At 31.7% G+C, this 51,944-nt stretch overlaps 2 long non-coding RNA genes across 2 annotated transcripts; one reads left to right on the top strand and one right to left on the bottom strand.

Moving 5' to 3' along the window:
- The first annotated feature begins 18,914 nt into the window (after window positions 1-18,914).
- Window positions 18,915-20,675, top strand: LOC121229192 (uncharacterized). Its single transcript, XR_005926873.1, has 3 exons — window positions 18,915-19,450; window positions 19,553-19,595; window positions 20,552-20,675. It is a non-coding gene; the product is annotated as an uncharacterized lncRNA (long non-coding RNA).
- A 3,606-nt stretch (window positions 20,676-24,281) lies between these two features.
- On the bottom strand, window positions 24,282-27,472 carry LOC121229191 (uncharacterized). The gene is made up of 2 exons (XR_005926872.1): window positions 27,421-27,472; window positions 24,282-24,767 (listed from the first exon to the last, which is right to left on the bottom strand). It is a non-coding gene; the product is annotated as an uncharacterized lncRNA (long non-coding RNA).
- Window positions 27,473-51,944: the final 24,472 nt, after the last annotated feature.

The raw sequence follows: 51,944 nt of genomic DNA, 5'->3' as shown, positions 1-51,944 counted from the left end.
GCCTATCCCTTTCAATTTGTGTATTGTTTTAAGAATTGTTTTAGTATTATTTTTTATTTGTTTCTTATTTTAATATTTATTTTTATGTTTTTAAATATATTTTTTTATTTAATAAAATAAGTTAAAAAATTAATATGGGCTGGGCCGGGTCGAGCTCGGGCTTAGCAATTTTATTTTAGGCCAAGCTTAGACAATTTTTAGGCCCATATTTTGGGCAGAGCCCGGGCCTAGAATTTTGCTTGGGCCCGGCCTAAACCCAGCCCGGCCAATGATCAGCTCTAGTTAGTATTTTGTCTGAAATAATTAAAAATATTAACTGTAATGGGCCAAAATTACCCGGCCCGTTTAAAAATAAAAAAACTAAAAATAATAACAGTCCATTGTTTTTATAAAACCCAAAACAGCCGAAATACTTAAACCCAATCCTAAAAAACAATTAAAACCCAACAAACCCAACAAGCCCAAATGTAATAGCCTAAATTTTCAGTGGTGTCGGAACAGTGATTCGAGATCACTAAATCCGACAAATGAGTAGAAAAATATTAATAATTTAGTGAATATAAGTTAAATGTGAAGTTAGGAAAATTTTTGAAATGGCAAATAGTGTACTAGAAATAAATATTTAAAAAAATAAAATTTAGAATCGAAAATGAGGTATCGAGAGTTTGAAATTTTTTAAAACGAGCCATGAATATTTTTATAAATATTTATGGAGTGTTAATAAGTTAGTATTAAAGTTTCGTCAAGAAATTTTAAAGTTTCGATGGTTAATTGAATAAAAAAGACTAAATTGTAACAAATGTAAATTTATGAAGAATGATTAAATAGCTTAAATGATAAAAGAAAGAGGGTTTAAATAGCAGGAAATTTGATGAATTAAGGGTAAAATTGGAATATTGCAAAATTAACTAAATAAAGTTAGGACTAAATAGGAAATATCTAGATTTCTCTTCATTTCTCTTCAATTCCAGCAGCTAAAAACGCCATAGGAGGGTTCTATAAGCTGGTATTTCATAATTTTTGCACCAAGTGAGTTAATCCTTGTCTTTTTCTTGTAATTTTTGTGTTTCTAAGACTTTTACAACTAGGTCCTACTATTAAATTCATTAGTTTTTGATTTCATGGATGAAATTGAAAGTCACCATGGTTGATTGCTATAAGTTTATGATGAAATAGAATGAAATTAAAGCATTAATTTGTTTATGAGATGATTCTATTAGGTAATTTCAATAGAAATTGATTTTTAGGACCTAATTGTGAAAATGTTTAGAATTAAAGTCTATTTCTGAAATTTTGATTCCTAAAGGTTGTAAACTAGTTAAAGGTGATAGAATAAAGTGTTAATTGAGATAAATCAGCTCAATTGAGAGGCTAATTGAGTAGGGACGAAATTGTTATTTATTAAAAGCTTAGGGGAAAAATGGTAATAAACAGCTTGCACTAAAACAGTTTAGACAGCAGTAGTAGAATAACTTTGAAAAATCACCATAAATTGTATGAATCGAATTAGAATATGAAAACAATATGAAATTAAATCTTATTGAGTCTAGTTTCTCATAGAAGAAACGGTGTAAGCAAAGGATTTGTAAATTATGAGATATAATTAATTTTGTGAGACAAGGTCAGAATGAATTCGAGTTCCCCTGTTTTGACTTTGAAAAATCATAAAAAATTTAATAAAAATAATTATGGACTTAAATTCATATGTCAAGAATTCTGAATGTGTCTATTTTCAAAAGAAACAAACAGGAATATCATTCGAATTCCGTATGAAGAGATAATTAATTTTTAGTGAAAAAATGTTTGAACTGCCAGACAGCAGAACAGGGGTGACTTTAAAGAATAAAATGTAATTATTGGCTAAACCAAAAATTCTGAAAATTTTATGATAAGAAGATATGCGAGTCTAGTTTCAGTGAAAATTAGCGGATCCTAATTTGGAGTTCTGTAGCTCAAGATAAAAATAATTTAATGACTATGACATGGATGGACAGCATTGAATATACATAGGTAAATAGTAAAATTGCAAATAATGTTACTTGTAAGCGGGTTATAAACATTAAGGATGTGAAATAGAATGAATGTGAAGTCAATACTGATAAGTGAAAATTTTATATTATAGATTAAGAAATTGAGGATAAACGAGGAAAAGAGAAAATTCCGGAATAGTTCAATAAATCTCTACAACTACTGCAAATTGTTCCGAGTAAGTTCGTAAGGTTAAATTATTAAATTTCAATGTTATTTTATGAATGATGATTAATATTTATGTATGTATGTTAATTGTTGAAAATAATTAAATCATGTACAAAAGTTACAAAATTGAACGGAACGCAGGAAATGAGTACGATCGTTTGGTGAAAAAGATGAATTGACGGTAAATTACCCAAGTAAATCGAGATTCAGCATTTGTTGCGAACTCTCGTGTTTGCTTTCTGTTTAGCTCTTACGAGCTTCCGTTAACTCATATGAGTTTCAGTTAACCCTTTTGGGGTTTCAGTTCAGCTCTGATGAGCTTCAGTTAGCCTTCGGGCTTCCGTTTAGCACTTTTGTGCTTCAGTTAGATTTCGGGTATTAGATCACGATGTACTCAAATCCGTAAGTCGTTCGTTAAATTGACAAGTTAGTAAGTCGTAATTGTAACGTGTGGAAAAAGAAATGTAAATAATGTTATCATTATTTTTTAGCTCAATTAAGTAAATTATTTTTAAAATGAGATTATGATTTACAGGATGAACGTAACTTACTTGAAATGTCCATATGATTTGAATTTTTGAAACTAATATTGGTAAGGTTTATGGTTTAAGCCGACGAACTTACTAAGCTATAGTTAGCTTACTTGTAATGTTTATTTCTCTTTGTAGATTAACGGGAGGGTCAGAGGATCGGATCATCACGCTCAAGTCACACTATCTTGATTTTCCGGTAGATTTTGTTATAAATACTTTAAATGGTTTATATGGCATGTATAGGAGCTGATGTGACTATGTTTTGTATCAACTCATGAATATATTAGTTAAGTTAATATAAGTTGATATATGATATGAATGTAAATTAATTAAGATGTTTAAATACTACTTGAAAGTATGAATGGATATAATGTTAGGCTATTTAATCATTTTCCACAATTTTGCATTTGATACAATTTAGTCCTTTTTGTTCAATTAACTATCAGAACTTTAAAATTTCTTGACGAAACTTTAATACTAACTTATTAACACTCTATAAATATTTATAAAAATATTTATGGCTCGATTTTAAATTCTCGAGGTCTCGATACCTCGTTTTCGATTCTAATTATTTTAGTATTTATTTTTAGTACACTATTCACTATTTCAAAATTTTTCCTAACTTCACATTTAACTTATACTCACTAAATTAATAATATTTCCTACTCATTTGTCGAATTTAGTGATCTCGAATCACTGTTTCGATACCACTGAAAATTAGGCTGTTACAGTTCAGCTAGTTTATCTAAAGAATAATCCATACGTACCGGAATAAAGTGCACTGACTTTGTCAATCGGTCAATAATTACCCAAATAGCATGTTTTTTCCTCGGAGACAAAGGTAACCTCAATACAAAATCCATAGTGGTTCTTTCCCATTTCCATTCCGGTATAGTAATTGGCTGAAGTAACCCCGAAGGTACCTGATGTTAAGCTTTAACTTGCTGACATATTAAACCCCTTGATACAAACTAAGAGATATCATGTTTCATTCCCGACCACCAGTACATCTTTTTCAGATCATTATACATTTTATTACTCCCCGAATGTACAGACATAGTACCGCTGTGAGCCTCGTATAGAAACTTCTGTATGAGCTCTGAATCCTGAGGTATACATACCCTACATTTGAATAATAAACAACCATCAGAACCGATCTGAAATTCAGAATCATTACCTGACTCACACTGTGCCCGTTTAACCTGTAACTTCTCATCATTCTTTTGAGCTTCACATATTTGCTGTAAAAATGTCGGTTTAGCTCTCAATTCAGCTATGATTGAACCATCATCAGTCAGTGACAACCGGGTATTCATAGCTCGTAAAACAAACAGAGATTTCCGGCTCAAAGCATCAGCTACAACATTAGCTTTACCCGGATAGTAATCAATAATCAAATCATAGTCCTTTATCAGTTCAAGCCACCTGTGCTGTCTCAAATTCAAATCTTTCTGTGTCCTCAAATATTTCAAGATCAGTATAAATATGACATTTCTCACCGTACAAATAATGCCACCATATCTTCAGTGCAAATACAATAACAGCTAATTCAAGATCGTGTACTGGGTAATTTCTTTCATGTGGTTTAAGTTGTCTTGAAGCATAGGCTATTACTTTACCTTCTTGCATCAAGACACAACCTAAACCATTTAATGAGACATCGCTGTAAATAACAAATTCCTTACCCGGTTCAAGCTGCACTAATACAGGTGCTTTCGTTAGTAGATCTTTCAATCGGTTGAAACTCCGCTGACATTCATCAGTCCATTTGAACTTTACATCCTTCTGCAATAATCAAGTCATTGGAGAAGCTATCATAGAGAATCCCTGTACCCAGCGCATCTTGTGCCAGGTTGTGCTCTGCCTCTTCCCCTCTATCAGAAGATTACCTTGTGTGGAAGGTTGACTCTTCACTTCAGTCAATGGGAGGAATCCCCTTATCTAAGGTTCTTTGTATGGCACTATAAACTCTCTTTCTTACGCGAGACAGAAAGTGTAACTACCGAAGCTCTTTCAACTTGTCCTGTCTAACTACCCAAGAAACTTCTAACTTCAGATACATTCTTTGGTGGATTCCAATTGACAATAGCTAAAATTTTACTTGGATATACCCTGATGTCTTCGGCAGATACAATGTGTCCAAGAAAACCCACTTCTCGAAGTCAAAATTCACATTTACTGAACTTAGCATATAACTGCTTCTCTCGCAGAATTTGTAACACAATTCTCAAATGTTCTGCATAATCTTCTTCATCCCGAGAATAAACCAAAATATCATCAATGAATACTACCACAAATCTGTCTAAGTACAGTCTGAATATCTGATTCATTAAATCCATAAATACTGCAGGTGCATTAGTTAGCCCAAACGGCATAACCAGAAACTCATAATGCCCGTACCTGGTTCTGAAGGCTGTTTTTGGCACATCTGACTCCTTTACCCGTAACTGATAATAACCTGATCGAAGATCAATCTTTGAAAATACTTTAGCACCTTTCAGCTGATCAAATAAATCATCAATCCAGGGTAATGGGTACTTATTCTTTATGGTTACCTTATTAAGGTGCCGGTAGTCGATACACAGTCTTAAAGACCCGTCCTTCTTTTTCACAAACAGAAGTGGAGCACCCCAAGTTGAATGACTTAGTCGGACAGAACCCCTGTCAACAAGCTCTTGCAGCTGTGTCTTTAACTCCTTTAATTCAATAGGAGCCATCCGGTACGAAACTATGGAAATCGGAGTAGTTCCTGGAATCAAATCTATGGAAAATTCCACTTCTCTTTCTAGTGGCAACCCTGGTAATTCCTTTGGAAACACATCGAAAAATTCACATACTACTGGCACTGCCTGTATCTTTGATTCAGATACCTTGGAGTCGAGTACATAAGCCAAGTAAGCATCATACCCTTTTTTGACATACCTCTGTGCTGCCATTACTGAAATCACATCAGATAATGCCTCTGTCTGATCAGATTTAACTCGGAGCAACTTACCATTTTGACATTTTAGCACAATATATTTTTTTCTACAATTTACTACTACATCATGCTGGGTTAACCAATCCATGCCCAATATCACGTCAAATTCATCAAATTATCAAATCAGCCGAAAAACAATAACCTCTTACCATCAGTGGACAATTTTTACAAATTTTATCCACCAACATAGACTGGCCCAGGGGGTTCGAGACTTTAACCACAAATTCAGTAGGTTCGACAGATAAATTTTTAACAATTACAAGTTTAACACATATATATATGAATGCGTAGAACCGGGATCAATCAATGCAGTAATATCAGTATCAAGTAAAAAAAATGTACCAGTAATAACATCGGGTGCTGAGGCATCTTCTCTGGCACGGATGGCATATGTCCTAGCAGGTGCTCGTGCTTCAGACCTACCTGCAATATCTTTCGTAGCTCTTCAGCTACCACTGACATTACCAGATAGTCAAGGTGGTTTGCCCCTTGAAACTGGATTACTTAGCTTCGATATCTGCTCAGCTTCTTTTTCACCTCTTTTTGGACAATCTCTAAGGAAATGGTCGAAAGAACCACATCGGTAACAAGCCCCACTCTTAAATTGGCATTCACCAAAATGGATTTTATTACAGTACTGACATCTCGGCTTAGGGGTACCAACACTGCCAACACTAGTAACTAATGGAGTGGAAGATCTTGGATTAGTGTGTTGAGAACCTCACTCTCTACCCAAATACCCAGTGGCTGAGGTAAAACGATCCTGTTACTTCTTCAATTTCTTTAGAGCAGAAAACTGAGATTTTCCCATTGGTCTTTTACTAAAAATTCGAGCTTCTCTCTCAGCCTGTTTCTTTTCTTTGCTCAATTCTTCTACTTTATAAGCTCTCTCTGCTAATGTAGCAAACTCTCGAATTTCAAGAATTCTGATCAATAGCTTAATGTCTTCATTCAACCCTTCTTCGAATCGTTTGCACATTTCAGATTCTGACTGTACCCATTATCGAGCATATTTACCCAATCGAACAAATTCTCTTTCATACTCAGATACCAATCTATTGCCCTATTTCAGCTCAAGAAATTCTTTTCTTTTCTGGTCAAGGAACCTATGGCTGATATATTTCTTTTTAAATTCATTCTGAAAGAACTCCCATGTAATTTCTTCTTTCAGAACAACTGAAGCTTTAGTATTCCACCAATGATAAGCTGTGTCTTTTAGCAGTGAGACGGCACATTTCAGACATTCTTCTGGTGTACAAGATAATTCCTCCAAAACCCGAGTAGTGTTTTCTAACCAGAATTCAGCCCGTTCGGAATCATCATCAACTGCTACTCGAAATTCTTCGGCCCCATATTTTCAAATTTTATCTACTGGAGTTTTTCCTTTTCTGACAGATTCAGTACCTGTACCCTATGGGATCTCAGGAACCGGTGGAGGAGCAGGAGGGGGAACTTGAACTTGCTGCACTACAGGGTTAGTTCTTAAGTATTGATTGAACCATTCATTCATCATTTGAAAGAAGGTTATTTTTGCCTCCTCCCCTCGACCCTCTGTCTCGAGCCTTCTGTAACGCCCCCTTTACCCGAGACCGTCGCCGGAGTCGAGCACGAGGCATTGCTAAACTTATTCGAGCACTTAAACAAATTCAAACAATTTATATCACACTTTCCAGACAAGCTGTCCAACTGCGTTACAGACGCAAAAAAAAATCATATCTCGAGTTACAAAACTCAAAATACAAATCAGTAAATTTTTCCGAATCTAGACTCATATATCTACTTACTAATTTTTTTCTAGAATTTTTGGTTGGGCCAATTAGTACAGTTTATTAGTTGAAGTCTCCCCTGTTTCAGGGTTCGGCTGCTCTGACCCCTGTGCACTACAAACCAAATTTCTTCATGTACAGAATTCAAATAACCAAGCTGTTTGTTTCTCTTAAAGATAGACTCAATAAGGAATCCATACATATATAGTATGACTCCTAATTAATTTTTTTACAAATTGTAATGATTTTTACAAATCAGAATAGGGGAGTTCAAAATCACTCTGACCTTGTCTCACAAAAATTCAAATATCTCCTGATATGAAAGCCTTTTGCTTACACTGTTTCTTCTATGTGAAACTAGATTCAAGAAGATTTAATTTCATATTTTATTCAACCTCTAATTAGATTTTCATGATTTATGGTAAATTTTCAAACTCAGACTACTGCTACTAACCAAAAACTGTTTTAGTACAAAATGTTGTTAACTAGTTTATAACATCTTTACTTCATTTCATTTAAACTCTATACATGCCATATAAATCTTGAAACATAAAACAAAAGCTACCGGAATTGATCTGGATAGTGTGCTTTGTTGTGTTGATCCGATCTACCCACTTCACTTCAAGTCAATCTACATAAAAATATTAAACACACACAAGTAAGCTTATTGAAGCTTAGTAAGTTCATAGGTTTAAAAGTAATGCTTACCAAACATAATATTTCCAAACAATACCAAAACATTTACTAAAGTTTCCTGCGATTCACAACCATTGTTATAATAATTCACATAGTTGAGCTCAACAGTAACAACTACTCAATCTCTTTCATTTGGATCACTTCTCTTTTATTTCTTATAATCAAATTAGGAAACGTCTTACGAAATTGAGTACGTCGTTGCTCAATGCCACGATTCACAACTCAGTATGGTTTTCCTCATTGAAATACCATTCCTACATTTTTCAACTCGGTATGGGAAATGCCATACCTACATTTCTTAACTCAGTATGGATTTGATAATACCATACCTACATTTCACAGCTCAGTATGGATAATACCATACCTACATTTCACACTTTGCCATGGAACAACCATGGTCTTATCCGTCAATTCATCACACGTCACGATACGAACGTACTCAATCCTACGTTTTTCCTAATTTGTATTTCCACATTTATTCTTTCCTTAACAAAATCTACACAATCCCACAACAAATTCGTATATAATAACACATTATATACTTCAATCATTCACAAATAAACATCTAAATTTAACTATATGAACTTACTCGGCTAATTTGTAGAAGATATTAAAATTTAGGGACTATTCCGCAACTTTTTATTTTCCTCGTTCTTCTTTGGATTCTTGATCTATAATATAAAATATTTCTACTCATTAGCATTTATTTGATTTCTATTTCACTTCACAATTTATGCTGTTCAAATTTTTAAATTGCACTTTTACCCCAAAATTTATAGTTTTTACAATTTAGTCCCTGGTCAATTCACCCATCAATTGAACTAATTTTTATCAATTAACACTTTATTTTATCATTATAAACTATTTCAAAACCTTTTATATTCTTAATTTCAACAGCAACCTTCAATTCACAACTTTTTCACAATTAGGTCTTAAATATCTTTTCCTATCAAAATCACTTAATAAAACCACGTTAATATGAAATTAGAACTTAAATTTCATAATAATTCATCATAAAATTCCCTTATCCATCCAGGGTAACTTCCAATTTCACCCATAAAATCAAAAACTAATGAATTCTATAAGTGGACCTAATTGTAAAAGTCATAAAAACATAAAAATTATCAAGAAAAAGCAAGAATTAAACTCACATGATGTAAAAATATGAAAACCAGCTTTCTACAGACCTTCTATGGCGTTTTGGCTGAGAAAATATGAAGAAATGTCTAGATTTTTCAATTACATCATTATTTAACTATTAACTTTTATCCTATTTCCAATTTTGCCCCTTGTTCACATTGTTTTCTTGCTTATTTCATACCCAAACCGTCCAGCCATTAACCTTTGGGTCTAATTGCTCTTTAAATCCATCTTTTTAAATACTTAAGCTATTTACTCACAATTTAACAAATTTTGCGCTATTTTCAATTTAGTCCTTTTTAATTAATCAGCCATCCAAACGTTAAAATTTTCTAACGAAACTTTAATACTAACTCAATGACACTCCATAAATATTTATAAAAATATTTATAGCTCAATTTTTAATTTTGAGGTCTCGATACCTCGTTTTTGACTCGTTTGACCTAATAAATTCTTTTAATTCACTAATTTCACCATTTCACAAATTCTTCTAAATTCTTACTTGACTCATAAATATTAAATCACCATTTCTGACACCACTGAAAATTAGGTCGTTACACCTTCTACTGCTAGTTTCTTCTCTTTGTACTGAAGCCGGAGCATGAGTCCTAGATTCCTCAGATTGAGCTTGGTCGGTAGACATTTACTATAAGAAAAACACATTTAAATGGTCAGGAGATATCACACTATCAATAATAATTTAAATGGCATGTATAGCTAATCCCGTATTTACTATGTCTACCCGAGAACCAACTAAACCGTAGCTCTGATACCAACAAATGTAACACCCCCTACCTGTATTCATTGCCGGAATAGGGTACGAGGTATTATTGGAGTTTATGATTTTTTTTATATTCAATATAGCCCCTTTATAAATATCTAATCTTCCCTGCAATATTAAATCGAGACCAATCCACATCAACCAAACCAATTCAACATATTTTCAAGATAAATTCATGCATAGTTATAAGATAACGTCATTACATACCCAAAACTAGGTTTGTTAACCATACTAATGGCTAACTTTACATTCATTTCACGTTAACATTTACTTTATTAGCTTATACATGCCATTGATTTCCAAAATAAAGTTTCTTTATATACCGAAATCCCGAGGTTGATAGTGTGATGCGTCTTCGACCAAATCCGACCTCTGAGCTCTTAACACTACAAAACAGAGGAAAATGAAACAGGGTAAGCACTTTGTGCTTAGTAAGCTCATGTAACAAGAATTATATTTACCTAATATTTTCAATACAATACAATAAACATTCATATATCCATTCAATGCATTATTACCCTAACATGCACAAACTCAACATTCAAGTTAGTAAAATAATTTCCATGTACCAATAATATATACTATGATTGATGAGCTCATTAATACCATGATTTCCATTCCCTTGTTATTTTTTTTCCATATTTATCCCGTTGAATTTCTCGGAATTTCGATGGATTTTTCAGAGGTACACTTTTAGTGTACATTTTCGGGTCCGTCAATTCATATTCATGTGTGCACATTTCCATTTCAGAGAGCACACTCCCGCGAACCTCATCCTTACAGCGGGATTACCAGTCCAGGCTAAATCCCCTGTAATATAAACTCATAGAGTATTGCCGGGATTACTAGTCCAGGCTAAATCCCCTGCAACGACAATTACTCTAATGAGCTTGGATCTGAATTACCAGTCCAGGCTAAATTCAGACCCTAATTAGGATTACCCGTCCGGCCTAAATCCATTTTCCACATATTCTTCGGGAGGGCTATATCAGGATAGGATCACCCGTCCGAGCTAGATCCTTTTTACCGTCAATTCCTTTTCAAAGATCCATCGAAATTTCCTTTCATTCAACCGAGATTTCTTCCCCTTTTATCAAATATATCAATGTTTCATAAATTTCCATATAATGATCATTCAAATCATATTTATATCAAAAACATGCATTTCAAGCATTTAAGAATATAACTCAAGTTACATGAACTTACCTTGATGCTTGTTCGTGTACAAAAATCTACAAATCCTGAACTTTTTCCTTTCCTCGATCTAGCTTCATATTTGAATCTTCTGGATCTAAATAAATAAATTTAATTATCAAATTAATACATTTCATGTTCATATACAACATTCTCTATAATTCAACTATCATTTATAGTTCATTCAAAGTTGTCTACTTGAGTCATAGTCACTAAATTATTTTTATCTTGATCTATAGAACTCAAAATTAATATCCGATAATTTTTCCTGAAACTAGACTCATATATCTTCTTGCCATAAAATGTTCAGAATTTTTGGTTTAGCCAATTAGTACAGTTTATTCTTTAAAGTCACCCCTGTTCTGCTGTCTGACAGTTCTAACCCTTCTTCACTAAAAATTAATCATCTCTTCATAAGGAATTTAGATGATGTTTCTGTTTGTTTCTATTGGAAATATACTCATTAAGGATTCTATACATATAAATTTAATCCCATAATTATTTTTATTCAATGTTTTATGATTTTTCAAAGTCAGAACAGGGGAACCCAAATTCATTCTGACCTTGTCTCACAAAATTCATTATATCTCAAAATTTACAAATTCATTGCTTACACCATTTCTTCTATGAAAAACTAGACTCAATAAGCTTTAATTCTATATTTTTTTCATCTTCTAATTCGATTCCTACAATTTATGGTGATTTTTCAAAGTTAGTCTACTGCTGCTGTCCAAATTGTTTTAGTGCAAGCTATTTATTACCATTTTCCCCCTAAGTTTTTAATAAATGATAATTTCGTCCCTACTCAATTAGCCTCTCAATTAAGCTTATTTTTCTCAATTAACACTTTATTCTATCACCTTAAACTAGTTTACAATCTTTAGGAATCAAAATTTCAGCAATAGACTTTAATTCCAAGCATTTTCACAATTTGGTCCTAAAAATCAATTTCTATTGAAATTACCTAATAAAATAATCTCATAAATAAATTAAAGTTTTAATTTCATTCTATTTCATCATAAACTTACAGCACTCAATCATGGTGACTTTCAATTTCATCCATGAAATCAAAAACTAATGAATTTAATAGTAGGATCTAGTTGTAAAAGTCTTAGAAACACAAAAATTACACGAAAAAAGCAAGGATTAACTCACTTGGTGCAAAAATTATGAAATACCAGCTTAGAGAACCCTCCTATGGCGTTTTTACCTGCTGGAATTGAAGAGAAATGAAGAGAAATCTAGATATTTCCTATTTAGTCCTAGTTTTATTTAGTTAATTTTGTAATATTCCAATTTTGCCCGTAATTTATCAATTTTCCTGCTGATTTCATGCCCTTGCCGTCCAGCCCAAATAAATTTTGGGTCTAATTTCTTTTTAAATCCTCTCTCATTAGACACTTAAGCTATTTAATCATCTCATCCACTTTTACACCTTTTACAATTTAGTCTTTTTCATTTAATTAACTATCCAAACATTAAAATTTCCTAACGAAATTTTAATACCACATTACTAACATTTCATAAATATTTATAAAATTATTTTCGACTTGGTTTTACGAGATAGAGGTCCCAATACCTTATTTTACCCAATTTCTTCAATAATTTCTTTTTTTAACTAACCACTAAATCGGTAAAATTTTTCTATTAATATTTTCATACGATTTTCCTATCATATCAATTTTTATGCAAAAATATTGAAATAAATTTCTCTTTAAATTGGATTTGTAGTTACGAAACCACTATTCTGATAACCTTGAATTTAGGCCATTATACTTATTCTTAATTGTGAGTTTAACCATTGCTTTAATTTTCTAGTATATTAATTCAGGTTTTTGATGCGCTTATTCAGTGGAGCAAAAGTCTCCGTTTAAGAGTAGATCATTCATAATTAAGCGGAGTTGCATACAATCCTAGAGATAGGACGACATAAATCTGCTGAATTAGAGTCAAATTTAATAAAGGAATCCATAGATGGAGTTAATGCGACAATAGGAGTTTTAATTAGAAAGAGATTTCAATTAATCAACCTAGAGTCAGTTGTTTTTAGCCTCAAGAGAGATATTAACATAAATTAAGTATTTCTACGGATTAAGTCAAGTGAATAAATTGTCTAATTCAAAGGTAATAAGTGAAGTCTAGGTGGATTCTTCCTTGGGTATTGTCTTCTCCATCGGTTTTCTAAAAAGTATTTTTTCAACTTTAATCTCTGTTGTAATATTAGTTAATTAGATAATTAGTTTTAGTTTAAAAAAACATTCGTTAATTCTTAGGTTAGATAATAAAAAGATAGTAATTACTAGTACTTTTGTTCTCGTGGATACTATATTTCCGGTCTCACCATAACTATACTACCGTTTGATAGGTGCGCTTACCTTAGTCGAATTTTTAGTTAGTTTAATGACCACCATACACACTCATGTGGCTAAGGGACACGCCCATGTGGCCATAGGAAATGCTCGTGTCTCAGGCCGTGTCCAACCTCGTGTAACACTCTGGCTTAGATCACGCGGCTAGCCACACGTCTGTGTGCTAGGCCGTGTGGTCAATTTATATTTCAAAAATTAGGTGCAGGTTTCACACGACCAAGGCACATGCCCGTGTGCTAGACCGTGTGTCTCACACAACTGAGACACACACTTTTGTCTCTCGCCCGTGTGAAAATACCTGAGCATTCTGTTTTGAAAATTTTAAGTTGCAGGGGACACATGGCCAAATCACACACCCATGTGTTAGCCGTGTGTCTCACGCTGTCCAGTCACATGCCCGTGTTTCTGGCCGTGTGGACTCAAAATGAACCTTGGACATTAAGTTTACCCTTCCCTGCAACCTTGAATATCAAACAACTTAAAACTCAATCGTACAATCACTTTAAAATACAATTGAATACATTTAAAGCGTGTCAAAACAATCAAGCTAAAGATCTAGCCAATGTACCCTCATAGGTACTTCACATATTGTAACACCCCTAACCCGTCTCCGTCGCCGAATCAGGGTTACGAGGCATTACGAAACCAAGCTCACATAAACATAACTTTAATATCTAATTCCAAATGCAAGTCCAATTCATGAACATATATAATCAAATTCAAGCATGGAAGTTAAACTCTTTTCGCATTGCTATTTACACAATAGGATTCAAAATTATCCAAAACATTATCAAGCCTATACATGCCATAAGATCGAGTTCAAATATTTAACAAAATACCAAAAGAAGTCGATAGGGTGATGGGCGGTGCTGATGATCCCCGAGCTCGTAACGCGTCTCCAAAAAAAAAAATCTATAAAAACGAATGAACGAAAGCAAACAAAGTAAGCTTTTATAGCTTAGTAAGTCTACAGCATATCTATAATACATATAAAAGAATCATATAATTCTTTAAGTAAATTTATTGAAATTACAATCATCAAATATGATTACTAATCAAACACTACTTTATTGAGTCATTTTGTTTAAGTCTAAAAGGATGTATATTTATCTAATACACATAAACGGACAAATGTATATACATTATATGCATATAATCAAGTTACTAGCATAATCCTTAACAGCATATACTGATTTCTAGAGTACTTATTGTTCGCACTTCATCGAATCCATTTAAATACAACTATTCAACTACATATATCAAAAGCCAAATTTTTATGCTTATCATCCATAAATGCCGAATGCACATATGCACCTATACCCATCTATGCCGAATGCATAGATACATACACTTATTTTCACCTATGCCGAATGCATACACATAAATATATCCACCTATGCTGAATGCAACATATATATATATATACATATCTATCAATTGCTTAGACCAAATATATGTATATATATATGCTCATCAAGTTAATATAACTAAAATCATGTGATTGAACATTTATGTATACATCGATTTCATATAATCAAAATCATAGAGGTATCAATTGTATATTATCACATGCTTTAAACGGATTCACCGGCATTTAGCCTGCTAGGTTTTAAAACCTGATTCAATACACCGGCTCTTAGCCTGCTAGACTTATAGTCCGAAATGTGTCACCGGCATTAAGCCTGCTAGACTTATAGTCTGAAATGTGTCACCGGCATTAAGCCTGCTAGACTTATAGTCTGAAATGTGTCATCGGCATTAAGCCTGCTAGACTTATAGTCTGAATTATGTCACTAACGATAAACCGAATGATACTTAGCTTTAACAAAAGAATCTCAATTCATAGGAGTTGTATATCATAATGGTATATAGAATTCACATAAAAATTCAGCTCAATAATTTATAAACTATATCCTTAACCCACATCGGTATAAAAAGTTCAGTCATCAAATTCAACTCAATATCTAAATTATACATCCGAATATATATATATATATAACTTAACACATTGAAGCATACTATTAATATCTTACTTTCGAACACATTAAGATAATCCAAGCTAATAATTTCATCTCTTCAACCCCGTTCAAGAACCTTTACAAGAACATACATACCTAATCGAATCTCCCTTTTTCATATATAAGTTTCATACTTAAATTTATCACAAGAACATATACATGCATAGTTGCATAGTCGAACCCCTTATAAACTTGTATAAATGGCATACCTAAGTTCAATACGAGAACATATAGATGTAGATTTGCATAATATATATATAATTCACTCATACTTTTAATTATTTCAACTATCATATTTTTAATTATAATTCATCCAAAAACAGCTCATATACTTATTTATATACTGATTTTATGACATTAAATAGCTAATAGACTTACCTCGGATATCAGCAAACACGATCGACTATTCGATTATCTTCGACTTCCCCCGATCCAAATTCGTTTTCTTCGTTCCTTGATCTAAACATAGTCAAATTTAACCTTTTTATTCATCAAAACATTCATTTGAGTCCAACAATACATAAATGGGAAAATTACCATTTTGCCCCTAACATTTTGCACTTTTTGCAATTTAGTCCTTTTTGCACAAAACACAAAATACACAAAATTTGCCCATAACACACAAGGGCCGAATATTCATGGTTCTCATACAAGTCCACACATTGCATTTATTTCACATTTTAGTCCCTCAAAAATTTATTTTCACAATTTAGCCCTAAATACTCAAATTCATCAAAAATACCAATACAAAACATGTTAATCTAAGACATATCTTCCATTATTCATCATCAAACATCCCAAAACACAAATATTCATCAATGGCATAATTCAAAATATTCATCAATTCACAAAATTAAGACATGGGTTTTGAAGTATTCAAAGCAACGATCTCAAAAACGTAAAAATTATCAAAAACTAAAATCAAACTAACCTTGAATTGAAATCCCTAAGATGGCCGAATGCTAAAGCTTGAAGAACAAAGTTTCTTTCTTTTTGTTTCGGTGATACAAACAATGAAGAAAGAAAAAAAACTTATTTCTTTTATGTTTTAATGATATAATAATATAATATTATACTATTACTATTATAACTTTTATATTTAATATATAAAAAGTATATATTAACTATCATTGCCGTCCACTATCTTTTAAAATGGGCTAATTGCCCTTTAAGAACCTCATATTTAAAAGCCACCATCAAATAAGCACTTTACACCTTAATAATCAAACTTCACATTTTATGCAATTTGATACTTTTGTCAATTAAACACATAAACAACAAAATTAATTCACGAAACTTTCACACATTTAAATTCACACATCATAAACACACAAAATAATATTAAAATATTTTTCAGACTCGGATTTGTGGTCCCGAAACCACTATGTCCAATTAGAGTCAAAATCGGGCTGTTACACATATATTATCAGAACAATCCAATAAAACTTCATTCAAGCCAATCATGCCAATTTCAACCCAATTTTGCCTATATTATACTCACTTATGCATCAACTTAAACATTCCATATTAAACTTCAACATAACACACACTGTAATACCCCATACCCGTACCTGAAACCGGGATAGGATACGAGGCATTACCGAGATTTTCAGAATAATTTCAATTAATTTATATTATTTAGTATTCATTTTCATGTTTCATGTAACATCCTTTTCATATATTCAATTCAAAATATCATATAAAATATGATACAATACTTAAATTGTCATATTTACATGATCATTCAGGATATACGAACCTACCTGACTAAATTGCAAATACCAAGATTTAGGGGATATTGGTAATTTACCATTTTTCCAAATTTCACCCAATCTTAAATTGATAATTTCATTCAATTCATTAATTTAGATAATAAAACAATTCATTCCCTTCAATTTAGTCATTTTGACATTTTTACAGTGACAAGTGAAAAGTGGTAGCTTCTGCTACCTGATCAGTGAAAAGTGGTAGCTCCGGCTACCTGATCAGTGAATAGTGGTAGCTTCGGCTACATGTAACGCCCCAAAAATTGGGCTTAGAAGAGTTGGACTTTGAGTCTGGGATTCGGATAGAAGAAAACCTGAATATTGAGAAGTTTTGAATATTACTAGTGTTTAAAAATATATATTGATAAAATATTTATGTTAGTACTAATATTTTAATTTTTATGAAAATTATTATCATTATAATTATTAGATACAAATATATTTATAAAATTATTGTTGTTAATTTAGTGTTTAAATTAACATATTATTAGAAAATTTTACAGTATCTATTTTATTGATTTATGGAAATTATAATTATTATTATTAGGAAAATATATATATATTATCGTATTTGAAATTTTCATTATTATGGTTATTATTATTATTATTTTAGTTTTTAAATAAAATATGAATGGCTTATAGTATGGGAAAAAGTCCAGGCTCGGCCCATAGCTTTAGCGAAATTTTCAAATTTTGCCTCTTAAGAGAATCTGGGAAGTAAGCCTTATTAATAACTTGGGCTGAGTTTTAGCATAAAGAAGCACCTGGCCCAGTGGCTAAGCACGCTAGGAGGCCGTAGGAAGTGCCTGGGTTCAAGGCACGGCGCGCGCAAATTGGGTTCTTTTTTAGTATGCAGGTTGCGGTTGGAATAGGCCTTAAAGAAAGTTGCGAATGAAGTTTGACACAAGGAGAGCCTGTGGCGCAGTGGCAAGCAACGTATGCGTGTGTTTAAGAGGTCGCAGGTTCGAGATGTACAGCAGGCAAGGAAAATTTCCTTTTTCTTTCGCAAGTAACCGGAGCTTCAGCAGGTAAGGTTTATAATTAATTGTGACCGTACATAAGTAAAGAGAGAAGCAGGATAGAGTGGCCGGCAACGCGGGCGAAGGCACAAGGGCAGACGGAGGTCTGGGGTTTGAGCCTCACCTCGCACACAAAAGGTTTGGATTTTTGCTGCTCACGTGAGGGAGAGTCAGAGTTTGACCGAAACTCTCCTAGCCATGGCTTGAGTCGGTCAAGCGGTGGACTACAGCTGATGGTGCAAGGAAGTTGGATAGGATTTAAATTGGTGGGGGCTGAAATTTAGGAGAAAAGTATGGAATTTAAATTTGGGAAGGAATTTATGCCGAAATAAGATTTATGGCAGAGTACCAATCCGGCTATAGGCAATTAAATGCCGAAAAAACTCTTAAAATTTTGGTGTTAGTCTTGAGTATTTTTAAGTAACTAATAGATTTAGGTTGGGGCCATTCATATCTACGGTTATTTTTGAGATCGACCTTCATTGTTTCTCCTCTCTTCTCCCCTCTCTTGCATTCATATTTTCTTTTCTCTATAGCCGAACCCATACTCCTTTCTTTCTATCTTTTCCCTTATTTTCCTTTCTTCATTATTTCTCAAAAAGCTGAATCTTGCTATAGCCAAATCTCTATCCTTTTCCCTTTTTCTTTCAAAAGCCGAAAACCTTCATATCTAGGGTGTAGGAAGCCGAATCATTGGCTATTTGAACCTGTCTCTTCTGACTATGGTAGATCGGGATTAGAATCATAGATAAGAGCACTCTCTTGGGCAGAACAACGATTGGTAAGTATTCGAATCATTTGTGTTAGTTATTCATGGTTTAAGATAAAAGCCGAAACCCCTTAAGGGTGGCTAACGTTTGGACTAAGGGTGTTGGTGCTTTTTTTTCTTTTTCATTGTATAAGCATTAGCGTGGACAAAGGGGCGTGCAGTGAAGGGTGTGAAGACTGATTCGGATTGGATCTCTAGATCTAATCCATATTTCGGCAAAAAGGTAAGAACTCTAGGGTAAGGGATGTTGGCTGAATTTGGTAAGGGGGAATAGTACGTAGTTTGTTTTCGGCATGTAGACTGACGTTTAGTAACTTGATTGTAGGCAACTCGTGAGTGGATCGCGCTAGCGTACCGTTACAAATCAGGTGTGTAAACGACACCCACTCATAGACTAGATCGGCAAAAGCCGAAAAGCCGGCATTTGTGAACTTGCAAGCGTGCGAGCGCTTGTGAGGTGGTTTGGTTGTTAATTTTGATAATCGCAAGTAGTATGATTGTAGAGTACGCAATTTCGTGCACTTCGGTATATTTGGGCTTAATGGGCCGAAAACGGGTTAGTGGGCCAACGGGCCCAATTCGGTAAAAACGCTCGGTAAGTGCTTCTGTTAAGTGTTAATGGTTAGAATATGTATGTAAACCCCAAAATATTTAAATTACTAGAATACCCTTAAGTAGGAAAATTATCGTTTTACCGCTAGGTGCAAAATGACCGTTATACCCCTAGGGTTAATTTTGACAGAAATGCATGATATTCTGATTATGTTTGTTGTATGCCATGACATGTATATCTGTTGCATGGGGTTGGGTTTTGTTATGGAGGAAGAACCCGATCTGGTGGCTGTGCCACATATTTTGATATAAGCAGCTTTGCTGCGGATTATAGTTAATGTCGCAATCGGTGCTAACACTGTAAGTGTAGGGATGGCGTGTGTGATTTATTCCCCACAGGAAGTGTAGGGATGGACGGAGGCAAGTGCAGGGTTGGATGGGGTTATCATGCATTAATCATATGAGACTGTTTAATTATGGGCCAACTGTATTAAAATGGGCCCAACTGTGTTAATATGGGCAAGACCCAATATATCTCGACTTGTAATAGGGCTACGGCCCAGACCGATACTGATATGGGCTAGGCCCAGTATGCTCTGATATTGTAATAGGGCTATGGCCCAGATTAATACTGATATGTGCTAAGGCCTAGTTAACACTGATTTCTGAATAGGGCTTAGGCCCAGTAAAGCTTGAACTGATTTGGGCTCTGGTTGGGATACTTTACACACTGAGTTTTCCAAACTCACCCCCCTTTTTTCCATCTTTGTAGGTGAGCCTTAAATCGATGGACTTGGAGCTGGGCGGGATTCAGAGTGGCCACGAAGATTAAGTTTCTGTTTTCTTTAAAATAAGTTTCGCATTTATTATTTTGATCATTTTTATTCTGGTTTAAGTTGTAATAAGGCCGCTCTTTTTATTATTTTTAATATTTTGGGTTATTAAATTGGTTAGCTCTAAAGCACGTTTTATAAAATTACTTATTTTCAAAATATCACGATTTCCGAGCAAAGCTTCCGCAACGTAAATGTTTTCAAAGGAAATAAATATTTTAAATAGACTTAAACTTAATTTATTGTTCATGGACAAGTAATAGGCTTAAAGTGTGGCAATGGATGTGTGCATGTCTAGGATTGGATCATGGAAGAGCTAGGTACTTAAGCAGTCTAATTGACTCACCTCCTCCTTTCTTGAATCCTACCTGGTGCGTAGTATCCATTCACTTTAAGCCATGACAAAGAAGGTTTGATACTTAACTGTTTTTTTAAAATAACATGATTCTGCCACTACAAAGGTTTACAAGTTTTCAAAGTTTCCCATAAGATTTTACAAGGTTGTTAACAATGTTTTGATTATTACAATGAATCACGTTCTGGAAAAAAATAAGGCTAAGGTTTTATTCAAGTTTAAACGATGAAAGTTTCTAAACATCAAGAAGGGTTTTCAATGAAAACATGGTTTTCGAAAAACACTTCAATGTGACACGCCGGATTCGGTCGTAATGTCTGGGCCGGGTTTGGGGTGTTACACTACAAGTGACAAGTGATTTTCGTATAAGACCATATCTAGGATATGGCATCAGTGTGATATATGCTACCGTATAAGACCATATCTGGGATATAGCATCAGTGAGATATGTGATTCGTGTAAGACCATAGCTGGGTTATGACATCGATATGTGATATGTGATTACGTGTAAGACCATAGCTGGGCTATGGCATCGATATGTGATATGTGATCACGTGTAAGACTATAGCTGGGCTATGGCATCGATATATGAATATGTGTAAGACCATAGCTGGGCTATGGCATCATTATGTGAAGATGTGTAAGACCATAGTTGAACTATGGCATCGAGAAAACGAAGTACTCAATTCTGTAAGACGTTCACTAATTTGACAAAGTTTGGTAAGTGTTACATGGAATTATGTGATACAAGGAAGTACGAGTTGATAAGATATGAGTATAGAACTTGGTTGATAAATGAATTCATTTGTGATTATATAATTGTTCATCTTGAATGTAATGTCCATATGTATTGATAATTCAAATGTTTTAATGAATAAAGTTCCGACATGGAATAAATTGAACACGAGGAAAATAATAATGAAATTGAACTCGGAATTCATGAAAATGACGGTTATTGATATATCGAGACATGAGACGTTGATATATGAATATGGAAAATGTTTGATAAATGTGTTTATTCATAATTATGGAATTATATACCTCATGTGTACTATTTGCCTAAAGATGATATTTCAAATACTTTGGTTATTTAAGCTTAAATATGACATAATCAAGATAAGTTGTTATGAAAATATATTTAGATTACAGAGATATGGCTGATATATGTAGTATAATTACAAAACGTGAAATTGTGTATATATATATGAGAAATTTAATGAGAATTGAGCCCATACACATTTCTTGTTATTTATATGAAGTATACGATTGACAAGGGTGATGAAGTTATAAACAGAGAGTTACACGGGTTGAAAACACGAGCATGTGACTCTCCAAAGTGTGAAAATTTTCTAAGTGTTGCAAAAGTTTCATATGTTTACGGTTTGATCCCGAACCACCCTGAATATATGTTTTGGGCCCCGTAGGCCCATTTAAACATATGTATGAAAGTTTTTAATTTAGAAGAAATTTTATGGCCGATTTTTACGTAATTAATCATATTAAGTTTGGTAATGCCTCGTACCCTATTCTAGGCTCGGAATACGGGTAGGGGGTGTTACACATTAGGGATTCTAAACATATAACTTTAAGCCTCTAATTATTTTTCTCCAATTTTTGGTGATTTTCCAAAGTCAGAACAGGAGAACCCGAATTCATTCTAACCTTGTCTCACAAAATTCATTATATTTCATAATTTACAATTCAATTGCTTATACCGATTCTTCTATAAGAAACTAGACTCAATAAGCTTTAATTCCATATTTTATTCATCCTATAATTAAATTTCTAAAATTTTTGGTGATTTTTCAAACTTAGACTATTGCTGCTGTCCAAAATAGTCTTAGTGCAAAATGTTGATTTTCTACTTTTAATTTCAATTTAATCCTAGCTAAATTCACTTGCTTTTCTATCTTAATTCATACTTTACTTCTACTCAATTTTTAAGCAAACTTAGACATAATTATCTATTTTTCATCATAAAACCATAATTTCGAAATTCTTTCAATTTAGTCCTTAAAGCATAAAACTTATGAATCACTTTACAATTCAATCTTTATATCATTTCTAACTTGAATTTCTATCAATTTAGCCCTTAAGTCATCATTTTATTTAACATGGATAATATCTAAAAATCTAATAACTTTCAAAATATCAACTTAATTTCATCAAAACTTTGTTCTGAAACTTCTAAAACATCAAAATTAAGTAAAAAGGGCTTGATTGACTTACCTATTAAAGCTTAAAGCTTCAAACCTTCAATTTTCCTTTTTCCCCCTTTCTTTCTTTTCTTTCTTTCTTTTTCTCCCCTGCTCTCTGTTTCATTTCATTCTGTTTCTTTTCTATCTTCCTTCTTCTTCTTTTTTATTCCATTTGTTTTATATATATAATATAATAACAATAAAAATCTACTAAATAACGAATATTTATTTAACATTTGCATCCATTTATATCCTTACATTTGCCTTTCTTTAATCTATTTATTATATAAATATCTTTTACTTAATACTAATATATAATTTAATAATATACTTATATGATAAGTAAATATACATGTATTTTATAATTGTATGTATATTAATATTACACATGTCACCATATCCATATACACCATACATTTGTCTTTTCTTAATTTATTTCAAAATATAATAATATAATTAATTTAATTTGTAATATAATAAAATAATAACATTAATAATATATTTATAATTTAAACAACATAAAAATAAAAGATTTTTATGTTTTGCCGCCTCATTCTTTTAGAATAGGCTTAATTCCCTATTTAGTCCCCCTTATCTTCCTTAATTCTGTAATTAAACTTTTACACTTCATTCAACTTAATTCTTTTTCCTAATCACTCTTAATTAAGTTAAATTCACTTAATTAAACTCTAATTAACCACTCATTTTACTTCGTAAATATTTTTAATAAATATTTTAAAAATATTTACGAATCAATTTTTCATAAACAGAGATCCGAAATTACACTTTTTCAGTATCGGTAAAATTCAGGTCATTACACACACACACACACACACACACACACACACACACACACACACATATAAGTAATCAATATAATCTTATAACATAATTTACATTCACTTCCCAGAATGACAAGCATAAGACATCTAGGTACATGCCGACACAAAAAGAAACATACATCGCCGCGTTTTGAGTTCAGGATCATTGATGGATGCTTAATCGGCAATCTGATTTTACTTAACCTGCGCATGAAAGCAAACCGTACACTGAGTATAAACTCAGTGGTATTTCTATAATCCGAATGCTTTAAAGGTAAAATAATAAAACATACAATAACTATAATCATACAATTAATCAATTCATAGAATAAAGTATTTATAATACATTCAATTCTTAACATTTGCTATCCCAGATAGCTTTTTACAATATAAACACAAATCATTTGAACAACAATATTGTTCGTTCATATTCAATTCATAAATACACAATTCATGTGTCTTTAACCATTTTTCATTCACCACACATTATCAATCATAACACTATTTTATTCAATAACCCCTGTTAATATGACACAGACTCGGACGGGTACATGGATCCAACCAAAACACACAAATTTGGCACCCAGTGCCTCATCAGATAATTCGAAGCAATAAGTTGACACCCAGTGTCTCATCGGCTATGCCGAAGTAAATTGGTACTCAATACCTCATCGAATTTATCTGGAGTAATAATTTGACGCCCAGTGTCCCATCGAATCGAAGTCGAAGTAATCCCTGAACTCTTCTAATCCTATGGCATGCCATCTATATCCGACTCATCCTGATACAGTTAATAGGGTTTCAATTCACTTTTCAAATGGCACAATTATTCAATATTCAATTGTCACATTAATCACAAATTCACATACATTCAATACAATATAAAAAATGCTAACACTTACCTTATTTACCTACCATAAACATTTAAATTAAATATAACAATTAATAATTAAATTCGGATTATAGAAATACAAACTAGAATTTATGAGCTACTCCTCGTCAACTTTATCTTTTTCTTTCTTAGTCGAAGTTTCCAGTATAGCATTAGCTGCGGAAATTAAAACAATTAAAATTCAACAATACAATACAATTTCTCATTGAATATTTCAATTTTTATTCAACTTTTGTCTAAATTCCAATTTAGTCCTTAAACCAAGACTAACTTTATTTCTTTAAAACTAATTCCATATTTTCATTCAATTTTCACTTTAGAATAAATTCAACTCTCTAATTTCATTTAAATCCCTAAATTTTTAAATTTTTACAATTTAGTCCCTAATACTCAAAACTTATAATTTAGTTTACAATTCAAACACTTTTTCATTTTTAACTTAAAATTCTACCAGTTTAACCCCAAATACTTAAATTATTCAACATGAACAACATCTAAAAATTCAATATTTTCTAAAATTTCAACATAGGTTAGTAGTATTTAATACTAGGATTCTAAAAACATAAAAATTATAAGAAAATGGACTAAATTGACTTACCAATTAAGCTTTGAACCTTAAAACCCTAATTTCTCCTTCTTTCTTTCCCTTTTTTCTTTTTCTTTTTTTTTCTTCTCTGTTTCATTTGCTCTTGTTCTTCTTTTCTATTCTTTTTTCTTTCTTTTATTTATTTTATATTTTAATTATACTAATATAATATAATAATATGATAATATAATAATATAATATATTTACTTAAATAATAAGTAAGTATATAATTATTATAAATATATGTATCACATGTCATTACCAATACCAAACACTTGTTAATTTAAGGTTTAATTGCTTATTTAGTCCCTTCACTTTTCTCTAATCTATAATTCAACTTTCTCTCTATATACAATATAATCCTTATACCTAATTACTCTTAATTTATACAAATTCACCTAATCAAAACCTAATTAACCACACAATTAACTTCGTAAATATTTTTAATAAATATTTACAAATCCGTTTTACAAAAATAGTGTAATACCCCATACCCGTACCTGAGACCGGGATAGAATACGAGGCATTACCGAGATTTTCAGAATAATTTCAATTAATTTATATTATTTAGCATTCATTTTCATGTTTCATTATCATATAAAATACGATACAATACTTAAATTGTCATATTTACATGATCATTCAGGATATACGAACCTACCTGACTAAATTGCAGAAATACCAAGATTTAGGGGCATATTGGTAATTTATCATTTTTCCAAATTTCACTCAATCTTAAATTGATAGTTTCATTCATTTCATTAATTTAGATAATAAAACAATTCATTCCCTACAATTTAGTCATTTTTGACATTTTTACAAAATTATCCCCTAAAGTTTTACTTTTATTCAATTTAGTCCATGAGCTTAAAACATGCAAATTAGCCATGCTAACTGAATATTCATATATATTTTCCTCCTCCTCCTCTCCATTCCACATCCTTAATGTATATAACACACTTGTAAGTAACATTATTTATAATTTTTATTATTTACTTTTATGGAATAGATATTCAAGTTGTCCATCTGTGTCATAGTCACTAAATTATTTATATCTGGAGCTATAAAACTTCAAATTAAGATCCGCTAATTTTTCCTGAAACTAGACTCATATATCTTCTTACCATTAAAGTTTCAGAATTTTTGGTTTAGCCAATAAGTACAGTTTATTCTTTAAAGTTACCCTTGTTCCGCTATCTGACAGTTTCGAACCTTCTTCACTAAAAATTAATTATCTCACAGTACAAAACTCAGATAATATTCCAGTTGATTTCTCCTGAAAATAGACTCATTAGGGATTCTAAAAATATAACTTTAAGCCTCTAATTATTTTTTTCCAACTTTTTGTGATTTTCCAAAGTCAGAACAGGAGAATCCGAATTCATTCTAACCTTGTCTCACAAAATTTATTATATCTCATAATTTACAATTCAATTGCTTATAATGTTTCTTCTATAAAAAACTAGACTCAATAAGCTTTAATTCCATATTTTATTCATTCTCTAATTAAATTTCTACAATTTTTGGTGATTTTTCAAACTTAGACTACTACTGCTGTCCAAAATAGTCTTAGTGCAAAATGTTGATTTTCTACTTTTAATTTCAATTTAATCCTAACTAAATTCACTTGCTTTTCTATCTTAATTCATACTTTACTTCTACTCAATTTTTAACCAAACTTAGACATAATTATCTATTTTTCATTATAAAACCATAATTTCAAAATTCTTTCAATTTAGTCCTTAAGCATAAAACTTATGAATCACTTTACAATTCAATCCTTATATCATTTCTAACTTGAATTTCTATCAATTTAGCCCTTAATTCATCATTTTATTTAACATGGACAATATCTAGAAATCAAATAACTTTCAAAATATCAACTTAATTTCATCAAAACTTTGTTCTGAAACTTCTAAAACATCAAAATTAAGTAAAATGGCTTGATTGACTTACCTATTAAAGCTTAAAGCTTCAAACCTTAAATTTTCCCTTTTCCACCTTTCTTTCTTTTCTTTCTTTCTTTTCTCCCCTGCTCTCTGTTTCGTTTCATTCTGTTTCTTTCTATCTTCCTTTTTTTTATTCCATTTGTTTTATATATATAATATAATAACAATAAAATCTACTAAATAACCAATATTTATTTAACATTTGTATCCATTTATATCCTTACATTTGCCTTTTGTTTAATCTATTTATTATATAAATATCTTTTACTTAATACTAATATATAATTTAATAATATACTTATATGATAAGTAAATATACATGTATTTTACAATTGTATGTATATTAATATTACACATGTCACCATATCCATATACACCATACATTTGTCTTTTCTTAATTTATTTCAAAATATAATAATATAATTAATTTAATTTGTAATATAATAAAATAATAACATTAATAATATATTTATAGTTTAAACAACATAAAAATCAAAGATTTTTATGTTTTGCCGCCTCATTCTTTAGAATAGGCTTAATTCCCTATTTAGTCCCCCTTATCTTCTTTAATTCTATAATTAAACTTTTACACTTCATTCAACTTAATCTTTTTTCCTAATCACTCTTAATTAAGTTAAATTTACTTAATTAAGCTCTAATTAACCACTCATTTTACTTCGTAATATTTTTAATAAATATTTACGAATTCATTTTTCATAAACAGAGATCCGAAATTACACTTTTCCAGTATTGGTAAAATTCGGGTCATTACAATTCTCCCCCCTTTAATAAATTTCGTCCTCGAAATTTGCCTAAAAGAGGTGGGGATTCAGTAATCTCACAGTTTCTTTCGGTTCCCATGTTACTTCCTTAATACTATGACTTCACTTCTCAAGCTAGTATCTCGATCGGTTCTTTTTCTTTATACAATTAATCAATTTAAATTTCAATATCCCTTGTCAAGCTAACATATAAGAGATTTGACCTATATTTTCTGAGCATCACAAATTTTCTGTAGCTTCGGAAGTGAAACCAATCAATTCATTACTATTTGAATTCTTTCTATAATTTCAGATACCCAAACAGAACGAGAACTCAACTTCTCTTTTCCAATTAGATCTCAAAATTTTCTTCCAACATGCAACTTAAGAAATACCTTATCACTGGCAGAATACTCGATATACATAATTTTGCATCTGTTAAAACTGCTTTTAGTCTATTTCAATCTAATCCGATCACTTTCACTTTTCTTCGGTTTCATAAATCAAACAACTTTGCATATTCATTTTCTCACAATATTAAATCAAATACTATGAAATTCTACATTTACAATCATACAGAATTTCACACAATACTGTAAACTATTATTATATATCCCGAACTTCTTCTAGAATCAGAATATAAACCATGTATTTCAATCAGAAATAATAAAAATTACTATACTATGAATCTGACGATCTCAGAAACTTATATTTCAGATAATTATTAAGTAAGAATTTCATTCATATCGAAATAAATTATACAGACTTTACCTTATCTTCGACAATTGTTCAAATATCATCTTTCTTTTTCATGGACAGAGATAATTCCAGTCCAAAACCATAGAGATTCTATCCCATTTCCATTATGGTATCATCACTGGCTGTAACAGTTCTGAAGACATCTGTACTCGATATAAACATTTATATGCATATTCAAAGTATTGCTTTTCTTTTCCCAGTCTTCAACACATCTGTCTCAAATCACTGTACATCTTATTCCTCTAGAATGCATAGACATAGTACTACTATAATTTCATACAAATTCTTCTGTATATGTTCTGAATCCTTCTGTTCAGCTTTTATTTCTAAATTGCAAACAACCATCATATTCAATCCAAAATGTTTAGCCATAAATCATCTGTACACTATACCCATATAAAATGCCAAAAATTTACTATAATATACCTAGTTATAATGGCTATATTCAAATATTTTTGCAATTTATTCACCAATCTATTGACTAGTATAGTCATCAATAAATTCACATCATTTACTTCACTCAAAAAAAAAAACTAATTCGGAAGAAATTTTCAGTTAACTATTCTGTAAATACCATATTTAAATAAATCGATTTTCCCATAAATAACTTCTTTCTTTAACAGTGATACTGTATATCTCAACTAGTTTAAGAAAAATCTGATATCTCTATTCAGAACCCATCTTTACTTATTAACTCATTCTCAGTTCCGACTGCATTATCAATTGTTCAACCATTGAGCTTTTCACTTTCCGCTTTTGAATTTAATCAATACAAATCTCATGAATTTCATTGCATATAACTGTAAAGGGGTATTGATTGTAAAGCCTCATAATTTAATTTTCATGTATTTACTCATATAACATTTATTATTCTCAAGTATTATAAAACATTTATCCGTACTTTTACGAGTTCTGCTTCATCATAACTAACATTTTTACTCGGGGATAATCCTTTATCTTGTAACGAAAATTGTTTACTTTTTATTTAACAGAGGCCCAGTAGACTAGATAGAACACTTCGGATATACAGGACTTATACAGAGGTGCATTATTATGCACTAATGAACAGAGAGCACTGAAGTGCTATACAGAGAGCACAAATGTGCTAATCAGAGAGCACTAACGTGCTAAATATCAGAGAGCACAATTGTGCTAATCAGAGAGCACTGATGTGCTAAATATCAGAGAGCACAATTGTGCTAATCAGAGAGCACTGATGTGCTAAATATCAGAGAGCACAAATGTGCTAATCAGAGAGTACTGGCGTGCTAATATTCAGAGAGCATGCTGAGGTCCCTTAACATCCTAGGAGTTCTAATCTTGTTTACTTGGGCAAATTATTTCATACATGCATATCACTTTTACACCTTTCACATAATATTTTTACATGCTTTACAATTTAATCCTTGTACCAATACTTCATATACTTATATCTTTTGTATCTTCAATACATGTAATATATTTCAAAATTCACTATTCATTCATAATTCTCTAATAATCCTTATCATGTACTTCATATATTACATTTATATATTTTGTAATTTAGTCATCAGCACAATATTTCATGTAGTAATATAATTTGCTTTTAATAATACATATAACATAATATTCATCATCGACATGTATTATAAACATTTATTCATGCTTTTTTTTGTATCGATTCATCATAATCAACTTTCTACTCGTATACTTGAGTATCGCTTTTAGCATTATCAGAATTAGCTTGGTTGAAAAACATCTCTTTCTATAAGTAAAACAAATTTCATTAGAGTCGAGAGATATCACACTATCACATATTTTAATAACATGTGTTTTTAGACTTCACATATACTACGTTTGGTCCGAGAACCGGCTAAACCATAGCTTTGATACCATTAAATGTAATACCCCATACCCGTACCTGAGACCGGGATAGAATACGAGGCATTACCGAGATTTTCAGAATAATTTCAATTAATTTATATTATTTAGTATTCATTTTCATGTTTCATTATCATATAAAATACGATACAATACTTAAATTGTCATATTTACATGATCATTCAGGATATACGAACCTACCTGACTAAATTGCAGAAATACCAAGATTTAGGGGCATATTGGTAATTTATCATTTTTCCAAATTTCACCCAATCTTAAATTGATAGTTTCATTCAATTCATTAATTTAGATAATAAAACAATTCATTCCCTTCAATTTAGTCATTTTTGACATTTTTACAAAATTATCCCCTAAAGTTTTACTTTTATTCAATTTAGTCCATGAGCTTAAAACATGCAAATTAGCCATGCTAACTGAATATTCATATATATTTTCCTCCTCCTCCTCTCCATTCCACATCCTTAATGTATATAACACACTTGTAAGTAACATTATCTATAATTTTTATTATTTACTTTTATGGAATAGATATTCAAGCTGTCCATCTGTGTCATAGTCACTAAATTATTTATATCTGGAGCTATAAAACTTCAAATTAAGATCCGCTAATTTTTCCTGAAACTAGACTCATATATCTTCTTACCATTAAAGTTTCAGAATTTTTGGTTTAGCCAATAAGTACAGTTTATTCTTTAAAGTTACCCTTGTTCTGCTATCTGACAGTTTCAAACCTTCTTCACTAAAAATTAATTATCTCATAGTACAAAACTCAGATAATATTCCAATTGATTTCTCCTGAAAATAGACTCATTAGGGATTCTAAAAATATAACTTTAAGCCTCTAATTATTTTTTTCCAATTTTTTGTGATTTTCCAAAGTCAGAACAGGAGAATCCGAATTCATTCTAACCTTGTCTCACAAAATTCATTATATCTCATAATTTACAATTCAATTGCTTATACCGATTCTTCTATAAGAAACTAGACTCAATAAGCTTTAATTCCATATTTTATTCATCCTATAATTAAATTTCTAAAATTTTTGGTGATTTTTCAAACTTAGACTACTGCTGCTGTCCAAAATAGCCTTAGTGCAAAATGTTGATTTTCTACTTTTAATTTCAATTTAATCCTAGCTAAATTCAGTTGCTTTTCTATCTTAATTCATACTTTACTTCTACTCAATTTTTAACCAAACTTAGACATAATTATCTATTTTTCATCATAAAACTATAATTTCGAAATTCTTTCAATTTAGTCCTTAAAGCATAAAACTTATGAATTAATTTACAATTCAATCCTTATATCATTTCTAACTTGAATTTCTATCAATTTAGCCCTTAAGTCATCATTTTATTTAACATGGATAATATCTAAAAATCTAATAACTTTCAAAATATCAACTTAATTTCATCAAAACTTTGTTCTGAAACTTCTAAAACATCAAAATTAAGTAAAAATGGCTTGATTGACTTACCTATTAAAGCTTAAAGCTTCAAACCTTCAATTTTCCTTTTTCCCCCTTTCTTTCTTTTCTTTCTTTCTTTTTCTCCCCTGCTCTCTGTTTCGTTTCATTCTGTTTCTTTTCTATCTTCCTTTTTTTTTATTCCATTTGTTTTATATATATAATATAATAACAATAAAAATCTACTAAATAACCAATATTTATTTAACATTTGTATCCATTTATATACTTACATTTGCCTTTTGTTTAATCTATTTATTATATAAATATCTTTTACTTAATACTAATATATAATTTAATAATATACTTATATGATAAGTAAATATACATGTATTTTACAATTGTATGTATATTAATATTACACATGTCACCATATCCATATACACCATACATTTGTCTTTTCTTAATTTATTTCAAAATATAATAATATAATTAATTTAATTTGTAATATAATAAAATAATAACATTATAATATATTTATAGTTTAAACAACATAAAAATCAAAGATTTTTATGTTTTGCCGCCTCATTCTTTAGAATAGGCTTAATTGCCTATTTAGTCCCCCCTATCTTCTTTAATTCTATAATTAAACTTTTACACTTCATTCAACTTAATCCTTTTTTCCTAATCACTCTTAATTAAGTTAAATTCACTTAATTAAACTCTAATTAACCACTCATTTTACTTCGTAAATATTTTTAGTAAATATTTACGAATTCATTTTTCATAAACAGAGATCCGAAATTACACTTTTTCAGTATTGGTAAAATTCGGGTCATTACAAACAGAGACCCAAAAATACACTCTTCGATTACCGATAACTATCAGGTTGTTACATAAATTGTGCATTTCTATGTGTTAAATTGAATTATTGTTTGTGAATTGTATAATTGCCATGAATAAATACCGGTTATATACCCGACAATTATCGAGTCCCATTTGAACTGTAGAAATTCGTAGGATACAAATGACATGTCATTAGGGTTACCGATTTGGTTGGGGTCCTGCATGTATTGTAGACACACCACAGCTCTTATGAGCATCCCGATACCCAACTCACATAAGCTTCCCGTTTACTGCTTGTATGAGTATATATGAATATGAATTGACAAATCTCAGTTCAGTACACTTCGTTTGTACCACTCGTGTATCCAATAATATTTTAAATGGTTCAACGGGCACAATTCTGTTATTAAATATTATGAGTTTGATATGAACTATTACTACTATGTACATGATGTGCATTATTTGATGAATTCAACCATGTGTATTGGATTTTATATGAGATTTTTATGGCTAACGTGTTGTGATAATGTGTTTAGGTTTTTAGCCCAATTGATTGTGATATACTATGTTTACTTACCTATGTTATGAGAATATGGTAAGTTAAATTTTGTATTATACGAACTTACTAAGCTTAAATGCTTAATTTGTGTTATTTTCCATGTTTTATAGTAAATCGGAAGCTTGTTCGGGTTGGAAGCTGGTCGGAGCTATTTCACACTATCCATCGACTCTTTTGGTACTTTCAGTAAATTAATTCTGGTTATAATGGCATGTATAGGTTAATTTGGTCAATGTTGGCATAAAATTATTTTGTTGAGACTAGTCACTTGAATAGCTTGTGTTTGGTATATTTTGATATGTATATAAGTGGTCTTATCATATTTGAAGTGTATTTGATATGGTTCAATGAAAGAAAGAAAAATGTGGTTTGAATATGCATATATGAATCTGGTCAAATAGGTAAATTGAGATACTTGGTTGACATATCTTTAAATTGTCATTTGAGGTGCCTAAGGGCACATTGGTTGTATGTTGTTATATTTCATGCTTAAGACTTGATTTTAGCTTGGTTTGAATGCCTTGTTATGGTTTGTTCATGTGCTAAAATGTTGAGTTAGTTTGATGTCAAATTGGGTGAGAAATGTGGCTTGGAAAATGGCCTATTTTTGGTCCACACGGGTAGAGACACGGGCTTGTGTCACATACGGCTATGTGACATGGCTATGTGTCCCCTATATCTTTTAATTTAAGCAAGTTAGTATGCTCACACGGCCTAACACATGGGCGTGTGGCTTGGCCATGTGACCCAAGTCAGTATACTCACACTGGCACAGACACGAGCTAGGACACAGTCGTGTGTCCCTATTTCGAATGTCCACACGGTCTAAGACACAGGCGTGTCTCTTGGCCGTGTGGTCACACGACCTAACCACACGGCTGTGTGTCCCCTGCAACTTAGAAAAATTTCAATGATTTTTGAAAAATTCTTTAATTGTCCAATTTAGTCTCGATTTTTTTCTAACGCGTATTTTGGTCCTCGAGGGCTTATATAAGGGACTATATGTATGATTTTGATTGGTTAATGACATGAATGTTATATGATATGAAGTGTTTTCATTTTCTGTCACACTGTTCCGGTGACGAATTCGGGTTAGGGGTGTTACATAGTAATTTTGAAATATTTTATAATTTAGTCCCTAATTTTATGAAAATTCAATACTTATTTTATAACACTTTAATATCATTATTCACTTTATTTAAACCTTTAATCACAATATTTATTTCGCATATCAAAATTTAAATTATTTACAATTTAGTCCATAGTAATTTCACCATTCTACATCTATTTACATATCGATCAATGAAAAATAAAAAACTTTTCACTCCTTATAAGTTAATCCCTAGTTTCATAAAATTCACTAATCACTAAATTATCACTTCTTACATTACTAAGAAACCTTTAATTACATATTCACTATTAAATTCAATATACATATTCAATAATATTAATAATGTATTATTTAATTATTTCATATTAAAATTTTAATACTCAAATATTCAAATCAAAATAAACTAACTTGAATTCAATTTAGTACTTACCTATTTCTTCACTTGAAATTAACCTTTCTCCTCACTTTCCCAAGCTTTCCATTCACTTTCATCTTCATCTAAGTTGCTTCCATGATTAATTTTTTTCATAACACTCTAGGTGACTGCCACCTTTACGTGTGTGCGTCGTGGCTTAAAAATGTGCAATTAAATGTGGAAGTGAAAGTGCGGTGTCTACAAACGAACATGTCAAATTGTAATATAGTTATGTGTCAATGGAATACCGGGAAGTTTTCCAAGGATCCTACCCAATGGATTGCAAGATTGGAGAAAATTCCTATTAAATTAATTACCCAAAAATAATTACTAGTCAAATCAATTTACGAGTTAGAAGTGTCGACTGTCAAATACTCAATATTAAATTAAAGTAAAAATAATAATTAAAGCTAAAAAATATCCTGAGTTAAGTTATCGAAAATTCCTATTCCTAGTTTTGGCAATGCGAGCTACATAGTCTAGAATCAATTGAAGCCCTAGTTATTAACTAAGGAATATCTTTACTAAGAATTACCACCTAAGAAACCATTTTGGTCTCACATAAGCAAATAGATATCCTTTCAGTCTTATCGCTTAGTACAAGTCTACTTAACAGGATACCCTTTCGGTTTCACTTGTCTAAATATTCTACCAAGGTCATGAATCCTAGTATACTAATTTCTCTTCAATAAATACTCAATTTTAGATAATTATTTACTTAGTTAATTAATCAGGTTAACAATTGAATCATGCGAGATATGTATAAAGCACAAGTTTGTTCTAATATTTACACAAACATTCAATTAACAAAATTAACGAAAGAAATATAAATAAAAGAATAAGAAAAGAATGCTCATATATATATGGCAATAAAGGCACGTGTTTGAAACACTCTCTGCTCACGATTGTCAAACTTCGGAATAGAAATCACCGATTAAGCGAACATGAAAAGAAAAATTAAAAACTGAAATTCAAAGTGTGAATTATGAAAGTTGATCCAGGTCTGAATCCCTTTAATTACGGTTACAAAGTGAATTGTATGAAGTGCTAAAATGCCTCTCTAATTAGTATGCCAATTAGGGCCTTAAACCCCCCAAAAAACCCTAAATTGCCTTTGTAAAACGTAGCTGCCGCATTTAGGAATTTGTCGTAACGTTACGGTTTGGAGCACTTGCTTGTTGTGACATCTAACACTGTTTGTGGATTTTTCTGGCTTCGATGTTTGGTGTCGCGACGTCAATATCTTGGTGTTATGCCATTCACTCCCATGTCAATCCAAAAGCTATTTTCAACTCGATCTTTGATGTCGCTACTTTCATGCTTCATTGTTGTGACATTGGCAGTAAATTCAACCCAAAGGTACATCTTTAGCTCCCAAATCAACCTATGCGACCACATAACCTTATTAACTATCAAAATAGCATAAAAAACTATTAAAAAGCGTAACATGCTACTTCAACTATAAAGCCATAAATAAAATGACTTATTCAATTTCTTAAATGAGTTAAAATCATGTGAAAAGGGATGTAAATAATAATCTAATTCGTGGCAGATCACTAGGATATGAAATTAAGCTAGGAAAAACTCAATAATAATGCATGAGTGATTTTTCTTTCTTTTTCTCTCTCTTCTTCTTTTTCCTTTTCTTTCTTTTTTGTCCCTTTTTTTTTCCTTTCTTTCCCTTTTATTTTCTTATGCCCTAAGCTGCTGCTATTCAGCCTTCCAATTATGTAAAAAATTCAACACTTTTTTTTTCAATTTACTCCATTTATTCCATCATCCAATCAAATTTCAATACTTTTCAACCTTAATTTCCATAAATTTTCTCTCTCATTTACATGTCATAGTTTAGAATTTTTTTATCCCATCATTATGTCTCCGAATATCAATTAGCTTTATATGAGCTTCCGAAAGCTCTCTTAACGATAAATAATTGACTAATGACTAAATTATAAAGTTTTCAATCTATCGGGTTGAAGTAGTGATGTTACTCATCGTCTATGTCTCGTCGCGACATGAAGAATTTGACATTGTGACGTGTGTTCTATTTCCACGAAAATAATATATTTCAATTCACGACACTTAAAACAATGTCTAATAAGCACCTTTAAACCAGACCAGCCACCATATCATTCATATATACCTATTTCCAAACTTAAATATTACATAATTCAACTTAAAAATCAATCAAATATAACTAAATTTGTAACAATAAAAAGGTGTTCAAAATCCATCAAGAGTTTCTAATAGAATTCTTTCATATAAGCTTCGGTATGTGATAAGATAAGTAGGGTTTGATCTTCACTCTAGAGCTTCAAGTCTAGTCTTCATCTATGCGTTGGAAAAATAACGCGTTAAGTTTATAACAGCTTAATAAGTACCTTAAGAATTAAACTTACCATTACCTTAATTAAAATTAACTTGGCAATACTCTAAATATAACATAATGAAATTAATTAAATGATCATTAAATGCTCATTTCCATTTACAATAATGCTCATTTCCACTTACAATATTACCATATTTCACTTATCGATTCACTATTGATTTCACTTAATACCGTTTGTTTAGCCCACAGTAGACTCAACTAAATAAGTAAGATGCGAAAAGAACATGAAAATGCACAGAAGTGTAGAATCAATGAAATGCTCTGAAGAGCCACTATCACCGAATTGCATTGAGGTGCCACTATCACTGAGTTGCACTGAAGTGCCACAATCGCTAATTTGCACCGAAGTGTCGTCGACACTATGCACGCTGAAAGTTTCCTAATGGCATGCCATCTATATTGTCATTTTCATTACCATTACTTATTAATTAATCGCATATAAAACTTCACATTCTTTACAATTTATTTATTATTTTCATGAAAATCAATATTCATTAAATTATCACTTTTATTTCACTTAGATTTAAATTCACTATCATAAACTCTTCATTCAAACTCTCAATTCAAGTATTTTTATTTCACACTTTTAATTTTTATGTTGTTTGCATATTAGTTCTCTTTATGTTAATTTCACGAAACTTAACTTTTAAACTTTTGCAATATTTCCAATTTAATTATTGTTAACATATAATTCAATAATCAGTTTATCAATAACTATAAGAAAATTAGAGTAGCTCCCCCACCCCATTAACAATTGTATGTAACTATGCATCAAAGTTTTTAGGCTTTTATCACCGTCTTTCTGCTTCTATATCTCTCGCAACCATCGGCTCCATTTCCCATATTTGTTGGAAAACTCACTGGAGGCGACGAACCGATGACGAATGGCCACCAGAGGCGGGAACAAAGAGGCGCTTGATTTTCTTGCTAAGGAATTTAAACATGGTTGATAAACGGGTGTTGGAAAACTCACTAGAGGCGATGAACCGATGACGAACGGCCACCAGAGGCGGGAACAAAGAGGCGCTTGATTTTCTTGCTAAGGAATTTAAACATGGTTGATAAGCGGGCGTTGGACAAAATGGGTTCTAATTTCTAAAGCTGTTTAAGATTGCGTGGTTTTTAGGATTTATTTTTTAATATTTTTAAAATAATTTAATTAATTAATGATGCGACATATAAAACAAAATCCATCAATGCTTGAATGCTATATCTTCACATTTTCTATCTTTTTTCCGATAATTTGACAAAAACACAAAATTCAATGATTAAATAAAGTGCATAAAAATAAAAAGTGCTAACATTTTTGTATAGTATGTGGGTTAAAAGTGTTATATGCCTTTAACCCGGGTAGGACTTCCACCAAAAGAGCCCGTCTAGGGCCCGACGGAGAAAGATGAATATTCCTTTTGTGCAGCCCAAATATTCTTAGCCTAATGGCGTAGGATTCTTTGTTGTTTGGGCTGCTTAGGGAAGACGTGATTACGCCGATATTATTAAATGACTGGACAGTGCAATTATAACATGAGATCTTATAAATATAATTATGCTTGTTTATTATATAAATTTTAAAATTATACATTAATTTTGATTTAAAGAATAATTTGATATATAAATATTTTAATTTGGTATAATTATACATATTAAATTTTACTTATGTTAATAATTTATGAGAATTGAATAAAAAATAGTATATAATATTAATTTTTTTATACTTTTTAATATTTTAGTTTTTTAATAAATATTATATGTGAGTATATTTATCTAAGTGGTATGCTACTTCTCATTGACTTTATCAATTGCATAAGTGCATGTTAGTAGTTAAATCGGTCAATAAAAATTTTCATTATTGAAAGGGTCTAGTTGATTTTTTTTTTGTCATTTAGAGCTTAATGATTTAATTGACTTTTTTTTTGATAAAGGCTTTTTTATTGTTAAGCTTAAATATAATATTTTTTATATTCAAAATTTATGAATAAAATAAAATTGATTCAAATGTAAATTTAATAATATAATAAATAATATTTATATGGGAATCATATAATAAAAGATACTACGTACCAAATTATATATATTCTATTAATAATATTAATTATATTTATAGATTTTATATATTAGATAATAACAAATGTTATCTATAAAAAGCACATTTTAATTATATTATCTAAAGAAAATCATTTGATACCAAAATTAAAATTATGCCAAAAGTTTAAAAAGCCGATATATATTGAATGATGAGGTACCCATACAGATACCATTGAAATTCGAAATTCATCAATAACCATATGATAAATTTTTATAAACAAAAATAAATTAAATCATGAAATAAGATTTTATTTATATGTATTTCCATTTATTTTACCGTCTCAAAGAGTTATACCTCCAAAATCTCAACTGAGAGTACACTTCTTTCTAATGAATTAAGAATTAAGCGTAAGAATCTTTGTCAAGAATATCATTAAAAAACTTCTTTCCGGACGGGAAAGCCAAGTTGTCAGTCCTGCTGAATGCCCAATAATATAAAATGATAAAATATTATTGAAGGATTATAGTCTATTTGTGCTATTTTCTTTGGATTCCTTTTCCATGGTTGGTTAAACAATCAAAAGCAATTATTTTTATTCAATAAAGGGGGACCCCACTTTACTCGTTTTCAATAAAAAATTCCTGACCCATGCTCAAATTGGAATCAGATCCCGCTACGCTGTGAATATTTCAAACAATTCATATAATATTGGATAAATTAAAGGGAATATGATTTTTGGACTCTAAATTTTACAACAAAATCTATTTTAGTACATGTTTTTTTTCACTCTAGTTCTTAAATTTGATAATTAGATCCATTTTAGTCTCTGAACTTAGACTCTGTTAAGATTTGATGATCTAACCAATGTTATTGACTAGGACCAAATTGGACAAACCAATAACTAATCGATTTAATGGTCCAAACAAATGAGTTGAACTGATTGACTCGAAAATTGCTTGAAATTGGTGAAAAAAATATGACAAAAATGAACAGTTGACCACGTTGAACTGATTTAGTAAAAAATATTTTTCAATATTTTTAGATGTTATGAATTTTAAATTATTTATTTAATTATTGTTGGTCCGAAGATTGAACCATTCAAACTGATTCAATCGGGAACCAGTGGTCTGACTTGTTCTATCAGTTAAAATACTGAACGTGATGCTCTAAAAATGTATCACATCATCACCTAAAATTTTATATAAATTTTTTTATTATTTTCAAGTGACTATGCAACATAAACCGTAAGTGTCGTATTGTCAAACTTTTTATAATTTTCAAGTTTAGGGATTGAAATGGACTTAGTTGTCAAATCCCAGCGCCAAAATGGATCCAAAAATGGTACATGTAATATCGGTCCATACGTACCGTTTCAGTCTTCAACCGGTACTATGTAGTCTAGGTTTATTCTAGTTAAAATCTCAGTACGTTTTAGTTGTTCTGATGTATTTCAGCTTGTTTTGGCCAATATTAACTTGTATTAGCCTGTAATACCCTTTACCCATATTTAATGCCGAAACAAAGTACAAGGCATTACCAGACTTAAACACAATAAAGCATACACAAATCGTGATCATAAAACTTCTTTCCAAATTAAATATTATTCAAACACATGCTTAAGGACATCAAAGACCGCAACATTCACCGAGTTTTCAACAACCACCCTATCAACATGAAAAGAAACCGAACCTTGAAGATATGCTGTCTAAATTTATCTCGGTGTCAGAAACCCGTTTCCAGAACACCGAGACAGCACTTAAAAATCAACAAGCATCGATCCAAGGGCTCGAAACTCAGATAGGCCAGCTGTCCAAACTAATCTCCAAACAACCACAAGGTAGCTTGCCAAGTAATACTGAACCCAACCCAAAGGAACAACTCAATGCGATTAATGTTCAAGACGAAGAAGGATTCATTGAGTCTGAGCCAGAACCAGTGTAGAATATAAACGTCGTGTGCCATACCCCAACGCGACAAGGAAAGACCGCTCAGATGAACAATTTGGTAAATTCCTTAAACTCTTAAAAAAATTACATATTAACTTACCGTTTATTGAAGCTCTGTCACAGATGCCAAACGCAATAAAATTTTTAAAGGAGCTTTTAGCAAATAAGTGGAAGTTGGACGAGGCGTTGCATGTGGTGAGCAGACGTCAAGGTGAGGAAGGTCATAATAAAAACAAACCAGTGAATGTAGAATATAAACCTCGTGTGCCATACCCCAACGCGACAAGGAAAGACCGCTCAGATGAACAATTTGGTAAATTCCTTAAACTCTTAAAAAAATTACATATTAACTTACTGTTTATTGAAGCTCTGTTACAGATGCCAAACGCAATAAAATTTTTAAAGGAACTTTTAGCAAATAAGCGGAAGTTGGACGAGGCGTTGCATGTGGAGCTAAATGCAGTTTGCTCAACTATTCTACAGAATAAACTACCCAACAAACTAAAAGATTCAATGAGTTTTACGATTCCTTGCTTAATTGGTAGTTTAGATGTTAATAATGCATTAGCTGATTTAGGGGCTAGTATTAACGCCATGCCGTACAAAATGTTCAAATAATTAGGTATTAAGAAACCCAAACAAACTAGGATGAGCATTAAATTAGCAGATAAAACTATAAGATTTATTGAGGATGTTCTAGTTAAAATCGATAAATTTATATTTCCCGTTGACTTCATTGTTCTAGACATAGAGGAAGATAGCAACACTCCTTTGATTTTAAGAAGGCCCTTTTTAGCAACTGCTAAAACGATTATTGATGTTGGCACAGGTGAGCTCACACTTCGTGTGGATGAAACAATCACCCTTCAAGCTCGCAATTCTGGCAACACATCGAAAATTGAAGTTGATTGTTTAGACCAATCTACTAAAACTGACAATATGGTACAACCTACTTTGCAGGAAATGAGTTTGAAGGAAGTACATAAACCATTCTCAAGCAATAGTAGAGGACTTATTCATAAAGAATGAAGGCTACAAAGCGAGGAGCTAGATGAATGGCGAATGCATAAACCGAGAACACCCAACAAACCGACACTACGTCAAAACAAGCTCAATACCTTTCCAAATCAACTTAAGGTTGGAGATAAAGTTTTACTAGATGCCGCAGATCCTCACATTGTCACTACCAAATCAAATGAAGAAATCCTTCTTACGGTACTTAGCATTTTCCCATTCGGTACAATCGAGGTAAGTCATTCCAAGTTCGGCACTTTTAAGGTAAACAACACTCGTATAAACCTTATTTTGATGAGATTGATAGTAGGAATGAGGAGTATAAACTCCTCAAACCACCATGACCATTCAATGAGAGGTAAGTCGAGCTTAGACTATGCGCTTCTCGAGAGGCAACCTGAGCACTAACAATATTAATTTCTTTAAATTTTGGTAATTAACACCTAACTTACTAACGGAGATCTTGAATATAGGTTTTTCCATAGAGACACGGCCAAGCACAGGGGCGTGCTTAGGACTGTGTGAAAACAGGGCAAAGATTTTTCCCAAACACGGGCTGCAAAAAAATCGCCACGACCATGCCACATAGCCGTGGGCGAACCTGCCAAAATAACACAGGCGTTTGACACGCCCGTGTGGAAGAACCGTGGTTGAACCTGTTAAAATAGCACGGGCGTGTGCCACGCCCGTGTTTAGAACCCTTGGTCAAACCTATTAAATTAACACGGGCGTGGGCCTACATACATGGGCATAGGAGAAGCGAACGAAGCTAGGCACGATCGTGCAACACGGACGTGTGCACCCACACGCCCAAGGAACACGGACGCGGACTAAATGTCAGACGCGTCCAAATTTAAAATTCGCGAATCACACGGGCAAAAATTGGGGAACACGGGTGTGTCCCCTGGCCATGTACCCCAAAATCTATAAATAGGCTGCACTATTCATTGTCTTATTCACCCAAAAACCCTAACCCTAGCCGTTGCAAGTCCACACGCCCTCTCCGCCACGCCCGTGCACCGCTTCTAAGTCCATTTTTAACGCTCTTTCTCCCCTTTCTAGCGTTTGTTTATTTTTTTCCCTTTAATTGCACTCATTTTTCATGTTAGTTATCATAGTACTATACATTTTTTTATGTTCTTTTCATCTCTTTATCACTCACATTTCATATCTAGAGTATTTATCATCATTTTTATGTTGAAATTCTTACTCATTACATAATTTCTCTGCCCCATTTGACTAGTTAAAGTAATTATTCATGGTTAGAATAATAGACATACTCATGCCTTTTGTGTTGACATTTTTTATCCGTCAAACATGTTACATTCCATGAAATTCCCTGCCATTTTTATGCCATATAATTGATTGCTTTGGTTAAGTTGTTAGTCTTAGTAGTTGTGGCTGAAATTATGGTTTTTATTTAAAACTTGTCTTCATTTTAATTTGACCATTCCTCAAGATGAATTAATGGTTTTGATTGCAGGTACCATGTCGTCTTCACGAGGAAAGAAAAACGTCTTCTCGCTTCGAAAAAAAGGAAGGGAGCGTCATCTTCCTCAGGGCCTACCGCGAAAATTCACCACCCTTTCCTACAATTCCCCATTGGGCCCCAAGAAGAACCTTTCCAAATACTCCGGGCCCAACCTTTAATCGCGGACCACTGCATCAACTGGGCTGCAGTAGAACAAGTTCAGTTGGGTGATGCAATTCAGGCCCTCCTAACAACCGACCCTTCAGAGCTTTTCTTTGAAATCATCGAGCCAACATATCTTGAGCTCACGATGGAACTATGCTCAACGTTTCATCTTCAGACCGTAATGACGAACTACGATGATCTTGGTACAGTGCAATTTCGCTGTAATAGCCCGATTTAGGCTTAGTCGGAACAGTGGTTTCGGGACCACAAATCCGACGAAAAAAAATGTAATGGCTTGAATTTTCAGAGGTGTCGGAACGGTGATTCGAGATCACTAAATTTGACAAATGGGTAGAAAATATTATTAATTTAGTAAGTATAAGTTAAATATGAAGTTAGGAAAATTTTTGAAATAGTGAATAGTGCACTAGAAATAAATATTAAAATAATTAGAATCGAAATGAAGTATCAAGACCTCGGGGATTTTAAACTGAGCCATAAATATTTTTATAAATATTTATGGAGTGTTAAAAAGTTAGTATTAAAGTTTCGTTAAGAAATTTTAAAGTTCCGATAATTAATTGAACTAAAAGGACTAAATTGTAACAAATGCAAAATTTTGGGAAATGATTAAATAGCTTAAATGATAAAAGGAAGAGGGCTTAAAAGGCAAATAGACCCAAGGTCTATTTGGGCTGGACGGCAGAGGCATGAAATCAGCAAGAAAGTAAGGAGAATTAAGGGCAAAATTGGAAAATTGCAAAATTTGCTTAATAAAGTTAGGACCCAAGTGGAATTATCTAGATTTCTCTTCATTTTTCTGAATTCTCATCAGCTAAAACACCATGGAAGGGCTTCTTCAAGCTGGTTCTTCATATTTTTATTACAAGTAAGTTCAATTCTTGACTATTTCTTGAAATTTTTGTATTTTTATGACTTTTACAACTAGGCCCACTTGTTAAATCCATTAGTTTTTGATTTTATGAAAGAAGTTGAAAGTTGATATGAATATGTGCTGGAAGTATATGATGATTTAGCATGAAATTAGAGCTTTAAATTGTTCATATGCTGATTTTATTGAAAGAATTGAATAGAAAGTGAATGTTTGGGACCTAATAGTAAAAGAGTTTGAAGATAGAGTTATATGTGGAAATTATGAATTTCAATAGTTGTGTAACAACTTATAATGTCTAGTAAAGTACTAATTGAGAAAATTAGATTAATTGAGGGGTTAATTGAGAAAGGACCGAATTGTGTAAACTGTGAAATTTGGGGCAAAATGGAAATCAACATTTTGCACTAAAGCAGTTTTGGACAGCAGCAGTAGTGTAACTTTGAAAAATCACCAAAAATTGTAGAGATTGAATTAGAGGATGAATAAAATATGAAACTAAAGCTTATTGAGTCTAGTTTCTTATAAAAGAAATGATGTGAGCAATGGAATTGTAAATCATGAGATATAATAGATTTTGTGAGACAAGGTCAGAATGAATTCGGGTTCCCCTGTTCTGACTTTGGAAAATCATTAAAAACTGTACAAAAATGATTATGAGTTATAGTTTATATGGTTAGAATCCTTAATGAGTCTATTTTTAGAACAAACAAGCTAAAACATCATCCGAATTCTGTACAATGAGATAATTAATTTTTAGTGAAGAGTGGTCGGAACTGTCAGACAGCAAAACAGGGGAAACTTTAAAGAATAAACTGTACTATTTAACTGAACCAAAAATTATGAAAATTTTATGGTATGAAGATATGTGAGTCTAGTTTCAGGAAAAATTAACGGATCTTAATTTGGAGCTCTGTAGCTCCGGATAAAAATAATTTAGTGACTCTGACTCGGATAAACAGCTTTGAATATACATGTTAGTGAATATTGAAATTATGGTTAATGTTGTTTAAGTGTGTTATACACATTAAGGATGTGGAATGGAGAGGAGGAGGAGGAAAATTGGGAAATATATGAATGATTCGTGTATAAATGGTCATATGTTTGATTATAACTCATAAACGATGAAATATGAATGATGCTTATTTTTGTGCATTATTGGTCATGGTTTAAGCTCATGTGTGAAAATAAAGTTTCATAGTATGTGTGTATGGTATATTCAGTATATGATTTGGCATGAAATAATACCATGAATGGTTTATGAATTAACACATGTTGGTAAGCCTGATATATGAATAAATGATCAAATTGAGCGGAACGCCGGATTTGAGTACTTCTGATCAAGTGACAAAGTGATAAGTGGTAGCTTTAGCTACACTTATCTGATCAAGTGACAAGTGGAAAGTGATAAGTAATAGCTTCGGCTATACTTATCTGATCAAGTGACAAAGTGATAAGTGATAGCTTCGGCTACACTTATCTGATCAAGTGACAAGTGAAAAGTGATAAGTGATAGCTTCGGCTATACTTATCTGATCAAGAGACAAAGTGATAAGTGATAGCTTTAGCTACACTTATCTGATCAAGAGACAAAGTGATAAGTGGCTACACTTATCTGATCAAGAAACAAAGTGATAAGTGGCTACACTTATCTGATCAAGAAACAAAGTGATAGGTGGCTACACTTATCTGATCAGGGACAAGTGATAAGTGATCATACGTAAGACCATAGTTATACTATGGCAAAGTGAAAGTGAAGTACTCAATTTTCCGTGACCGTTCCCTAATTTGATTAAGGATGGTAAGTGACAAATGGGCCCAAAAGAATTAAAGTAAATGGATAAGTGGTAGTGTATTTATATCAGGACGATGTTGTTATTCAAACTAAAGTGATATTTTCATTGCTAAATTGAGAATTTCATAAATGTGTTATTGAATGGTATAATCAATAAACATTGAGTTAAATGGTAAATACGTATTAGTTTTGAATTGATGTCATTGAATTGTACGTGAATTAAATGGAAATTGCTAGTGATATGATTTAAATTATGAGCATGAGAAATTGCGAATTGAATGAAATGGAAATGGAGCATTAAATTGCATGAGTATGTATCGGGTCTCGCAGGCCCTAATTATTATGATTATAATATTTTGAGGATATATTGTGAAAAGTTATAGAAACATGTTAATTATTTTGAAAGTTTTAATTTTGATGAAATTTTATAACTCGGTTAAATACGTTTACAAGTGTATGTGTTTTGGTAATGCCTCGTACCCTATTCCGGTGTTGGATACGGGTAAGGGGTGTTACATTTAGTGGTATCAGAGCTACGGTTTAGTCGGTTCTCGACCAAACGTAGCATATGTGAGCCTAGCTATACATGCCACGTTATTACTCTTGATGATGTGATATCTCCGGGCTCTAACGAAATTGCTTTGTTAAGACAGAGATGATTTTCAATCGAGCTATTTTCGATAATGCTAAAAATGATATTGAGATAAATGAAATATGCTCACGTTATGTTGGAATTTGGAAAGGTAAGTATAAAAATTTGTGATATGGATGTGTTCATGTATGAAAAGAGATGACTATAAGTTAAAAAAAAAGTTTATGTTGTGACAAGCTCATCCAAGTATGTTGGTGATTATATAATGCTATGTGCTCAACATATTTGATTAAGTGAATCATAGCAAATTTACTTAAATAGATGGAACGTGTGTATGTACATCTGCTTGAATAAGTGAAATTAGTATGTTCATATGATAGAATCTTATGTTTAATTGTTAAATTAAAGATAATAAGATATTTTGTTTTATGTCTAACCATGAATATTATAATAGTATGAAAAATTGAATTGGAAGTCAAATTGAGTAGAACGCAGGAATGAGTACTTTCGTTCAGTGATATGTGATGAATTGACGGAAAAGACCATGGTTTGACCATGGCAACATGTGAACATGTGATTATGTGATTCCGTGTAAGACCATAGCTGGGCTATGGCATCGGTAAGTGATATGTGTGATATGTGATTCCGTGTAAGACCATAGCTGGGCTATGGCATCGGTAAGTGATATGTGATTTCGTGTAAGACCATAGTTGGGCTATGGCATCGGTATGTGATTTGTGATTACGTGTAAGACCATAGTTGGACTATGGCATCGAGAAAACGAAGTACACAATTCCGTAAGACATTCTCTAATTTGGCAAATGTCGGTAAGTAAAATAGAAGCCAAGTATTGGAATTTAAATAGATATTAACGTTGAGCTTGAGTAAGTAAATTCGTTGTGTGAAATTGTGAGTGACAGAAAACATTTGTAATAAATAGATGTGTTAATTTGCTTGGAATGAATTACGTGGTTATGATGGTATTACATTGATGATGAATACAAAATCATATATATATGTATCTATGAGAGCAAGTTGAAAGATTTATGACTTCACCATCACCCCCTTATCAGTATTGTTCTATGACGAAAATTATCTTGATGAGACAGATATATTTTTCAACTGAGTTAATTCTAATAGTATAGAAATAATACTAAAATGTTTGAGTGAAAATGTATTGATTATGAGTTGAAACTCATAAAGGTATGGATTAAAGAATAAACATTTTTTTTTATTGATGAATGTTATAATTATACAAGCATATGAGTTATGATATTTGGATTATGATGCTATATAGAAATTTTGATTGTGAATTGGTGATTTGAGTTAGAATTTTGTGTTGAGAACAAAAGTGATTAAAAGCAAATGTTTATTAAATGCTTTGAGATGTGAACTTAGTAATGAATTGGCTATTTGTGATGGTATGTGTTATGCGCATTTATGTGTAAGATAAATTTGAGCTTTACTACACTCACCCCCATATTAGTAAAATGTTACAATGAAATTTGTGAGATTTTGGTTGAATAAGCTTACGAGTGTAGTGTTACAGAAGTTCGTGTACGGGAGAATAATAATGTGGTCGGAAAAGTGAATGAATTAGAAAATGAGGACAATATAAAAAGAGAGAAATATTTGATAGTTCTGAAAACTACTCAGGTTATCAAAATGGATATCATTCTATATGGATTGTAATTTTTCGATACTTTGTGTAGCTTCAGATGCTGAAATATCGCTATCCTGATTTTCTTATCAATCTATGTGATTATCTGTAAAAGATATGAAAATCCAAAATCATGTGTGAATTTGAAATATACTGTGGAAGTAAATCATTAACCTACCATCTGGTAAGATTTTCGGGGACGAAAATCCCTAAAGGGGGGAGAGTTGTAATAGCCCGATTTAGGCTTAGTCGGAACAGTGGTTTCGGGACCACAAATCCGACGAAAAAAAATGTAATGGCTTGAATTTTCAGAGGTGTCGGAACGGTGATTCGAGATCACTAAATTCGACAAATGGGTAGAAAATATTATTAATTTAGTAAGTATAAGTTAAATATGAAGTTAGGAAAATTTTTGAAATAGTGAATAGTGCACTAGAAATAAATATTAAAATAATTAGAATCGAAATAAGGTATCAAGACCTCGGGGATTTTAAACTGAGCCATAAATATTTTTATAAATATTTATGGAGTGTTAAAAAGTTAGTATTAAAGTTTCGTTAAGAAATTTTAAAGTTCCGATAATTAATTGAACTAAAAGAACTAAATTGTAACAAATGCAAAATTTTGGGAAATGATTAAATAGCTTAAATGATAAAAGGAAGAGGGCTTAAAAGGCAAATAGACCCAAGGTCTATTTGGGCTGGACGGCAGAGGCATGAAATCAGCAAGAAAGTAAGGAGAATTAAGGGCAAAATTGGGAAAATTGCAAAATTTGCTTAATAAAGTTAGGACCCAAGTGGAATTATCTAGATTTCTCTTCATTTTTCTGAATTCTCATCAGCTAAAACACCATGGAAGGGCTTCTTCAAGCTGGTTCTTCATATTTTTATTACAAGTAGTTGAATTCTTGACTATTTCTTGAAATTTTTGTATTTTTATGACTTTTACAACTAGGCCACTTGTTAAATCCATTAGTTTTTGATTTTATGAAAGAAGTTGAAAGTTGATATGAATATGTGCTGGAAGTATATGATGATTTAGCATGAAATTAGAGCTTTAAATTGTTCATATGCTGATTTTATTGAAAGAATTGAATAGAAAGTGAATGTTTGGGACCTAATAGTAAAAGAGTTTGAAGATAGAGTTATATGTGGAAATTCTGAATTTCAATAGTTGTGTAACAACTTATAATGTCTAGTAAAGTACTAATTGAGAAATTAGATTAATTGAGGGGTTAATTAGAAAGGACCGAATTGTGTAAACTGTGAAATTTGGGCAAAATGGAAATCAACATTTTGCACTAAAGCAGTTTTGGACAGCAGCAGTAGTGTAACTTTAAAAATCACCAAAAATTGTAGAGATTGAATTAGAGGATGAATAAAATATGAAACTAAAGCTTATTGAGTCTAGTTTCTTATAAAGAAATGATGTGAGCAATGGAATTGTAAATCATGAGATATAATAGATTTTGTGAGACAAGGTCAGAATGAATTCGGGTTCCCCTGTTCTGACTTTGGAAAATCATTAAAAACTGTACAAAAATGATTATGAGTTATAGTTTATATGGTTAGAATCCTTATGAGTCTATTTTAGAATAAACAACTAAAACATCATCTGAATTCTGTACAATGAATAATTAATTTTTAGTGAAGATGGTCGAACTGTCAGACAGCAAACAGGGGAAACTTTAAAGAATAAACTGTACTATTTAGCTGAACCAAAAATTATGAAATTTTATGGTATGAAGATATGTGAGTCTAGTTCAGAAAAATTAACGGATCTTAATTTGGAGCTCTGTAGCTCCGGATAAAAATAATTTAGTGACTCTGACTCGGAATAAACAGCTTTGAATATACATGTTAGTGATATTGAAATTATGGTTAATGTTGTTTAAGTGGTTATACACATTAAGGATGTGGAATGGAGAGGAGGAGGAGGAAAATTGGGAAATATATGAATGATTCGTGTATAACATATGTTTGATTATAACTCATAAACGATGAAATATGAATGATGCTTATTTTTGTGCATTATGGTCATGGTTTAAGCTCATGTGTGAAAATAAAGTTTCATAGTATTGTGTATGGTATATTCAGTATATGATTTGCATGAATAATACCATGAATGGTTTATGAATTAACACATGTTGGTAAGCCTGATATATGAAAAAGATCAAATGAGCGAACGTCGATTTGAATTCTGATCAAGTGACAAAGTGATAAGTGGAGCTTTAGCTCCTTATCTGATCAAGTGACAGGGAAAGTAAGCTGATAAGTAATAGGCTTCGGCTTATACTTATTGGGCTGATTCAAGTGACAAAGTATAAGATGATAGGCTTCGGCTTACACTTATCTGATAAGTGAACAAGTGAAAAGTTGATTGAGAATTTCATAAATGTGTTATTGAATGGTATAATCAATAAACATTAAGTTAAATGGTAAATACGTATTAGTTTTGAATTGATGTCATTGAATTGTACGTGAATTAAATGGAAATTGCTAGTGATATGATTTAAATTATGAGCATGAGAAATTGCGAATTGAATGAAATGGAAATGAAGCATTAAATTGCATGAGTATGTATCGGGTCTCGCAGGCCTAATTATTATGATTATAATATTTTGAGGATATATTGTGAAAAGTTATAGAAACATGTTAATTATTTTGAAAGTTTTAATTTTGATGAAATTTTATAACTCGGTTAAATACGTTTACAAGTGTATGTGTTTTGGTAATGCCTCGTACCCTATTCCGGTGTTGGATACGGGTAAGGGGTGTTACATTCGCCTAGGCGGATTAGTCTTCCAGGTCAGCGTCCTAGAATTCGGTACTACACTGGGCTTAT

Source organism: Gossypium hirsutum, chromosome A05 (assembly GCF_007990345.1).
Source record: "Gossypium hirsutum isolate 1008001.06 chromosome A05, Gossypium_hirsutum_v2.1, whole genome shotgun sequence".
NCBI classification, from domain to species: domain Eukaryota; kingdom Viridiplantae; phylum Streptophyta; class Magnoliopsida; order Malvales; family Malvaceae; genus Gossypium; species Gossypium hirsutum.
Note: the sequence above shows the minus strand (reverse complement) of the source record. Positions and strands in the feature narration are given on the sequence as shown.